This window comes from Marmota monax, unplaced genomic scaffold (assembly GCF_021218885.2).
Source record: "Marmota monax isolate L192 unplaced genomic scaffold, Marmota_monax_Labrador192_F-V1.1 WCK01_AAM20220418_F8-fsc00608, whole genome shotgun sequence".
NCBI lineage: Eukaryota > Metazoa > Chordata > Mammalia > Rodentia > Sciuridae > Marmota > Marmota monax.
Genome location: NW_026693783.1, coordinates 84,456 through 156,544, shown reverse-complemented (window position 1 = coordinate 156,544; position 72,089 = coordinate 84,456). Strand labels below are relative to the sequence as shown.

The 72,089-nt window shown below is 40.2% G+C and overlaps 3 pseudogenes; 1 reads left to right on the top strand and 2 right to left on the bottom strand.

The window, feature by feature from the left end:
• Positions 1–16,642: 16,642 nt before the first annotated feature.
• LOC124105026 (C2 domain-containing protein 2-like) lies at positions 16,643–47,338 on the bottom strand (annotated as a pseudogene).
• A 4,198-nt stretch (positions 47,339–51,536) lies between these two features.
• LOC124105025 (gamma-glutamylcyclotransferase-like) lies at positions 51,537–52,221 on the bottom strand (annotated as a pseudogene).
• Positions 52,222–67,269: 15,048 nt separating this feature from the next.
• LOC124105024 (large ribosomal subunit protein uL18-like) lies at positions 67,270–71,232 on the top strand (annotated as a pseudogene).
• Positions 71,233–72,089: the final 857 nt, after the last annotated feature.

The following is a 72,089-nucleotide window of genomic DNA, read 5'->3' as shown; positions in this document are numbered from 1 at the left end:
CACACATTTGGGACCTGGGGATGGGCAATCATTGAAAGTTTGGGAAACCTGAGGGAATCTTTCCCAGGAGCTATCCTTCCTGGATGCTGGCACTCAGCAGGTGCTGGAAGCACACAATAAAAGTCTCCCTGTGAGGCACAGGTGGGGCCTACCCCTCAAAGTCCTCAAGCACATAAATTTCTCCAAGTTGAGAAAGTCTCAAACCTCAGCCCTTCCATAGTCTGCCCTTCTCTCATTAGCCTCTTATGATTCCAGAGCTGACTCCTTTGTGCACAATGCCAGGGTACTAGGAAAACACACTCAGAAAGGTCCCACCCTGCAGAATCCTCTCCCTTGCCCCCTCACTTGATTCCCTGAGCAGGACTCCATTTGGTGACAACTGTGGGCCCTCAGAGGCCCTCTAACTGAGGGGTAGCCTGCCCTCTCAGTGCTCCTACTTAGATTCTTGTGGTCCGAGCCTGGTACAGAAATACTGTCCTGGGATCTGGGAAGAGAGCCTGGAACCAAGCCCAAGCCCAGAATAGGGCAGGCATGAGCCACAGGACAGTAAGGTGTGGACTCAAAAGACCCATGCCACAGCATATCAATACTAGATCAATGGCGAGTCCTAAACTTCAAAGGTCAAATGCATCAGGTAGATAGAGAAGGCTGAGGATAGGCCCTCTGAAGAGGTAGTCACCATGAGAACCAGAAAGATGTCCAACTCCCAAATTGTTCGTTTGTATCTGAGGAGTTCTGGGATCAGTAAAGTTACCCACTCCTCTTGAAGTTCTATTTCCTAAGAGCCAGAAGATTCCTGCAAGAGAACAGAGCTGAGCCAGCCTCAAGGTCTGACCACTGGCATCATCCTTGAAGACTGTGCCACTGATGTGTTCCTTTGGGACCATACCCCTGACATCTGACTTCCTGGAAAACTCTGTTCACCTTCCTGAAGATATCCAGCAGCAGTGTGTCAACATCCCAGGGGATGTGTGATCTCTTAACCATCAAGAAAAGCAGCCAGGACTTGTAGAAGCTCAAGATCCCAAACTTGCAGGATCCATGGAAGAACAAGAGGAACATGGTTGGTCCCACTGATGAGAGAGAGGGCTGTGTGTGGCCCAGGTCAGGCATACAGGAAGAAAGGACTTGAAGGGAAGCCCTCCCATGCTGGTGTATGTGCTCCTTGCTCAGGTCAGGGAAATAGAGGGCACTCAGTGTGGACAAGTCCTCTGAGTCTCCCTCCAGAGAAGGAACAAGCCCCTTCAGAGAGACACTTCAAGAACAGGATACAAAAATTTCTGAAGCACATATTCTCCAATAAATGTGAAGGGAAGGCACATTTCTTGAAAAAAGGTAAATCTCCATCAGCCATTTTGCAATCCTCATGTCAGTAGCAAGCACAAACTTTATAGACAGGGGGGCACCTGATGCCCAGATACTGATAACCATTGTTGCATAGATCCTAGAGGAGAAAATGGGGTTTTAGCATAAGCTTTCTACCTCAAAGAATAGCCTGCACAAAGAGGTACTCCAGACCCTGCTTGGTAGATACTCCTGTTACCACAAGGGACTGTCCCCCAAGAGCAAAGTGAAGTGATGTGTAATTTGGCTGGTGTTCACCAAGCTGGCACCAAGGGGGCCACAGCCTTCCTCTCAAGAAGAGATGGATAAGAGACAATGAAAACAATCAGGGTGTCTGCACCACTCACCAGCCCTTGCCAGCAAAGGCCTAGAGCACCAGGAGTCTTGGGCCACCATGTCCACTGTCACAGGCACCATTGTCTACAGAGAAGTTTGATGATGTTCTGATGAATATCATGCTTCACTCTTCTTTCCTGTTGGAAAATCTTTCCCCCAAGGAACAGCTCATTTCATGTGGAGGAAAAACTGTTTTGTCATGAAGACATCCTCTGTGTGTGAAGGGTGTCTTCCCACTGAGATGTCTATTGCTTTTAACACTTGTTCTTTCTCATCTGAGGTAGTGTCTTCTGTCTGTGATGTGGTGGGGTGTAGGGAAAGGGTCAAAATGTGCTCTTCCACTCCTAGGGAGAGGACATGTAGGGAGATCAAAGTGACATTGAGGACCACCCTTACTCCAGATTCTCTCATTGTATTATGTATTTATCATTTGGTCATTACAGAAACAATAGAAAACTCTTGAAACTTTCCAGTATGAGACAACCCCACAAAAACCATACCCCACAATCTGGCTCAACCTGTCTCTCCCTTCTCCCCCTGCCCTTGAACTTTGGCAGCTTTGGGGACAGGTGTACACAGGCACCATGGAACTTGATGGCTTCATATACCACAATGGGTACAGGCAAGTTGGGGAGGGGCTTAGTGTGCTGGCCCTGAGTTTAGAGGTGGGAGAGTCTAACACCCCCCCCATATCTTTGTGTGTGTGTGTGTGTGTGTGTGTGTGGTCCTGGGGATTGAACCCATGGCTTTCTACCTCAGAGCTATACCCTCAGCCCTGTTAGTTTTTTTTTTATTTTGAGGCAGGATCTCATTAAGCTGCTGAGAGTGGCCTCAAACTTGGAATCATCCTGTCTCAGCCTCCTGAGAAGCTGAGATCACAGATATGCCTAGATCTCTTGAGGGGGACTAGAAGACCCCCTACCTTATGGATCCTGCTTTGCCTGGTAAAGGTGGGAATGGAGATGGGCCCCACAATCCCCTCTCAGTTCAGCCCTTGTAACATGGCCATGTCACCTTTCTCTGCCCCTGCCTTCTCATACTCAAGAGCAGTGGCCCACATGGAATGTGGAGGATTATATGTGTGGGTGTGGGAACTGTGAGTTGACTGCTAAGGGTCATGTGGGTGTATCCCTCCTGTACATGGCCCATTATATGCCCCTTTGGGCACAACTATGTATGCAGTAATCATCTACAGACTCACACGGTGGTACATGCCTGTAATCCCAGGTGAGGCAGGAGGTCTGCAAGTTCAAAGCCATCCTCAGAAACTTAGTGAGGCCCTAAGAGGCTTAGAGAGAGCCCATCTCTAAATAAATAATATATAAAAAAGAGGGGCTAGGGCTGTGTGTGGCTCAGTGGTTAAGCACCCCTGTGTTCAATACCTGGCAATAAATGAATAAATAACTATTTAAAGTGGGGCACAGTGGACAGAGAGTAGGATGTAGAGAATTAGAAAGGATGGACACAGGAAAGGAGGCAGAGTAACATAAGCTTTGCATACAGGGTGTGGTGAATGGGAAGCACATCAGCATGGGAAAGGGACAAAAGTGACATGAGGGGATGTGCCACTCATGCTGGCACCACTCCAGGGCCCTTTGCCCTGTTTGTTCCCTGATGGAGAGTCCTATGCAGGAGGTGCCACCAAGGTAGAATGAAATGGGCATGGCCCTTCTCTCATGCCTGACAGTACTGCATATATGGTTTCAGACAGTACCTTCTGGTGCAGGCACAGGAGCTATAGGTCACTCTGGGTGGGACCAACCTCTAGACTCAGAATCCAGGTGGACTAGAGGAGAGTTGGGTCCTTGAATCTCGACCTGCTGGGTCCTCTCAGAGCCCAGATAGGCAGAATCCCACTGCAGAGGAGCTGGATATGGACCCCAGGGATCCTGAGGGGATAATGCCACAGACACTGACACTGATGTACGGCCAGAAGCATGAGTGAGAAAGTCACTGTGTCCTCGGCTCTGTCACCTCTGTCATCTATGAGGGGCAATAATTCGAACAGCCAGGAGACTCCAAAGAGAGACACAATGAGAGCCCAACAGAGACTTTTCACAGAATCTTGTCAGATACAAGTGAGACCCTTCCTCATAGCCCTCCACAGACCCAACTAAATGACTGCCTCAGAGATCACCACAGAACCTCCAACACAGCAATCACAGAAACACAGGGAACTCCCTCAGAAATAACACAACTTCAGGGTCCTTGCACAGAGATCTCACAGAACCCCTGACACAGACTTCCCAGAGAGACCTCTGACAGAGACTTGTGCCAAGAGAGACCTAACAGACATACCACAACCTTTCACTGCCACATGGTCCTCATGCAGTGATCTCTCAGAGAGACCTCTCATAGTCCCAGACCTTGGGCAAACATTTCCACAGACATATCCTACAGATTCTTCACAGAAAACTCATCTTATATATCATCAAAACAGTACAGAGACATCTCACAGAAACAGAGAGCTCAAACACTGTCCTCAGAGATCTAACACAGACTTCACACAGATTTTGAGAGACCCACACTGAGATGACACACATGCACCTCACAGTTCCCATGCAGACTTGACCCACAGACACTTCCCACAGAGACCTCACATCCATTCTTCCTTCCCAATGGATCTGAAACCACTTAGCCAACTGGATGCACAAGAGGGACACCAGCAATCTTGTTCTCCCTCTAGAACCCTGAGACACTGAGACACTGTCAACGTGGCCTCCCAAATGATGTTCTCTGCTTGGGAAAATCCCCAGGAACTTCTGTTCCTTTGTAATGCCATTGCCTCTGAACAGAAGAAATGCAGATTCCAGGTGTAGACCTGCAAAATTCCTTCCTCTACAGGTTTACACTAGCCTCAGCTCTGACCCATAGTTTAGAGAATCACAAATTTTAAACATGAATCAAATGCTCCCAACCTCCAGTGAGAGAAATCATCTTATTTGTCCAGTTTTAGTTATTATCTAGTCATGTGTATAACTGTCACTTTTTTACTTCATTGGAGAAAAGAACTGAATTCAGGATTGTTAACTACTTTGGAAACACAATAAGACCTATAGCAAATGGACTGTAGGAATAAAATAAACCAGCAAAGAGGCATCTGGACTCACTCCACCTACTAGGTGCTGGGCACCCACATGATATCCTAGCCATCCACACAAACACAAAATGTGCAGAAAAGATGGAGAGGAATTCGTGGAGTTGCAAATGTAAAGTGAGAATGTGGGAAAGAAAAATAAAAATTTCTACTGAGAGAGTGTGCAGAGTCCCCGCCTCCATACAAATAAAAATTAGAATTTGAGGAATTGCTACAAACCCAGCACAGTAGTTAAAGCAGAATAAGTACTGATTTAAAAGAAAAATAATTTTCTGTCATGAATTGTAGAGCACAGGACAGAAAACACAAAATTACCAAAAACCCTTCAGCCATACACTTGCAACCACAACTAGAACCAGTATGCACTGGCTTCAGCAAGGGAACTGTCGGACCCTCTTTGCACTGAGACTTCACCCTCTGCCCTCATCCCTCAGAACAGGGCTCCATAGGTGCAGCCCTGGAGCACATCAAAGTCTTCTGGGGAGACAGAAGGTATGGCTCAGTGTTGCACATCTGGAAACAGATTGAAATTTCAGGAACCCACTAGGAGACAGAGACCACTGGGACCCCTTGTAATACCCTCTTTATCAATAGCTCAGCATCCTTCCCTCCTCTCCCCCTTTACTTTCCTGTTTATAGAGCCCCCAGAATCCCTACAGAGAAATCCAAGTGAGTCATGCCTTCCTCAAAATCCTCCTATGCACCCATCTTATTAGAATAACCTCAGGTTCTCACCCACTGCCTCAAAGTCCTGCAGGGTGTGGCCTCTGGGGGCCTCTGGGGCCTCACTCTCACCATGCCCCTCCCCCAACAGAACTCCACCCATGCTAGGGTTTTCTCTGAACCATTCTGGATGTTATTCCTTCCCTGAAACCCTGTTTGATTTCCCTGTGCTTGGAACGCCCCCCCCCCCAATACTACAAGTTTCTAACTATCCATGGATCAGTTAGAAACATGCCTGTCAGGTCCCTTCCCCTTCTCAATGGGCTTATTCCTGAGTGCCCATCCCACAGATCTCCCCTGGTCTCCAGGAGGACCAGGTCTGTTCTTCCAAGTCCATACCCCTGCCTGGCCCACTGTTATCTACAGTATTTATGTATTTATTCATTGTCACACCCCTCAGTCCCCAAGTACAAGGTCATGGGAATCTGTGTACCAGAATCAGGCACTTGGATTCTATGGATTCTATGGGAAGTGGGACCTTGGGGCTAGAGATGAACCTGAATTTGTCCTTTGAAAACAGGTAGAGCCACTCTAAGAGGTCATCAGGTCATTTTCCTGAGTTTAGAAACTTTCTGTTACCCTGGATGGTGCTAGACTCTGAAGGGAGGATGGTGATGTCTTCATCAGTAGATTTGGAAGGGCCACTGTGCAGACGTGGCTGAACTTGTGGGATCCCGCTTTACTCTAGTGAGTAACCACAGAGAGTGGATACAGAGTCCTGGGGAGCTGAAGGGATTGGGCACCTGGTTTGTCATCAAGATCACCTAATGCTAGAGTCCTGGCAGAGCCCAGCTTTGCTGACGGACCCACCACCCACCAGCACTTCTCAGTGTCATTTTCACTATCAAGGAATCCATTGAATTATGAAAAATGGTTATGATATTGGGAAAATGAGTCAAGAAATAACTCGAATAGAAAATACAAGGCTGAACTAATCAAACACTTGATTAGGAACCTTAACATTTTTTATAAAATACAAGGTTTTCTGTCTGGCACCTACTAATAAGATAAGGAACCTAAGTGAAGCTGTACAGTCAATATCAAAATAATATTAAATTTCCATAACTTGCTGAGTTGCAGTGATGAGCATGATTTGTGAGCCAAGTGAACAATTCTGAAGTCTTTATCTTTTAAACTTTACTAAAATTCGTGAATAAAATGATCATGGTAAAATCTAAATATACTGTATCCCTCTGTATTAATGTTTACTTAATAATACCACTGGGATTCAACTCTTAATTCTAATTTACTAAGTATTTTTCCAAAATATTCCCTGCAAAAATATTAGTTTAATTACTAAACTTTTATGTGTAATGAACAAGAATTTCTTAAAATTTTCTTCAAATAATGCATTCTATGCTCAAGTTGTATGACCAAAAATTCTCATAATCAGAATTATGCAGACATAAGGCATATTTTCTAGTTGAAAAGAGTATTTGCCCTGGATCCTTCCTTTTTTTTAAATGGTACCTTGAGCATATCTGTAGGATGAGGAGTCCTGGCCACACCCCCAAATGGTCCATAAACCCATAGTGAGTCTGCAGTAGAGGCCATGAGGGCAGATTCCAGCATCCCCCCCCCCCACTGTGTGATTCAGGGCAAGCCATTATTTCCACACCTAAATCCTAAGGACATGGCAATTTACTTAATTCATGCAAAATTGTGGGGACTGAGTCTGGTTGGTGATACTTGTGGGCCGTTATTATCACCTTGGCCCCAGACTCACTATCGATGGATCAGTTAGAAACATGCCTGTCAGGTCCCTTCCCCCAAGTATATTCCAGTGCACCCTGAGCACCCCACCTGAGAGAGGTAACACCTCCAAGCAGGTCAGAATTTAGTCTTAATCACTGCCTCAAGAGACCCTAAATAAGGATGTTCCACAGCCCAAGTGCCACAGTCACAGTGCACTGAAGGAGTATTTCCAGTGTATGGAACTTCAGATGCTCTGGGAGGCCTCATTACTGCCCCTTCAGGTTTCTCATGAGCTGCAGGCACAGGAAAGAATTTTTATATAGTGTGTTTAGGAAATAATAGATAGTAAGGGAAAAAGTCTGTTTAATACAGACAAATTATTCTTTCTCAATATTTTTGATTTGAGATTAATTGAATCCATGGATGAGGACTGCAGATAAAGAAGGTTAACAGTATGTAATATAAAAACCACAGCACATTATACAAAATGGACTGCTCAGTATTTAATACAAATAAAAGTCTCTGTTCCTAATGGCTCTGTTATGACCCTCAGAGCAAGTTCCTTGCTACTGGCAGGATAATAAATGCATTTCCAAGGTCCTCTTGGCAATGTCTCATTTCTTGCAGTTGTGATTAGTTTACCATTGCTTTTACTAGTCATTTGGCAGATGAAGTCTGCCTGCAAGCAGCACAACTCTATCAGGGTACTGCTTATTCCCATCAAAATCTGCAGGTTCTTGGAAGGAATGTTCTTAACTGCAAGACCATTCTGGGTTGTTCAATTATAACTTGACAATGTCATCACCAAGTCCTAGAGAAGGGCACCCACAGCTGGGGCCATTACCCTCTGCTTAGAGGGAATAATTGCAGATATCCCTCTTTCAGACCTTCTGCATGGAGGATGCTCCTCTTCACTGTGGACCTCAGGATCCACAGAAACTTGAACTACCAAGGGCCAGGGAGGTACCCTACAACCTGCTCACTAACAATGAGGAAGACATATGCACAGGATCCAACAGATTTTCCCCCACCCAAGCTGTCTGTACTGCATGGCTCCTGGAGCTGCCCCAGAGCCCAGGAGATGCTGCTTCACAAGAACAATGATAAACTTCATATATTTATGGAGACTCTAAATAAAATTTTTAAAAAAACCTCTTGATATTCCCAAATCAAGATGTGATATATTTTCTTTGTTTTTCCTGGGCCAAAGGAAGAAGTAAAAATATTGAAAATAGGATTGGGGTTATAGCTCAGTGGCAGAGCACTTGCCTGTAATATATGAGGCACTGTGTTCAGTCCTCAGCACTATATAAAATATAAATAAATAAATAAATGTATTGTGTTCATGTACAACTATAAAATATTTTTAAAATATTTAAAATAAAACAATAAGTTAAAAACTTCAAACTGATTTTATGATTTTGATTTCTTAAAAGTAAGTAAATTTTAATGCAGAAATTTTAAAAGGGCATAACCTCAGAATTGAGAACAGATACATTTTACTTAAGACAAACCTATCACATCATTTTTGCTGATTTCATTCCCCACAGACGTGGACCCATATTGATTTGGGATTCCATCTTGGCCAACTGCTAGGAAAATGCAAATGATCCCATTTTTATTCAACAGTGTTGACAAGATACAGCAAGTCTTCATCATACCCTTTTGTGATGACTGATGCTGGTGGTGGTGGCCTAATGTAACAAAATAGGAATCAATGTGTGTTTAGGCTTCTAGCCATGTTTCCAAGCTGATCACATATTTAAAACATCAATTACTCTCACAACATCACTATAAACATCAGATTGACCTCATGGATGAATTAAATTAGTATTTTACCTTCAAGGTAAACTAGTCTTGTTTTCTAGGTTATGTTACCTGGAGTCATAATTCATATTCTGCACAACCACTTTGGACTTTAGATTTATAGTCTATGTATGACTACTAATAACATACACAACACCATTCATTTATATCAAGCTATCAAGTCATTGTTCTTGGGCTGTTTACTGACTCATGCATGAAGTAACTTATTGTCACTTGCTGGGGAAACAAAGGCAGGGTTTCTCCAGACATGCTACCCCACCCTCATCCATAGGCCCTATAAGTATCCCTGCTACAAACACTGTGGTGGCCCTGAGGTTCAAGATGCTCACCAGAGACAACCAAACTCCCCACACCTGCCTATTATGTTTCAGTTATGTGCCCCCAAATTCATATGTGGTCTCAACCACCAATACTTCAGAATGTGACTTTATTTGGCAATTGGGCCTTTAAAAAAGTAGTTAAGGTAAAATAAGGTCCCTATGACTGGCTATAATCCATTATGATTGGTGATCGTTAAAAAGAAGAAAGTAGTCTGGGTAAGGAATGGAGTGCCAAACAAGACTGATATACCCAGCACCATTAGTTTTCAAGAAAACAAGAGAGATAAAGACCTTGGATAATAATAAATTAAGAGAATATATGGCCACTAGACCAGGATCACTGAAGATATTTGTTATAATTTGGATCCAGAATGTCCCCAAAAGGCTCAGAGAGCTTGATCCCCAATACAGTAGTATTCAGAGGTGGGGCTTTTAGTAAATGATTGAATCATTAGGACTCTGACTTCCTAAATTGATTAATCCATTGATGTCTTCTTAATATGCATGGATTACTGGGAGGTAATGGAAACTATAGGAAGTAGAATCTAGTTGAAGAGAGTGGGACTTTCTTTGGGGGCAGGCCCTTGTGGACTATATCTTGTGACCAGCCCCTTCCTGTCCCTCTCTCTGCTTCCCAGTGAATAATACAGAAGAGGTGAGCAACTTTCCTCTGCCAAGCCCATCTGCCATGATGTTCAGCTTCACCTTAGGCACAAAGGAATGGAGTTGGCCAACCAAGAATGAAACCTCTGTAACCATGAGGCAAAATAAATCTTTCTTTATTTAAGAGTTTATCTCAGGCATTGTGTCACAGTGATGAAAGTCTAAAATAATACAAAAGGGAATACTGTTGAGAGCCATAGCCGAAGGGGCCCCAGCAAACTTCCAGCTGCCAGCAAACTTCCAGCTGCCAGATGATGATTGGCTCACAGCGGCCCCAGCAAACTTCTAGCTGCCAACTGATTGGCTCTTCTGCGGTGATGCTCATTGGGTTGTTTCCCCACGCTTTCAGACCATGGAGCTGCTCATTGGAGGACTTTTTTTGGCTCTGCCCACACAACCCAGCCAATCAGCCTCAAGAGCAGGAGGAGTGGGGGAGGTTGAGAGGCTTGTGGGAAGCTGGTGGTGGCAGTTGGGCTCTGAAGGTTTTTTCTGAGGAGCTGTGTGGTTTGGTGTGGGTGTTCTAAAAATAAAGTTCATTTCTTTTGACAAGTGGCTCCTGAATTGTGCCCAGCCAGACTGCGGCAGAATACTACCCAAAAGAGGAAGGAAGATAAAATCATCAGCAAATGTGAAAAAGTAAATCCCACTAGAGGAGAAGACATGCAAATAAGTAGTTAAGAATTATACATTATCAATATATTAGATGAATATATTAGATGAAATTTTAAGATGAATAACACAGAAAGAAAAAAACATGGAATATTCAAAACCACTAAAAGGAAAAAAAAGCAAAATGACAGGAACAAGTATATACCTATTGATAATCAACTGAATGAAAATGTTTTTAATTTTCCATATAAAAGATGCAGATTGGTTGAATGAATTAAAAAACAAGACCTAACATTATGCTGCTTACAAGAAATTTACTTCATGTGCAAAGACATACACATACTGATAGTGAAAGGATGGAAATATGATCTTCCAAGTAAAGGGAATCCAAAAACAAAACCAAGTAGCCACATTTATAATTGACAAAACACACTTTAAAACAAAATCTGAAGAGAAAAGAAGGTCACTATATATTGATCAAGGGAACAATTCATCACAAAGATATAAATGCATAAGCAAAAAGTCATGGAGCACCCAATTTTTAAAAACAAACATGATTAGGTATGAATGGAAAGATAAGCCACAATAAATACATCATCCAGAACAAAAAAAATCAACAAAGAAACATCAGATTTACATTATGTTATAGATTGAATAGATTTAACAAATATCTACAAAATATTCCATCCAACAGTTGCAAAATATACATTATTTTCTTCATCACAGAAATGTTTTTCCAAAATAGACCATATATTATGTCCATGGAACAACTCCTATCAATTTTTTTAAATAAAATAATTTCTTATATTTTATCTGATTACAATGAAAAGGAACTAGAAATAATTGCATAAACTACACAAACGCATTCAGATTGAGCAACACTATTAAATAAACAGTAGATTATAAAAGAAATCAGAGGGGAAATTTTAAAACTCCTTGAATCAAATGAAATGGAATCATAACATACCAGAACAGGGAAATCAGTGCTAAAAGGCAAGTTTAAACAATAATGTCTACAGCAAAATAATACAAATAGAACTCAAATCAATACTATCATGATTCATCATATGTCTTACAAAAACAAAACAAACACAATCAAAATTCCATGGAAGGAAAAAAAAATAAAGATCACAGAAGAAATAAATGAATTAAAGACTAAAAGAATGTAAAGCCTCAATAAAACAAAGAGTTGGTTGTTTGAAACAATAATATTGACAAACCCTCAGTTCAACTGAAAAAAGAAAGAGAAGAAATAAATAAATAAAAATAAAATTAGACTTACAGAGTCTTAACAATACTGAAATTCAAAGGATCATTAGGGAAAAATCTGAAGAACTCTATGCCTAAAAAATTAGAAAATCCAGAAGAAATAGAAAAAATTCTGTACACATGACTTATCAAATTCAACAAAGAGGATATAAAATACCTAAATAGATTGATGACAAATAATGAGACTGAAGCAGTAATAAAATTTTCCTCATTAAAAGTAAAAAAATAACACTACTATAACCAAATGAAATCATTGCTAAATTTTATCAATTTTTTAAAGAACTAACACCAATATTGCTCAAACTAATTCATAAAACAGGGAAAGAAAGCTTTCAAACTCATTCTATGAAGCCAGTATTACCCTGCTAACAAAACCCATAAAGGGCACAACAGAAAAAAAGACCAATATCATTGATAAACACAGATATAAAATACTTTCAGATTTAATGTAATAGTACATTAAAAAGATAACATGCCATTATCAAGTTTATTTCATTCCAAGGATGCAAGAATGATTCACAAACAGAAATCAATAAATATAATAAGACATGTAAATAAAATCACACAATTATATCAATAGATGCAAAAAATCCTTTGATAAAATCCAGCATTCTCATTATAATGAAAACCCTAAATAAACTACATATAGTAGGATCATGTCTCAACATAATGAAGGTTATGTATCATACTAAACTAAGAAAAGCTGAAAGTACTTCCTATAAGATCAGGAACAAGACAAAAATGCCTACTCTCAACACCCTTATTAAACAGAGTATTGGAAACTTTAGCCAGAGAAATTGGACAAGAGAAAGTGAATGGTTCACAAACATTAAAATAGGAAATTAAATTATCCTGGTTACTATTAATATGTTTTTGTAACTAGAAAATTGAAGGGGAAATCCATCAAAAGACTTTTTGAACAGACAAACAAATTTAGTAAATTAGAATTCAATATCAGCATGCAAAAATCAATCACTTTTGTTTATACCAATAATGAATTCACTGAGAAAATAATCAGGAAAGTAATCTTATTACAGCAATGAAGAAGGAGGAGGGGAATGAGGAGAGGAAAAGGAAGTAGGAGAGGAAGAAGGAAAAAAAGAAGAAGAAATACCTAGGAATAAACCTAAGAATGTGAAAGGCTTCTACAATGCAAATTACAAAATACTGAAAAAAAAGATACTGAAGAACACATTAGAAGTTGGAAACATCTACTATGTTCATGAATCAGGAGAATCAGTATTGTTACAGTGGCCATACTACCCAATGAAATCTACAATTTACTGCAACCCCCAAGAAAATACAAATGTATGTATACACATGGATTTATAACCAATGTGATCCTGCAATCTGTACACGTGGAAAAATGAGAATTCATACCCTATTTGAATCAAATGTATGATATGTCAAGATCATTGTATTGTCTTGAGCAACTAATAAAAAAGAAAATACAAATGAGAAACTTCATAGAACTAAAAAAAATCTAAAATTCATAAGTAATAAAAAATATCCAGAATATCCAAAGCAATTTTGAGCAAAAAGAGCAATGCTAGAAATACCACAATACCTTATTTCAAATTTTACCTGAGAGCCATATTATAGTAGTGGCATAAAAAGAGGCAGGTAGACCAATGGAACAGAACAGAGAACTCAGAAGTAAATACACACTAAAACTGATTGTCAACAAAGGTACCAAAATATTGAAGAAAGAACAGTCTTCTTCAACAAATTATTCTGGGAAAACTGGACATTTCCATGTAGAAAATTGAAACTAGATCCCTGTCTCTCACCCTGTACAAAAATCTACTCAGGATTAAAGACCTTAACGTAAGACAGGATCCTTTGAAACTGCTAGAGAGAACATAGGGGGAAACAATTCAAGATCATGGCAAAAGCAATGATTTCCATTTTAGGACTCCAACAGCTCAGGAAATAGGAATAATAATGAACAAGCAGGATTATATTGAATTAAAAAACTTCTGCACAGCTAAGAATATAATCAGCAGAGTGGAAGATAACAAAGAGAATGGGAAACAATCTTTGCCATCTTTTCATCTTACAGAGGATGAACATAGGGAAAACTTAAAAACCAAAAGGCAAGTAATATAATAAAAATAGACCAATGGCATGCATAGACACTTCTCAAAAGAAGACAAGTCTCAAACTATTCTATTCAAGACTATTCTCAATTGCAAATTGCCAATAAATATATCTGAAAATGCTTAACATGTTTAGCCATTACATAAAAGCAAATCAAACCTATGAGGAGATTATGTCTTACCAAATTGGGTAAGATGGTTATTACAGTTGGAATAGGTATTATTAAAAAATACTGGTGAGGATGTGGAATAAAGAGACTCTATACAATGTTGGTAAGAATATAAATTAGTACATCTATAGAAAACAGTATAAATGTTTCTCAGAAAATTAAAATAAAACTACCATATGACCAAGCTATACCTCCTCTTGGTATTTATACAAAGGAAATGAAACCAGCAAATAAAAAACACACCTGAATGACCATGTTTATTGTGACACTATTCACAATAGGTAAGATATGGACTCAGCCAAGGTGCCTGTCAACATATGCATGAATAAAAAAAATACAGTTTTATAAATGATGGAGTATTATTCAGTCAAAGAAAAATGAATCCTGTCATTTGCAGGGAAAAAGAACTGGATCCTGTTAAATGAAGTAATTCAAATGCAGTAAGACAAGTATTTCATGTTTTCTCTCATATGTGGAAACTAAAAACCAAAAAAGATATCCAGAAAGAGAGATCATAAGGGACCAGAAAGTAGGTAGCAGGGCGAGGGGAGATTGAGCAAGGGTAGAGAGAAGGTCAGCACATGATACAGGCATGTATGGAAGTGATACAATGAAACCCATTAATTTATAAAATATGTGAATATATATATATATATATATATATATATATATATATATATATATTTAAAGGGGGAGATTAGGACAAAGACACACAAGAGAGAGAAACATGTGAGGACATAGGCAGAAGATAGCATAAAAAAATCCAGAGAGAGAACTTTCAGAAGAAAACATCCTAATGACATCTAGATCTCAGCCTTACAAACTTCAGAACTGAGACAATAAATTTCTATTATTCAAGTGACTCTGTCACTACACTTTGTTATGGTAGCCCAAGCTGACTACTTTACACCACTTTCTGCAGTGGAGAGAAGGTGGACTCTGCCTTCCCCAAAGGCAAGCTCAGCCCTGTGTCCCTGGAAAGTGGGGCCCTCACATGAGCTTGTCAAGATGTCCAGCAGCACCTGGCACCATTCTCATTATTTTAATGCTTTTGATGACATAATATCACTAACAATCTGAAAACTGAATGCCTGAATGGGTACCGGTGTGGGTCAGTTACAGAGTAAAGAAAATGAAGTTGGTATGGAAAACTTAAGGGATGCCAAAAAGTAGTCAAGAAAAATGAATGTACAGTTTTCCAAAGTCCAAATTAATACAAAAACTCTATGATGAACTCCAAAAATGTCAAAAATTTAAATAAGAGCAGGATCCACTTGATGATATTCAAAAGCTTAACCACCAAAATAGCACGGACTGCAGCCAATAAGAATAGAACACCTGTCCATAGGGCTGGAGTTGACCCAGAGGGCTCAGCTGACAGAACAGGGAGGTATAGTTAGTGTCAGAGGAGATGCAGGGACAGGCTGGCAGCAGGGGGCCATTCAGGACTCTTCACCAACCAGTATGGAAGTATTTTGATATTGTAATAATCAACACAGCCACACTGGTTTGAGCCATGGAATACCAGCCTATGAGTACAGGTGGAATCAGTCACTCCAGAGCACTCTGACATAAGTGATGTTTATATATGAATAAATGTCAGGATGCAGTATAGATAAGGCATCCTGGAGGCCAAACCCACATAATATTTGCCTTTACATTCTTACATTAGGGCCCAATGCCTCACCTTCCAGGGTGCTCAATAAATGCTGATTCTCTAACTAAACTAAAGAAAACATCTTTATCTCCATGTAACTTGAATGTGGTTCACGAAACAGTTGAGGAGGGTGTGGCAACAGAGTCAAAAAGAGATCTCCAGAGACCAGTTTCAGAGAACTCGATCCACTTTATTATTGCATAGGCAAGCCTTTTATGCATAGCCTGTTATTGGGCAAATTATCTGAGGTCCATAAAAGTCCAGTGAACTAGCAACACCCCTACAAGCAGTAACCAATGGGCTAATAGGTCAGCAGCAAAAAGCAGAAGATTTCATCTCACTCCAGTGAGAATGGCAGCTATCAAGAATATAAAAAACAATAAGTGTTGGCGAGGACGTGGGGGAAAAGGCACACTCATACATTGCTGGTGGGACTGCAAATTGGTGCAGCCAATCTGGAAAGCAGTTTGGAGATTCCTTGGAAACTTGGAATGGAACCACCATTTGACCCAGCTATTCCACTCCTTGTTTGTACCCAAAGGACTTAAAAATAGCATACTACAGGGACACAGCCATATCAATGTTTATAGCAGCACAATTCAAAATTGCTAAATTGTGGAACCAAACCAGATGTCCTTCAGTAGATAAATGGATAGGGAAACTTTGATATTTATATACAATGGAACATTACTCAGCATTAAAAGAGAATAAATTCATGGCATTTGCTGGTAAATGGATGAAGTTGGTGAATATAGTGCTAAGTGAAGCAAGCCAATGCCCCCAAACCAAAGACTGAATGCTTTCTTTGAGGATGTTGACTCAGATTGGTGATGTTAGTTCTCTTCTTCATGAGACTTGAGTTTTAGCTTTGAAGATTTAGTGGGCTGCCAGATGGCAACTTCAGCGAACTGATGGAAGCCATTCAACACCAGAAGTTCTGTATCTGAAGAACGGCATTCTTACTGTCAGAAGCACCACCTGGCTTGGGTGGAGATATCCTTCTCCTTGACCTTCACCTGGATGGGCATCTTCAGAGGAGACTCAGATCAGCCAAGACATCTCATGTCACAGTAAGGCTTGGTCTTCATGGCAGTGACAGTAGTGACTATGGTCCCATATGGCATCTCTGTCAGTCCATTTCTTTTAGAAGCAGTGTCAGGGAAAGGAGTTTGTGAGGATTTCACTTCACTGATTTCTATGTAAGGAAACTCTGCAGTGACAGATCCCAGTGCCAAGCTGCTGAGGGTGGGCCCACTGATCAGAAAGAAGCTCTGCAGCCTGGAAGGCTGCTGCTTTGACAAGTCCAGAGAGACAGTGGTCATGGCCAGCAGACCTTCTGAGGACTGCCTTCCCTCTGTAATCTGCAGGTGTAACTCCTTGGACTTGGTGTTCAGCTTGAAGGTGAACTCTTCCTCCCAAGTGAGGTGAGTAGAGTTCTTGGCTAGGGTGCTGGTAAACCTCTGGATAGGATCATTCAGCTAGGCAATGCACATAGGGTTATACTACCTAAAGCACCAGGATCATTTGGCAGCAAGGCATGGATGTTCTTCACCAGTGGTTTTAGTTCATGGGCCCTAGGAGGTTTAGGAGGACAGGATTCCTGAGCAGTAGATAAAGTATGCTATAGATTCTGAGCTTCTTTCATGTCTGTGGGCTTGGTGCTCAGAATCACTGACAGAGAGGCAGAACTCACCAGGTGCTTCAAAATATCTTTGAGGGCTTCGGATATTGCATTTGTCTCACCAACCTGGCCTTCCCCTAGTGCTCTGGGCTGGACCTTGATGGTTACTTCTGGCATGTGGATGTAGGACCACCTAATCTGGATGTCTTCTTTCTCTTCTTTCATGTGTAGCTCCAGTTGTAGGTGAACCAGGGAGAGCTGCATGTCATACAGCTGATATCCCAAGCCCAGCACTAAGGGCACTGTGCTGACCAGGAAATGAATGGTCTTGCTCACCATGTGACAGGCCACCATGTGACAGGCCACCACCTTCTGGGCTGACTGAACCACAATGGTGACTTTTCCAACTGCCAGCTCCTATAGCTGAGGCCACTGATCCTTCTGGAAGGAGAGCTGCAGGGGGCCCCTTCTCCTTTTGGCCTCATGGTTCAGCGTGATCACCCAGCCTGCCTGCCGCTGGTCCCTCTAGCTCTTCAGCCTCAGGATCCAAGAAGGCAATGCATAGGACCCTGGGCACTGCTCCTCTTCCAGGTCTGCCCACCGCTGTGGCAGGGGTCAGGCCCTGGTCAGTGTGCCCTGCGTCAGGTACATGCCTATCATGATCAGAGACTCCATGAAGAGCCAAATCAACGTAAACCACTGAACCTCATCATACCACCAGCCCAGCCAGCTATGTTGGCAAATACCCAGCCCCCCTTTCCCCAACCTCCTGGAATAGCCCCCATGCCAGAACACAGAGTCCTCTGGCTACAAGCTCAGGACATCCACTGGTTTGCCTGCCAGGAGCTGCATGGGGTGAATCAGTCCCAAGCCTGGTGAGGTGTGGAGTCTGGAAGCCCTAGGCCAGGCAGTGTGAATAGGAAGCAAATACCTGGCTGGAGCCAGGTGGCCATGGCCTGGCACATCTGGGAAAAGGGAACACAGGAACAGACCCAGCAGCCAGAGGGCCTCATTAGCGTGTCTCTCTTCATTGTTTTATAAATTGAACTTTCTGAACTATCGTTGTTACTAATCATTCATTACAGAGATTCAATGAAAGCATCAGCAAACTAAAAACATTCTTTACAGAGTTGCAAAAAAAAAATCCTCAAAGGGACGAACAAAAGACCCTGAATAGCAAACATAATCCTGACCAAAAAGAGAAATGCTGGAGACTTCACAATACTGAATTTCAAAATATACTCCCAAGTCATAGCAACAAAAATGGCATGGTCCGAGCATCAAAGCAGACTTGTAGACCAGTTAAGTGGAATAGATGGCACAAAAATGAACCACACAACTAGAGCCATCTGATTCTTGACAAAGGTAACAAAACCATGTGCTGGAGAAATGACAGCCCCTTTAACAAACAATGCTGGGAAAACTAAATATCCATATGTAGAAGATTGAAACTAGATCCCTATCTCTCACCTCTGTCAACTCAAAATGGATCAAAAACCTTAACAAAATACCTGAAATTTTGAAAGGACTAGAAGAAAATACAGGGGAAACACTTTAGGACACTGGAACAGGCAAGGACTTCCTGAACAGAACTCAGGTTTTATCTCAGGAGATAATAACAAGAATCAACAAATGAGACTGCATCAGTTTAGAAAGCTTCTGCACAGCCCAGGAAACAATTTCTACAGATAGACTATAGAAAGGGAAAAAAAATCTTTGCCAGTCACACTTGAACAGAGAATGATTATCAAGAATATATACAGAAGTAAAAAAATTTAACACTAGAAAAATCATACAACCCAATCAATAAATGGGCAAATGAACTGAACAGACAATTCTCAAAGAAGTACAATGGACAATAATTATATGAAAAAAATGTTCAACATGTGTAGCCATCAGAGAAATGCAAATCAAAACTACATTGAGATTCCATCTCACCCAGTCAGAATGGCAATCATCAAGAATATAAAAAAATAAAAAATAAACAAATGCTGATGAGGATATGAGGGAAATGAAATATTCACACACTGCTGTGAAATTAGCACAGCCCTATGGAAATCAGGAAGGCGTTTCCTCAGGGTGCAAAATCTAATACTACTTATGATCAGGTGTATAATTCCTTGAAAGAATTAAAGTCAGCATACTATCCTATAGTTTGCTCCTTCTTGTAAATTGCAGCATAATTCCCTATGGAATCAGATCATGTCTGTCCGTAGATAAATGGATAAAGAAAATGTCACACACACACACACACACACACACACACACAAATAGAGTATTATCCAGCCATAAAGAACAATAAAGTCATGTCACTCAAGAAAATACATAAAATGGAGATCATAATATTAAGCAAAATAAGCCAAACACAGAGAGACAAGTGTTATAAAATTTCCCTCATATGAGAAATCTGGGGATGAAAAAAATATGAAAGTAGAAGGGAGACTTAATAGTGAAGACAAAGGAGAGTGGAGGAGCAGGTTAGAGGGTCATGGGCATGGGTATCACTCTTGACCTACTTAAGAATTGGAAGTGCAGTCCCAGCTCCCACACTCTGAGAGCCCCTCCTGCTGAATTCTGCACTCGGGTGTTGCATCCAGACTACAAAGCTTTTTAGCTCCTTAGCACACTGATGGATCTCCTAAGAACACTGGTGCCCTATGGTGTTAGTCAAATTTCCACCATTATAATAAATACCTGACAGAGCCAACCAACAAAGAGAAAAAGTGTACTCTGGTTCACAGTCTTGGAGTCCATGTTTATCACACCTATTTTTAGGCCTCTGTGATGGGATACAGAGTGGGGTGGCAGGCAACTCTTCAGGAATGAGGGTTGGCCAAGCAAAACAACTAGCCTCAAGGCCAAGAAGAAAAATAGAGGAAAAGAATGGGGTCTTAAAATCCCCTCTAAGAGGACACCCCTAATAACCTAAAGACTTCCTACTAGGCCTCAATCTCTTATAGATCACATCAGCTCCCAAGAGCACCACCCTTGGAACCAAGCCTTTACCTCAGGGCCTTTATAGGACATTCCAGATCCCAACTCTAATATATCCACGCTATAATTCTATCTCTATAATATACAATTATAGTACACTACTTTGGGATAATGTTGTTGATGTGTTTATAAAAACCCTTGGCTTAGTGATGTCTGGGAGCCTGAAAAGATGTGAAATTAGTAGATTTATTCTAGATATATGAATATTGTGCAAAACTAGTTTCCTCATTTGTTTTTGGTCTCTTTTATGCTGTCCCATTTTTATATAAGCTTTGGTTCCTATATCTTTATCTGGAAACATCTACTCTAAGATTTAATGAGCACTTCCATTTGTTTTTATTGGAATTATTGTTAGCATTGTAGTTGAAAAAAAAAAAGCCTGCCATTGAAAATTCAGGGAAAGAATGTCTTTCTTTTAAAAGTATTTCAAGAATTAAAATTGTTGTAGTCTCCAACTTCTTTCCTAAGCTAGGTATGGTACATAACATTACATAGTGGATGCTTAAATCAATTTAAAAATATATCTAGAAATTCACATTTAAAAACTCACAGCTCACCCGATAATCCAAAATGTCTGACACATTTTTTTTCTGAATTATTCAGCTTTCTGTTGCTGTGATAAAATACCTGAGAAAAACTTAGAAGAGGAAAGATTTGGGCTAATGACTTGAGAGGTTTTCATCTATAGTCACATGGCTCCATTGGTTCTGGGCCTCTGGGGAGGCAGAACAAGGCCAGAGGGTATGGCAGAATAAAGCTGTTCACTTCATGGCCAGGAGAGAGAGGGGTGAGGGGTGAGAGAGAAGCACCAGGGACAAAATAAACCTTCAAAGGCACACCCCAAGTGACCCAACTCTAAGAAGGCCCAACCTCCTAAATTCTCCACCACCCCCAAACAGTGCCACCAACTGGGGAACAAGCAACCACACATGAGTCTTTGAGGGACATTCCAGATGCAAACTATAACATTCTCCTAAAATAAAATGCTAAAAGTAAGAGGTAGCTCTCATACGAGTCCTTCAAAATTGCATGCCAAGTTCACATCTTAAAATCTGGACCTGATTTAGCAAACTGTATGTCCCAAGGTCCCAAAGTAAATTCCACGCTTTGTAAATATCAAGCAATGCATTAAAATTAAATTGGCGGACTGAGTTTGTAGCTCAGTGTTAGAGCACCTGCCTCACATGTGTAAGGTACTATGTTCGATCCTCAGCATCACATAAAAAATAAAATAAAATAAAGATATTTTAAAAAAGAAAGCATAAACTTAAAAACTTAAATTGACATAATTGTGAAAATTGGTTTAAAATCTTAAACTCTTGGCACTTTTTCTTCTGACTATACTTAGATTATTTTTAAAGAAAGTTATTTGTCTGTTCCTGCTGGCTCCAGGCTTCTCTCTGGGCCTAGGATCCTGGGTTGCACTGCTGTGCTGGTGCTGATGCTCCCCATGGAGCAGGTCTGGCTGCTGAGCACAGAAATGGAAGTTTTGGAAACCTGAATATTGAAAACTAGAATACAGAGATTCCAAGATGGTTGGCCAGACAGAGGCCGCATCCTGTGTCGCTCTGTGACCCAGATCTCACCTAGTTGGAATACTGAATCTCAGAGAGCTTAAGAGGACCCCTATACAGCTGATTTCTGCAGAAATCACCAGCACTGTGACCCCCACACAGGGCTCAGAGCCTCAGCATTCAAGTAGGACTCCAGACCTCTGGTTCCCTAAACCCAAAGCCTGCAGTTCTAGCCCACGCACGGCTCTCAAGTGCCTTAGCAGAATCACCTATTAACACCTCTGCAGAACTCCAGACTGCACTCTGCTTCCACGCAGGTCACTCAGCTACTACCTACCAACACAACTTCATTGCCCAACTCCCCCAACCTCACCAGACACCCCAGCGCTGGAAGCAGACCAATTCCATCTTGGATGAACTTTCTCACCTTATTTGATGGGGGCAGCTCTTAGATCGAATCTCCACCTGGCCAGGTACCAGGTATCGAACTCCTGTCCCCCTCCTCTCAGCGGCAATAACTTGGCACAGTAACCACCCAACACAAAAAAGTTCCCAGTTGGGCAGGTGTGCACTGCAATCAGGGCGCCACCCAACTGGTGTGAGCCTGGGTGTGAGAGGTCCCCCAGGAGGGAACTGCTAAGTGAGGGGATGGGACTAAAGTTTGGAGCCTAATAGAGAGACTCAGAGCTGGGAAATCCAGGCAAGAGAGGGAGACAATACCGGGCACAAAAGTCAGATGAGCGGTCCCAAAAAGAGACCCATGAAGTGTGGTCTCCCAGCTTTGACTGATAGGTGGCACTCCCATCTTGCAGACACCCTACTCCAGGACCAGTCTTCCCACCATGGTTACCTACAACATCCTGAGGGCAGAGACACCAACTTAAAGCAGACAATGCCACCTATTGTATGAGAAGAGAAACAGAAAAGATATGGATCTCTAAAACTAGCAACAACCCTGGTTTCTTCTTTTGAGAATTTTTTTCTTTTCTTTCTTTCTTTTTTTTTCTCTTTCTCTTCTACCCCTCTATCCTCTGGCCCTCACATCCCCAACCAAGAACTTTGCATGAAATAGGATTTTGAAGACTAAGTCAAATGAATAATATAATATAGAAGTGTTGTATATGCTCTTTTTTTTAAAGAGAGAGAGAAAATTTTAAAATATTTATTATTTTAGTTTTTGGTGGACACAACATCTTTGTTTGTATGCGGTGCTGAGGATCAAACCTGGGCCGCATGCATGCCAGGCGGGCGCACTACCGCTTGAGCCACATCCCCAGCCCGTGTATATGCTCTTTTTTCCCTCTTCTTTCTTCTTTCATTTTTCTTTCCCCCTCCAAATTTTGCTATTTTAACATCCTGTATTTTCTTAATACAAATATGTGTTTGTTTTATATTCCCTACTGTCTTCCCATGTATTTGTCTACCCTAAATTATTTTCTATCTATTCTCTTGCCACCAACCCTCTTCATTAGGTTTCTCTTTCACATTTCCTAAGATATATTAACTCTATATCCTCACATGCTTCCTCCTCATCATATCATCCTGCACCCCACCCCCAGGTTCATTGTTCACCGTCAGAAACTGTAAACCTTTTTACAAAACTACTGATTATATTTTAGATAATAATTGAATCCAACATTTCTGGATGTTGAGACTAAACTGTAAACATCTTAATAACAACAAATGGTTCATAGGTGGAATATTGTTGATATTGGGATCTGTTAACATTGTCTTTCCTCACAAAGGAGGGATCTTGGAACACTACAAGAGCACTACAAATCTATAGGGTAAAAACAATAACACCCCAGACCCACAGAGTTGGAAAGGAAGACACAAAAGAACAACATGAAAAGACAAGGGAAAAAAGTACCACAAACAAATCAAGACATCACATCATTGAAATCATTGGCAGCCACAGCAGAAAAAAATGACAGAGAAAGAGTTCAGGATATACATAAATAAAATGTTCTGTGAACTCAAGGAAGATATAAGAGAGCAAATACAAGCAGTGAAAGATCACTTCAAAAATGAGCTTCATAAACAAACCCAGAAAGCAAAATATGACCTCAACAGGGATATAGAGGTTCTACAATACAACCAAACAGAAATCTTTGAAATGAAAGAAACAATAAATCAAATTAAAAGCTCAAATGAAACCATCACCAATGAAGTACACCACTTGGAGGACATGAGACAATGAAGATAAAATGTATAATCTTGAAAAGAACATAGACCACCCAGCAATAAGGGTAAGAAACCATGAGCAGAACATTCAAGAAATATGAGATAGCATAAAAAGACCAAATTTAAGAGTTGTTGGCATAGAGGTAGCATAGAGGTCCAAACCTAAGGAATGAACAATCTATTCAATGAAAAAATATCAGAAAATTTTCCAGACATGAAGAATGAATTGAAAATCCAAATTCAAGAAGCCTAGAGGATGCCAAATGTACAAAATCACAAAAGATCCATACCATGTCAAATCATAATAAAAATGCCCAACATACAGAATAAGGAGAGAATTTTAAAACCCATGAGAGAAAGGAATCGGGTTGCATATAGAGGAAAAACAATTAGGATAAGAGCAGATTTTTCAACACAGAGCCTGAAAGCTAGAAGATCCTGGAACAACATATACCAAGCTCTGAAAGATAATGGGTGCCAACTAAGGATCTTGTATCCAACAAATTTAAGCTTCAGATTTGAAGATGAAATAAATACTTTTCATGATAAACAAAAGTTTAAAGAATTTATAGCTGGGCTGGGGATGTGGCTCAAGCGGTAGCGCGCTTGCCTGGCACGCATGCGGCCCGGGTTTGATCCTCAGCACCACATACAAACAAAGATGTTGTGTCCACCGAAAACTAAGAAATAAATATTCTCTCTATCTCTCTCTCTCTCTCTCCTCTCTCTCTCTCTTTTTTAAAAAAGAAGTTATAGCTAGAAACCTGGCACAATAAAACATCCTTTGCAAAATATTCCATGAAGAAGAAATGAAAAACAACAATGAAAATCAGCAGAAGAGGTAGTACCCTAAAGCAAAAACTAATCAAAGAAAAAATTCAAGTCAAGTAAAACAACAAAAATAAACAAATATAAATGAAGATATAAACCATGTCTCAATAATATCCCTGAATGTTAACAGCTAAAACTCATCAAGCAAAAGACATATGCTAGCAGACTGGATTTATAAAAAAAAAAAAAAAAAACCAACAATATGCTGCCTCCAAGAGACTCATCTGATAGGAAAAGACATACACAGACTGAAGGTGAAAGTTTGGGAAAAATCATACCACTCATGTGGACTGTGCAAGCAAGCAGGGATTTCTATCTTCATATTAAATAAAGTAGATTCCAAGCCAAGGTTAATCAAAAGGGATAAAGATGGACATTACATACTGCTCAAGGGAACCATACACCAACAAGACATAACAATCATAAATATATATGTCCCAAACAATGGTGTGACTATGTTCATCAAACAAATTCTTCTCAAGTTCAAGAGTCAAATTGACCACAACACAGTAATCTTGGGTGAATTTAACACACCTCTCTCATCACTGGATATATCTTCCAAACAAAAGCTGAATAAAGAAACTATAGAGGCTGACGTCACCATCCCTGTTTGCGACTGATCGCAGCTCATTCAGCTATAGAACAGGTAATTTCAGGCTGCCATTCGCCTGCGTCTCACAGATAAATTACTCAGGCTCAGTGCTAAAGAACCCACGGAAACTGCTTCTTGGAGCCTGCTCCTATCAGAACATACACCGAGCCGGAGCGGCCGAATTCCGGCTCCCGGAACTGCTCTGGCCCAGGGCTAAAGAACCTGCGGAAACTGCTTCTCCGTCCGGGTCCTGCTGAATACCGTGGAGGTAAATACCAACCGAGCCTTCATAGGCAGTGGCAACAGGATTGAGACGGGGCTTGTGAGGGCCGGTCAGGACTCACCCATTGCTTTGGTCACCTGGCAAAGGGAACGAAATGCTGCCATTTGCATGGGATACCAACATGGCAGAGATCTGATGTCATCAGAAAGTGGCGGAGGAGATAACTTCATCGATACCAGCGGCGACAGAAACAGTTGGTCTCCTGGTAAAGAAAGTGAGTCACATACACCCGAGTCTCTCTCACTTTGTCATCAAGCCAGAGGGCCAGAGCAGAGCCGCCGCCCGTGCCCGGAACAGGCCCAGCGAACCGCCGGCGAGGTAGTCACGTCACCCCAATTGGAGTAGGGGCAGAGCAGAGCCGCCACCCGCACCCTCAAGGTAGGCAGACCTGTGACCAACCTTCTTTTATCAACGATAAAAGAAGGAAGGAAAAATCATGCATCACTTGGAGAATGAACAATAGGTTACTGAATGATCAATGGGTTATAGAAGACATCAAGGAGGAAATTAAAAAATTCTTAGAGATAAATGAAAACACAGACGCAACATATCAGAATCTATGGGACACATTGAAAGCAGTTCTAAGAGGAAAATTCATTGCTTGGAGTTCATTCCTCAAAAAAAGAAAAAACCAACAAATAAATGATCTCATACTTCATCTCAAAATCCTAGAAAAAGAAGAGCAAAACAACAGCAAAAGAAGTAGAAGGCAAGAAATAATTAAAATCAGAGCTGAAATTAATGAAATCGAAACAAAGGAAACAATTGAAAAAATTGACAAAACTAAAAGTTGGTTCTTTGAAAAAATAAATAAAATCGACAGACCCTTAGCCATCCTAATGAAGAGAAGAAGAGAGAGAACTCAAATTACTAGCATACAGGATGAAAACGGCAATATCACAACAGACACTTCAGAAATACAGAAGATAATCAGAAATTATTTTGAAACCTTATACTCCAATAAAATAGAAGATAGTGAAGGCATTGATAAATTTCTTAAGTCATATGATCTGCCCAGATTGAGTCAGGAGGATATAGACAACCTAAACAGACCAATATCAATTGAGGAAATACAAGAAACCATCAAAAGACTACCAACTAAGAAAAGCCCAGGACCGGATGGGTATACAGCAGAGTTTTACAAAACCTTTAAAGAGGAACTAATACCAATACTTTTCAAGCTATTTCAGGAAATAGAAAAAGAGGGAGAACTTCCAAATTCATTCTACGAGGCCAACATCATCCTGATTCCTAAACCAGACAAAGACACTTCAAAGAAAGAAAACTACAGACCAATATCTCTAATGAACCTAGATGCAAAAATCCTCAATAAAATTCTGGCGAATCGGATACAAAAACATATCAAAAAAATTGTGCACCATGATCAAGTAGGATTCATCCCTGGGATGCAAGGCTGGTTCAATATACGGAAATCAATAAATGTTATTCACCACATCAATAGACTTAAAGATAAGAACCATATGATCATCTCGATAGATGCGGAAAAAGCATTCGACAAAGTACAGCATCCCTTTATGTTCAAAACTCTAGAAAAACTAGGGATAACAGGAACATACCTCAATATTGTAAAAGCAATCTATGCTAAGCCTCAGGCTAGCATCATTCTGAATGGAGAAAAATTGAAGGCATTCCCTCTAAAATCTGGAACAAGACAGGGATGCCCTCTCTCACCACTTCTGTTCAACATAGTTCTCGAAACACTGGCCAGAGCAATTAGACAGACGAAAGAAATTAAAGGCATCAAAATAGGAAAAGAAGAACTTAAATTATCACTATTTGCAGATGACATGATTCTATACCTAGCAGACCCAAAAGGGTCTACAAAGAAACTATTAGAGCTAATAAATGAATTCAGCAAAGTGGCAGGATATAAAATCAACACGCATAAATCAAAGGCATTCCTGTATATCAGCGACAAATCCTCTGAAAAGGAAATGAGGACAACCACTCCATTCACAATATCCTCAAAAAAAAATAAAATACTTGGGAATCAACCTAACAAAAGAGGTGAAAGACTTATACAATGAAAACTACAGAACCCTAAAGAGAGAAATAGAAGAAGATCTTAGAAGATGGAAAAATATACCCTGTTATGGATAGGCAGAACTAACATCATCAAAATGGCGATATTACCAAAAGTTCTCTATAGGTTTAATGCAATGCCAATCAAAATCCCAACGGCATTTCTTGTAGAAATAGATAAAGCAATTACGAAATTCATATGGAAAAATAAAAGACCCAGAATAGCAAAAACAACTCTAAGCAGGAAGTGTGAATCAGGCGGTATAGCGATACCAGACCTCAAACTATACTACAGAGCAATAGTAACAAAAACAGCATGGTACTGGTACCAAAATAGGCGGGTGGACCAATGTACAGAATAGAGGACACAGAAACCAATCCACAAAACTACAACTATCTTATATTTGATAAAGGGGCTAAAAGCATGAAATGGAGCAAGGATAGCATCTTCAACAAATGGTGCTGGGAAAACTGGAAATCCATATGCAACAAAATGAAACTGAATCCCTTTCTCTCGCCATGCACAAAAGTTAACTCAAAATGGATCAAGGAGCTTGATATCAAATCAGAGACACGCCGTCTGATAGAAGAAAAAGTTGGCTACGATCTACATACTGTGGGGTCGGGCTCCAAATTCCTCAATAGGACACCCATAGCACAAGAGTTAATAACTAGAATCAACAAATGGGACTTACTCAAACTAAAAAGTTTGTTCTCAGCAAAAGAAACAATAAGAGAGGTAAATAGGGAGCCTACATCCTGGGAACAAATCTTTACTCCTCACACTTCAGATAGAGCCCTAATATCCAGAGTATACAAAGAACTCAAAAAATTAACCCTCTTTTTTTTCCAGTTGGCAAATCGGCCGGGTTTGAATGTAGAAAATTATGAAACATTATTAGTGGAGCTGAGGAAGAGTGGTACCATTAGGAGAGTGAGGGGGGGCTGTTGAAGTTGTCAGGTGAGGTCCATGAAAGTGAATATGAGGAGAAAAGAAAGAGGGAGAAGGAGAGGTGGGAGTAGGCTATGTGATGTTGAGGTCAGAAGAAAGGAAGACTCCCTATGTAGTGAAGGTGCATCTGAGCAAGGTGATGAAAGTGTGGCTGGGTGGTGGCACAGCAATATAGGGTGGAGGTCAAGAAAGTGAAACCTTATGGGTTAAAAAGGGGAAACCTGGTGGGATTGGGAGGGGTAAAGGGTTTACGGAGAGTAAGCAAGGAGTACCTGTGTAGGGTAGGATTGACACGGAGAGTAAGAACAAAGGGAATGTTTCAAAGGAGAAAAGAGAAAGATTGCATGTAAGGGATTTCCTTCCATTTATCCAAGCACTCCCAAAAGTTGTAAAGATCCCACAAAATGTTGGGATTGAAGGTGCCATTAGGTAGCCATTTGAATCCATTGTCCAGGTCATAGAAAGGCCATGACTTTGTGGAAAACTGAATCAGTTGTTGAGCCTTTAGATCTGGAGACAAATGGAGCAGAGGTGAGGAGGCAGCTGATAGGTGAGTCAGATGGGGTTTTGGATTGAGAGTTCGCCAATGCAAGTTGGAGTGCTAAAGTGGCTAGAGGCAGGCATACCTGGCTCTAGGAAAAACCAGAGTAGAATGAGAAGGGACAACAGTGAAGGGGGGAGGTTATCCCTGGGGGGGGCAGGGATAAAGCCATTCTGGGGCTGAGAGAAGGGGGGTCATCAACCACTACTTCACTAGTCCAAGGCTTGTGAAGCCTGTCAAGAGTCTTGGTGCCTGTTACCAGAGCTCTTGTAGCTCTCCCAGAGAGCCACATAGACCCCAATAGCACAGAGCCAAGACTATAGTAGAAAATCACCAAAGGGGATGGGCCGAGAAAGTAGTGTCACTTGTAGTGAGTCTTGGTGCTGAGCCAAGACTTAAGGTTAGTGAGTCTCCAGAGTGGAAATTTGTGAGGAGGAGGGCAGGTGAAGGGCAAGCTCACCTACCCATATAAGACCAGTGTGGAGAGGTAGGAAGAGCCCTCAGTGAATGGGAGGAGGTGTCCTGTGACCATCCTGGGCCTTCAGGCCAGGATCTTGAAGGAGCTCAAATCCCTAGAGGAGAAAGAAAGGTTGAGGGGAGAGCCTGTATCAGAGCTTGTATCCAAGTCACTGGCATCAATGAAAGAAAAGTGGTGCAGGACTGACCACAGGAACACCAACTACAGAGGTATAAGCAGACTTATTGTCAGGCACCTGACAAGGCTGTCTCACACAGAGATATCAACAAGAGAGGGAGAGCAGCAGAAGCAGGAGAGAGCAAAGGAGAGGGAAAGCAGCAGCAACTCCCCTTGAACATTATCTTTTACAGGACAGAATTATAGCTGCCTGTTAGGGGCAGATTTAGCCTTTGTGACAGGCATAGCAAGCATCACCTGATTTTGCAAAATGCAAGTTATTGTTTCTTTTCTTTTCTCTTAATAGCATTTATTTATTTATTAAATTTTTATTTATTTATTTATTTATTTATTGTGCCAGGGATTGAACTCAGGGGCACTTGACCACTGACCCAAATCCCCAGCCCTTTTCTGTATTTTATTTTAGAGACAGGGTCTGAATTGCTTATCACCTCAATTTTGCTGAGGCTGGCTTTGAACTCCCAATCTTCCTGCCTCAGCCTCTCAAGCTGCTGGGATTACAGGCATGTGTCACCACCCCTAGCTAAGTTACTGTTTCTTAAGCACCGAAGAGAGCAATTTTTGATCTCTCAAGGAGAGAACAGAGACCCTCAGGTATTTCTTTCTTGAGAATAAGAACAGTATTCATAAAGAGGGCAAGGGGTAAGGAAGATGGCTGTAGTTATGCCAACAGGGATCCTCTCCCAAGGCTGCCCCACCTGGCAGATTGCCTAGTTTCAGAGGCCATAGCAGGGGATGGGGGGAGCAGCTGCTCAGTGGGATATGGCCAGTCCCAGGTAGGTCAGGTGTGGGCAGCATAAGGTCCTTAGAGGCTGCCTGGGTACCACTGCTTCCCCTGTCCTGCTTCCTAAGTAGGCTGGTTCTGCCAGGAGCAAGACCAAGGGCCTGGAGCAGCCACAATGGAAGCCATCCCAGCTACTGGTTACATCTTACTCGGATGCTTAATGCCCCAAGCCCTCACCACTGCTGCCAGCCTGGAGCTCCTCACCACAGCCACTGGACTCCCCACATGGCTGCCAGATGCTGCCTTCACCGCCACTGCAGTTGGATTCCTGTCACTGCTGCAGGATGAAGATGCTCAGGGCTGGATGCTCTATTACTGCTGCACCAGCTTCCAGACTCTCTGGTGCCACCACTTCTGCACAGCAACAAAACTCCCAGGCCCTAGCTGGACACCAACACTGCCCCCTATGCCCCAATGTCAAAGCATTGCACCCCATGCCCACACCCGCCAAGGTCCTAAACCTGACACCGGACTCTGATGCAGCTGCATGTTGCTGCTGCCACATCAGACTCTGGAGCTTCACACTTCTGCCACCAGACTCCAACATAGACACCAGAGACAATCAGCACTGGATGCCAACTTTATTGCAACTGAAGCTGGACTCCTGTCAGCACTGCAGGACAAAATGCTCATGGTTGGAAGACTTTGTTGCCCCTAACACCGCAACCAAACTCCCAAACCATCCAGCTGATGCCTCCACAGATGCCCCAATGCCAATGCTCAACTCCCTACTCAGGAAGCAGCTGCTTGTTGCTGTCACCAGAGGCTACCATTCCATGCTGTTGCTGCTGCTGTAGCAACTCAACCCCAAGGCTGCTGCTATGCTGCCCAAGACCACAGAAGCTGGGGAAGCAGGGCATTCTACATGACAGTGGCCTCACTAGCATCCACCGCATGCCATCTGGTTTTCCTCCCCTAGGGTGAGCCCCCAGTCCTTCTGGACCCTTGAGGAATTGTGGCACTGAAGGAATTCGTCCTAGGGAAACAAGTGAGTACATTAAATAAAGGCTGCAATCCTCATAATAGGCAGTAGGCTGGGCTAGGTGGGTCCAGCCAGCTGGTGAGGGATCAGGGTGAAGCCTGGGGACTGCTGGCCAGGTCTGGACCTTGACCCTGTGGGGCAAGCTGGAGAGAGATCTCTGGCTGCTCTGGGAGCACCTTCTGGTCTTTTCTCCTGAGTTTACTGCCCTGGCCCCTTCCCCCACCCCCCACTCCTCCCTGAACAGGACTCTGGGTCCTGGAGACAGGGCTGATGGGCATTGAGCCTCTGGACAGTGGGGTGGAGCTGGGTACATTGCAGCTCTGTAGACAGCCAGACTGGCCAGACTCCATAAACCTGAAGTTGGGAAAAGCAGTCTCTTGGGAAAATACCCTCCTAGACCTACACAATTTAGCCTAGCATAGGTTTATTCCAAGAGATTATCAAGAAAGGAAAAATATAAGTTAGTGAGTTTCGTCTTGCTAAAGGATAGTGTGAGGAGAGTCCAAGTCTTCAGAGGTGGTAGAGCTGGATTCAAATCCCTCTTAACCGGGTGACTTTGACCAGGGTACAGAACTAGGTACAACCTTGGTTTTACATTTTGTAAAATAAAGATGGTGAGGATGCTACGCCAGGGGTAAATTAAGCTGCTGAGCACTACATTAATTTGGGAGCCAGGGAGGCATTCAGCATTATTTCCCCACAGAAATATATTCTGAGATTAAATGTGACATACTTACAAATGCACCTTTTGAAGAAAGCTGACGTCTGAGGTAGGAAATTAAAATTTACTTCATGTTTTACATTAAATAAATAATAATATATGAAAGATCATAAGCCAAAGCATGAAAAGTTGGATCAGACTTATAAAAGTGTAGGCCTATTTACAAATTTGTTTAAAGTTACATTGAATTTTTAATGGCATTTCTTTGATGATTAATGGCATTGAGTCATTTTTTTAACCTATTCTACTGCAGGTACCAAATCTAGCCTGCACCTGCAACTGGTAATGCCACCTTATTAATGTGATATTAGAACACCATAATCTGCCATTATCTGTTTTCTTCAGGGGTTAAAATAATGAATTATATGAGAAGATTACTGAGAAAACGTTTCCTAAATCACTTAATATCATTAGTATCACTAATATCTATCCTTCCTTTATACCCCCAGTTTGTATCTGATTTACAATTTTCTGTAGAATGAAGAATGTAATTTCAGGGTTTTCACTTGGCAACCTGAACTTTCAACCATTAAGGCTTTTACTAAATACAGGCTAACAAAGTAAGGTGATTATTAGACCAGCAGATAAACTATCTGTACATATCACATATTCAGAAACTGGGGAAATATCTGAGTATGTAACATATGTGAGAAGACAATATTCTGCAGACTCATTGGATCCACTGGTCTGAAACTTGCTGTTTTAAATGTTTGTATCCCTAAAGGGTACTTCATGATTAAAAACATGGTTCCCATGGTGGCACTGTTAGGAAGTGGCTGAATAGTTGGGAAGTGGGCCCCAGTTGGGAGGTCCTAAGATCATTTGGGGCATGAAACAATATGCAATCCATCTTTAGTGGTTTTCATAAGAACCCTAAATTCTCTCTGAGTATTGTTATAAAAGGAGCAATCCTGGCCCTACCCATTTCTCTCCATTCATGGCTGAAGATGTGACCACTTACTCCAACATGAACTTTTATCATTGCAATCTGTCACTTGTCATGAAGTCATACAGTCAACAACCAGCCTTTGCTGAGATTGTGATAAACAGGACTTAGAGACTCCAAAACTATGAGTCAAATAAACATTTTTCTCTTTATAAAAAAAGTTACATTGAGATAAATCTATGTAGTTTAAGCCTCCTGGGATATCCCCCACCTCTACCACACATACATGGAGCACTGACCACAATTCCATATTCTTCTTTACAGTGTCACCAAATATATCAACATATGTATATACATATACACAGATATACATTTTGTAATATTTTGTTTCTTTTGGCATGTTTTGGGACCTTCTGAAAATATAATCTTATATTGTTATATATATTCTTTTGTAGCTTTCCCCCTTAATTTGCATCCCTTCAGCCGACCATCAGGAAGAAGGAAACAACCGACAATTGAGGATCAGAAGGACACCATCCCTGCTCTAGTCACTCTGGAAGCTGAAAAGCCTGCACACACCCAAAGCTTGAGGAAACATCAGCCCTGCTTCAGCCACTTGGGGGATGGCTGATCACTGCAAGGTGGAAGATAAACCAACCAACAGGACAAATGGACTGCTTCATCTGCTGAGATGGCTCTTATACTATGAGTTATTACTTCTGGCATGCACATGGTCCTTTCCTTGGTGCTTACTACAGGACTGATAACAATCAAACACACAACTGACAATATCAGAAAACTAGTACATGTACCAGTTCAAACCTCAGAGGGCATTAAGGATTAGGATCCAAGCTCATGATTTGGAGAATGGTTTTCTATTCTTGGTGGATTCAAAAGCATAATTGACATAGTAGAGATTATGTTATTAACTTGTTCATTGCTTCCATGTTTGTCTTCCCTTTATGTTAAAACTATTAGGTCTACTCTAGAAGCAGATGTTGAGAGAGAGAGAGAGAGAGAGAGAGAGAGAGAGAGAGAGAGAGAGAGAGAGAGACACTAAGATATAACATCACATGAAGCTTTAAACCAAGAAGAGAATGATGGCCTTTGATTTAAAAGGTTAAATAATGAAACATCAAAGAGAGAGTAATGGTGTAGTCCCCAAAAGACTCCAAATGATGTGGTCCCCAAAAGACCCTCACCAGTTGTAACATATAAGCCTCCTTTCTAGCCAAGAAGATATTTTTTTAAAAGTCAGCAGGATTTCTAGAGTGTTCATGTGGTATGAGCTCCACTTTGTTTTACATGTCAGGTTTCTCTTTCTTGTAAAAATTAGGTCAGCAGGGTTGGGGTTGTACCTCAGTAGTAAAGCACTTGCCTACCATATGTGAGACACTGGTTTTGATTCTCAGTACCACATAAAAATAAATAATAAAATAAAGGTATTGTGCCCATCTACAACCAAAAAAAGAAAAAAAAAGTCTGCAATCAAGCTTTTTGATGTGCAAAATTTACTGTTTCTGTTTTCTTAGTAAAAACTTGTGAAATCTCTGTCTAACCTAAGATAAGAACATGGAAGAAACAGTAACTGTTAGGTTAACCACCCTGTTGTGTAACCACCGACTATAAATCTCAGAGAACTTCCTCACCTAGGGTCCAGAGATTTCTTGGAATTAGTCCCTCTGGATTGCTGCAACTTAAATAAAACTGCATCCCCAAAATTCCACAGGTGATCAGCCACATCTGCCCTGCATCAATGCCTGTTTGAAATGCTCTAATGTTTCCATTCTTGAAGGGTACAAAGAGACAGTTTCTCTGACTCTGCCACAGTATGAATTCTACGCAAAGTCATTAGTTACAAAAAAAACTAAAGAGAGATTACACTCTAGTGACCTCCTGGGAGTAAAGTTAATGTTGCATGATAAAACTTGTATACATATATTGAGTTGCTGTGTTATACCCCATAAAGATATACAAATGATACATCTGAATAAAATGTTTTTAATCTGGAGGAAAATGTGTTTTATGAGAAATCTGAATGCCATATTTGCATTTTTGTTGTTTCTAATATTATGCTGTAACAATATTTAATGATGTTATTACATTTTTTAAATCTGAAAAATTATTCAAATTTTATATTGTAATGTTGTTAGTAAAGGGAATATTACAGTGATTAGAATTTATGGTTTCCTGTTTTTAAAGCTAATATGTTGAATTAGAGGTTTGCAGCAGACACCAACTCCATCAGAACCTTAGTCTGGTGAAGCCATAACTTGGTGCCTGCCCAGGCCCAAGTGTGCCAGGTTCTTGCCACCCAGTAGAGAGGTGCCCTGACCCAGGATGGTGGGACCTGCATTCTGGTCCCCTCACTTGCCTGGGGCAACCTTGACTTCTGTGCTCTGCTTTAATTCCTCATCTGTGAGGATTTTGCCCAATTTGCCCATGGAGCTGTTGAAGATCAGTGAGAAAATTCATCAGGTTTAACAAAGTCTGGTTGGTTCAGTGTGAGGAGGGGCATCCTGCCAAAGCTGGCTCTGTAACCAACCCCCACCCTCTACCTGCTTTCCTGTGTGGTCCCTGAGGGTGGCAGGTGCAATCCTATTCATCTGCCATTTAGCCTGCCAGCCCCAATGCAAAAGGACCCTCCTCTGACCTGTTCAAACTAAAGATTGTCATTGTCAGTCCTCTCAGGGGGTGGGAGACATTAAATAGTAATGAGTAGCGAAATGCAATGCAATGAAATGCAGACCAATAACAGGGAAAGATCATAGATTTTCCCTAAGTTACTTTAAGGTTTTCTTTATTTTTTAAGGCAAATGGGTAATCAGAAAATGCAGAAAAACAACAATTATACAAATAAACAGAACAAAGGGAGCCAATTAGAAATACATCAAATAAGATTAGTGGGGCAATTACTAACTCTTGACAGGGTCAGCTGGTGTCATTGTAAAGCTAGACAATGGGATCTCCTAAAAATAGGATCTTATATTCACATATACATTCTTATGGCCATAGGTGTCTCAAAATATTCCTGAAGATAAATTTTCTTAGAAATCCAGGAGCACAAAGGTAAATTCTGTCTAGTCACTGATCCCAAAACTCACATTAACATAGGATTGACTTGTAAATAAATCCCCCCTTTAATAGGATGGCCACCATGACAGTTCTGGGGAGGACCAACGAGGATCAAAAACTCTACCACCTGATGTGAAGGAGTTGAACACCCGATTGGCAGAGTGATGAAAGTGAACCCCAGTTCTCAAGGCAACCATAAAACAGCAGTACATTTACAAACAGCACTATTTCATTTCTCATTCTCTGATGGGAGATGACCCACTCTCACGAGAGGGCTCTTTGAGCCTTACTTTACTTTCTACTTATAATAAAGTTCTCTTGCATGGCTTTCAGTGTCTGGCTTTCTTTCTTTGGAACATAAGAACTGAAGTTTGGAGCTTCAACTTTCCACTCTCCTGTGACTTCTAACCTGATGCCTCCATTCAGATCAACAGCCATCTACAGGACAGGTATATGAACTTCACCTTGTTCCTCTCACAGCTTTGGTTGAGATGATATGTAACTTAACCCCTGATATCTTGCCTATTGCTTTGAGCTTCTCTGTGTACACTTTCCTCTGCCAAAATCTGTTCCATATGTCACACCAGTGCCATCTTTTCTTACAGTAAATAACTGCAGCGGCACCTTTTTTTTTTATCCTCCTGACATGCAAATGTACACTCTCTCTTGCTTTTTGTGGCATCTTTTTGAGCAAGGCCACCAGAGAGGCAATGAGACTCCACTGTTTGGCTGTTGCTTTATAGTAACCTCTGATTCTCTTCAGTAATGAGCATCATACCACCTTCTATTAGAGGCTATGTTCAGAAATTGGAGGACAATGAGTTCACCATCTTTACCTACTTGCAAATAACCTCATGGGGCACTAGTTAGTTTAAGGTATCTAATAGCTAAGAAACCTTTTCTCAGCTGGTATCTTCACCAAAATGGTACTTTTTTGTCCTTACTGTAGAATGACTCTGCATGGACATTATGTCCCCTCGCAGTTTATATTCCAAGGGAAAAAAAAACAGCCATACAATGATCCTTCCTCTTTTCTATGACACTTATTGTTACTTTTGGCCTTGCTATGTTTCCAACAGGGTGACAGTAAAACCTCTGGCTCCCTCCACTTTTCAACATCAAGTTCATCGTACTCTTCAAATTATCTGCAAAAGGGTTAAGGGTCACTCCCCAAGTCATATCAATTGTCTGGCATAAGGTTATTAAACATGTTTAATAAATAAGATTAAAGGCTTGAGAAACAGAGTTGAGCAGACAAGGCATGAGTTGCTGAACTTGGACACACATGCTACACTACATTCTAGGGAACTACACAGGGATGGCTCCTGATTCTGGGTTTAAATTGCAATGTATGGGGCTGGGGATGTGGCTCAAGCGGTAACGTGCTCACCTGGCATGCGCGCGGCCTGGGTTCGATCCTCAGCACCACATACAAACAAAGATGTTGTGTCTGCCGAGAACTAAAAAAATAATAATAAATATTTAAAAATAAATAAATAAAAAAATAAATTGCAATGTATGTGAGGGATATCTTCATACAGTCATCTGTCTTGCAGGTCAGTACTACTGAGGAACTCCTGGGGCATCAACAGGCTGTTAATTCTTTAATTACTTATTTAGTGTTTGTGTGTGTGTGTGAGTGTTGTAACAGGGATTGAACCCAGGGGCACTTAACCACTGAGCCACACCCGAAGCCCTTTTTATTGTTTTATTTTGAGGCAGTCTTCCTAAGTTGCTTAGGGCCTTGCTGTGTTGCTGAGCTGGCCTTGAACTTGCACTCCTCCTGCCTTACCCTCCCTTGTCCCTGAGATTATAGGAGTATGCCATCACACCTGGCTGGCTTTATTTCACAGACAGGAAATCAACCATTGATACAAGCTACCACCTCCTTGGGGTACACCCTATGAAACTAGGATCATTTTTTTTTTTTTTGCCTGGAGACCCTCAAGAAGAGATTAATTTTATTTTATAATATTGATTGGCCTCAGTATGAATTAGGGGATAAAAAGAAATGGCCCATTAATGGAAGTCTAAACTATAATACTCTTATGAGATTCATGTTGCAGAAAGGAAGTAGAATTGCAGAAGTTCCCTATCTACAGGCTTTCTTTTCACTAAGGTACCAAAAAAATTGATGTGGTAACTGCAGCATTGATGAGGCCCTTCTAATAATGATGAGTCAAAACATTACTGGCCTACGGGACCTCCCAAACTACCTCTTCCTCTCTCTCAACAATGTACTTAACACAAGTCAAAATCTAATTCTTCCACTTTCCTCTGTACCCACCATTACCTACTGCTCCCACTCCTCCCATTGTGGTTTCCTTCACCATGAGCCTATCCATGCCAAGCCCATTGCCAGTTTACACCCATTACAAGAGACAAATGGAGGATCTGGACCAGTCAGAATGCAGGTGTCTTTTTCTATGCAAGATCTAAAGGAAATCAAGAGGATTTCAGAAGGTTTCCTGATGACCAACATTTAACCCAGGCTTTGAGAGGTGTACCTGTAATTTTGAATCAATCACTAACAGATACAGAGAGACATCAGGGCACAGAAGCTTCTGGGTTTGGGGGAATGATTTACATATTACTAACACTTTATACCCTGTGGTCCTTCTACTGTTGCAACTTAACATCATCAATGGAATTATGATGAATCACCCAGAAGGTGGAACAGCAATCACACGGTTATTTGTCTCAAGGCAGAACTTAAAAACAGTAGGATGAAACTTATTAATTGTATGAAACTGGCAACAATTGATCAGGAGTTGGAGTGAAATCCCAGGGCTTTTGTAGAAAGATTGAAGAAGGCTTAGTAAAATATACACCCTTAGATCCTACATCTCTTGAAGGACAACTTATTTTAAAAGATAATTTCATTCTTCAATTTGCTCCAAAATTTAGATAGAAATTAGAAAATTGGTATTTTGTATGCCCTGGAATTTCCCTTGAAGGTGGCCACACAGGTCTTTTCTGATTAGACCAGGAGGAACATTTAAGGGATAGATAAAAGGAGAAATGAGGGACAAGAGATCAGTGCAATTATTGACTGCATTTCTTAATGTCCACCCCTTTCTTCCTCCATAGGACCCTTGAGCCTCTGAAAATGTCTGTCATTGCTACAGAAAGTAAGGACATTAGAAGAAAGATCACTCAATTAAGGGCAGGCTTCAAAGACTCCTTGCTCTATATGTGGCAGAAGAGGCCACTGGAAAGTTCACTCCCCTAAGGCTGAAGAAATCTCAGGTCAGACACTCTCAAAATGATGGCCCAAGAATGAGGAAGCCTTTGGAATCAGCCAGCACCCCAGACAGTCACCGTCACTGGGGCTGTACTGAGGGTAACCTGAGGTAGGAAATAGGGTCATTCATTTCCTTGAGGATACTGGCACCACATATAGTGTCCCAACCTTGTTCCCTGGACACTTTTCTGCTGATTCCTGCAGAATATGCAATATAAGACATTTTATTTCTTTTCCATGTTGCAATTGGGAAGATACAATATTTACTTATTCTCTTTTGGTAATGGTTAAATATCCATCTCCATTTTTGGGTCATGGTATCTTAAACTTAGGTGCTTGTCTGTTTTTCACTCAAGGCACATAGTTCTTTTGATGTCAGTAGTTGAACAATCAGAACATGGATTGACCCTAGCTTGTTGGTATGACTAGGTAAAATTATGGTCTCTAATGCTAGATCAAAGGGGAAAGATGGACTCATTATGAACCACGTCTTGTGCAGATGTTAAATTATGTCCTATAAATGAGACTTTGTCACATCCAGGTCATGGAAAAAACTTCACTGTAGAGCGAACCAATTTCCAAACTTTTGCAGTCAATAAGCCACATTTGAGTCCATCTCCGCCTTATCTTCCATTATAAATGCCAGAATAGCAAAGATATAAGGAAGGTTACTATCAAATTTGGGGTGAATGGGGTTGGGGTTATGATAAAGAGCTTGCCTCACATGTATGAGGCCCTGGGTTTAATCCTCAGTACCACATTAAAAGAACTAACTAAATAAAGGTAATGTGTCCATCTATAACTAAAAATATTTTTTAAAAATTTGGGATAAATATATATGGCTTATGCCCACTACAGGACATCTCAATCAGAAGACCACAATGTGTTGTGAATAACATAACAACACTTAGGATATGTGGCCTAGTTCCATTTGGGAGTCCGGATAGACCTCAAAATCTCAATGTCAACATATTGTGATTTCACAGGCTTATGATCGGTTTGGGACTAGATGGTACTACAGACCTGGAATTAGATGATAAGCACCCAATGGGACCTAGTGGGTATGTGGGACTAACTTATGGCCCTGGCTTCCTCTAGGCTGCATGGAAAGATGTACTGTTGTATACCCATGGATGCAAGGGAAGTAGACACAAAAAATAAGTCAACCTGCAAACAACCCCAGTCTCAAGCATAGATGGGGACAATCTGTTTTTCACTGGCATAATCATTTAGCTTTACTGTTTATCTCAAAAATTGGTCTAGAGGATGTAAATGTGGTACATAGAAGCTGTAGACAATTATATTCAAAAAGCTCTCAATGACACTGAGAAAGGTAGTTCTTTTTGTAAGGCAGAGATGGTACTCATCAAAAAAGCTGTTTTACAACACTAAATGACCTTGGATGTTCTTACAGTAGCTTAGGGTGGCACTTGTGCCATCATTCAAACTGAGTGTTGCATCAACATTCTTGACAACTCAAAGATCTGCATTCCTGGTTGGGTGCAATGGGGCATGTCTGTAATCCCATCAGTTGGGGAGGCTGAGGGAGGAGGATTGCAAGTTCAAAGACAGCCTCAGCAAATTTGTTTCTGTTATTTTATGCCATCCAGATTGTGGTGTTTTATTACATCAGGTTTACGATACTAATACACCCAGAGGGTCTGGGTGCATTTTGTCTTTCTCTAGTGCAAAATTATTATCATCTTCTAAAAAATCTACCAGGGAACTTTTAGAAAAGTTTAAATAAGACCAGGGTCATGCTAAGTTAAGTGTAGCCTGAGAATCTAGAATCATCCATACAGGAGCCTATCTGGGAAGTAATGATGCCAACATCAGACCTGAAAGTCCCCCTCACATGGCCCCCAAAGCCTGAAGTGAACATCTGGGGTAAAAATAGGGAATCAGAAAGACAGGCACTTCTACAAGCTCTACACCCACAATGGAAGCCATAGGGAAATATGCTGGTTTCAGGTCAGTGTAGTGAGTGTGGCAGGGCTATCCACCATGGAGACTAAGAATGACTATAGGTGATGAAGCAGAACACCACCACTGAGAATGCTTAGGTGTTTAACAGCATGAATTCCTGCAGAGCTGACAACAAGATAGCATGGGCCAATCCATGGATGAGGGCTTCCTGCAGGTCCACCAAGGCAGAGGTTGCCCAAGAAAAAGCAGAAGAGTCACCTTTAGATTTCCTTCCCTGCAAACTCAAGAGCCTGGCTCTCCTCAGGCCCTGAAATACTCATTTCCTTCTCTTTTGCAGCAGTTGGGCATTGGGCTGGCTCCCTGAAGCTGGATGCCAAAGGAAATTTCCCAACAGCCCAGGACTGGATGCTCAAGACCCACTGAAGGGAAAAGAAGATACTGACCCAGTAAGTAAAGGGTTCTGTGGGGGAATACTCACACTGCAAGCAAAAAGGGAAAAGGGGACAGCACTGGGCAGGGCCATCACCAGTATACCTGGATTTGAGGGACTGCTACCCATTAGCATTTACTAAGTGCTCCACTGAAGCCAGCACAAGCCACAGGCCTCACAGGAAGCATGGAGTAATCTCCAGGAAAGTGTTGCCTCAGAAAACAACATTGATGTGCAAGATCAGCTCCTATCTAATGTGCTGTGATCTGGACACACCACTTATTATATGTTGCAAAAAATCTCTGGAGTAAGTGTAGTTATGATCACATTTTACATGAGAAAATATAGGTGAGACAGAGATCAGAAAACAAGGCTGGGGAGAATCCAGCAAGGTCTGGCCCCAAACCCTGTATTTTCCCCCACAGGATATATGGTCTTAAATTTGAGATGAAGAAAAAATAAATTAATAAGATATCCTAGGGATGAGTAAGGGCATGCCTGGAGTTACCTGAGACACTTAAGAACAAATTTATAAAATGACTTAATTAGAAAAGAAGCAACACACAGGTGCATACACCTAGGTCTTAGATTTCCCCCTGACCCTGAGTGCTGGGAATACATGGGTCTTTTCATTCTAAAGTGTTTGATGGGCAGTGTTAAACCACAGTGATAGTCTCTATCTAGACTCTTCTAGGGGCTGGTTTTGTTTCCAGAATCTCAACTCCTTCAGGGGGCATTTGGAGTCCAGCACTTCAAAATGGCTTTCCAGGAAGAACTACGACCTGCAGAAAAATGAAAACTTAACTCCCATGACAAGGCACACGCTGAGCAGAAACAGGGAGTACTGTGAGAGGCTGGGCAGCAGGAAAAGAAGGTCCACATCTCCTGACTCACAGGACTCCAGGTGGCTTCAGTGGTCCCTAGGAAGTAAGGGGCTGCCATCATGAAGTACCTTGAACTGAGTGGCACACAGCAGAAAGCTCCACTAACATTGGAGGACAGAGACTGAAATCAAGTCTTCAGCTGGGATGTGGTCCCCCTGGGACTCTGGGTAGAAGGGTTCCTTGCCACTCCCTGGCTTTTGGTGGCAGCTGCTGACCCACAGTGCCCCCTAGTTGTGGCTGCCTCACTCCAACCTCTGTCCCTTTTGTCACATGGTGTTCTTCCCTTGGACCTTCACACTGTCTTTTTATGAGAACACCTTTCAGATTAGATTAAGGGTTCACCCTGCTCCAGTGTGACCTCATGTTGACTAATTACATCTGAAGCAACCCTAATTCCAAATAAGGCCACCTTCTGAGATACTCAGAGTCAGGACTTTGACATGTGCAGGGAGACAGAATTTACCCCACTGCAGTGAGATTCTGACTTCCAAATTGTTAAAGAAGAATAAGAAGCGGGAAGCAGCTTCTGAGTGGCAGAGCCAGAATCGTGAACCAGGTGGCCTGATCCAGATCCCCTGCTTTGCCTGCTGCTCTGGGCTGTTCTATTCGTGAAGAGTTTAGCTCAGCAAAAGCCATGTAGAAAGTGCTCGGTCAACATCAGCAAGTATCATTAAATGTCTTAATAAGTCTTACCAGGTAGTAAAATAGTAAGTTTATTCATTTGATCACTACTTTATTGTGGGATTTTTATTTTTTATCCCTAAGACCTTCTTTGATGCGTTCTAAGTTTAAGCCCCACCAATCAGGAAATTTAAAGTGAATATAGGTACAGTATCCTCTGTCTAAAATGCCTGGGACCAGCAGCACTTTAGATTTTGGATTTTTTTTTCAGATTCTGGAATATCTGCATAGACATAATAAGATATCCTAGGGATAAGACTGAAGTCTAATCATAAAATTTCTTCATTTTTATATGTGCCTTAAACATATAGACTGAAGGCAATTTTATATCATATATTTAATAATTTTATGCATGAAACAGAATTTTATGGTATGAAATTTTCCATTTGGGGCATTGTGTTGGCACCCCAAACATGTTGGATTTAGGAGCTTTTCCAATTTTAGATTTTCATATTAGGAAAGCTCAACCTGTCCTAACAGCTAACACACACAAAGGCAATGCCTGTCTTAGACAATCCAGTGAAAACTACATAGGCTACCTTGATTAACACCCTACCAGCCATAATAGATTGTATCACCCATTTTACAGATGAAGAAATTGAGGCAGTGAAGAAGCTGGACTTTGATCCTTTCCCAAAGCCACAGAGCTAGAAAGTGGCAGAGCTGGGATTTGAACCCACACATACAGGTCTTACCTCCCACTCTCTAATCCATGGTTGGTGTAGACCTGGCCCTCAGATGGTGGGGGGCAGAGGGATTTTTTAATTTAACCACACAAAAACTCTCTCTGAATCTGGTGTTTCCTAGGTATATTTAGTGATTTCCACTGCAACACTGCCCTGAGCAGCTTCTTGTCTCTCCCAAGTTCCCAGCTGGGGCCTTCCTTCCTGTTTTAAGGAGTGAAAGTATAGGGACAGCAGCCATACTCCATACAATTTCAGATCTAAAATTAACAACAATGACCTAGCTCCAGCCTGACCCTGAAGAGAAGAAAGGGAAGAAGGGAAAGGGGGGGAGCAACAACCAGTTCTTTACAATTTAGGATAATAATAAAGGTTCTTTCAAGTGTCGGGGCATATTCTTAGCAAGGCTTTAACACCTAAATCAAGTCCAGGCTATAAAAATGGCACAATAGCCAGAAGCCAGGATATAGGCCTGAATTCTGTTAGGGAGACAGGGGATTTGCTGGGTGGCAGGAGACTGGGTGGCAGGGATGGAGTCAGGCAGTGCCTAACTCCCTGGTAGGCACATACTTCTGTCTGGCCCCCACTGAGTTCCATCTGGGGCTGCTCATGCACCCCTGGGTGGGGCTCTAGAGCGGGAACCTTTTGTGGTCATCAATGTGCCTCTTGCTCACCTTCCCAGATAATCTTGAAATAGCCCAAGTGCATGTCTACAATGCCAGCTAGGTGGGCAATATGAGAACGCCTTTTGCAGACCAGCAACCTGGGTGCCCAATGGACTGACGGCTATGGCTGTCTGGATCTGAAAGCCCCCGCATTTACAAGAGGCCATGTGTCCCAGGGGCCACCCCTAGCCAGTGTCTGAAAGAGGCAGGACACTAAGGCAGGCCCATTTCTGCAGGACACAGAATCATCTGGACAGTTCACAGATGCTCCAAGGCTTTGCAGAATCTTCCTCAGACTGCATGGCCACCTGGGACCACCCAATTTTCCCGCTCTCTCTCCTTCACTAGGAATTAAATCTCATCTTGTCCAGCTCCATTTTATCTCAATAAAGCACTTCCCCTAATAAAAACCTTTACATATTTAATCCCCTCTTGGTGTCTGCTTCTTGAAAACCCAGACTAGCCCCATGTCTCTTCTTAGTGTTACCCTCTTCTAGGAGCTTCTTATCTCAGCAAAAGCAAATGCAAATTCCTTGCACTGGCCTCCAAGGCCAAGGACCTCTCTACCTTCAACTACTATGTTAGTTGGCTTTTTTGTCACTGTGACCCAAATACCTCATGAGAACAAGGTAGAGGAAGAAAAGCTGATTTTGGCTCCTAGCTTCAGAGGTTCTGTGGTTGGCTGAACGTTGCTCTGGGCCTGAGATGAGGCAGAAGTTGATAGGAGAAGAATGTAGCAAAGAAAAGCCTTTCACGTCATGGTGATGCAGAAACAGCACAAGGAGCCAGGGACATAATATACAGCCTCCAAGCACACCCCTGGTGACCCACCTCCTCCAACCATACAGGATGTGCCTGCAGTTGCCACCCAATAATCCCGATTAGGCTACAGCTCTCAAACTGTAATTGCGCACCTCCTGTGTCAGCACCTGACCTTTTGGAGGACACCTCATATTCAAACATAACAACTACTAACCTTGTCCTCAGCTTCATGCTGTTCTGGAGGTTCTTGGAACACTCCAAGTTGATTCTGCCTTAGGGCCTTTGCATCTGCTCTTCCCCAGAGTCACTTAACTGGGTCAAAGTTGCACCTGCCCCCTCCTTTCCTGCCCCCTTCTCCTCTCTGGGACAGGAATTTTCACAGTGCTCCTGGCCTCTGAAGGCCATCCCTGCTGGGAGGCCTTGAGAGGGACAGTGTGAAGAACAACCACCCTTGTTCAGAGGCAGCTGGTGTCTCCAGGCCCCAGGCCTGGGGGGTGAGGTCTGGCTGGAAGACACAAAGACGAAAGTCATTAGGACCAGGGACAAACAGTGATGGAATCCCATCTATTTACCTGAACCTGAGGGGGCTGCCAAGTGTGGAACACTCAGGTCCACTGCTGGGCCTAGCGGGTGGGGAGGCGCAGCCGCCCAGTCCTTCTCCTTCGCGGCTCAACTCTACAAGAGCCAGTTGCCCAGAGGTGCAGGCGGCGCCGGCCAATGGGGGCCTAGCGGCGCCGAGGAGGCGGGGCCGGGCCGGTTGGGGGAATCCCGCTCTGAGCCGAATTGCTCGGCGGCGCTGGGGTCTCCGCACAGTGCGTCGCTGCTTCTTCGAGGCCGGACATTCGCTCTCGTCAGCCCCGCCAAGGCCCTCAGAAGAAGCCCCCGGACGAGGCGAGCCGTCCCCAATGGCCCCAAGACTTGGGCATCTTCTGCCTTCTCTCAGCTTCCCGCATCGGCCCAGCAGTCCCAGCCTCGTGGGGAACCTTGGGCGCCGCCGGTGGATCGCTCTTGCTGCTGAAGTGAGCCCGTCTTCGCGGCTGGGGGATCTGGGGCGGTGAACCCAAGGCGCGCCGGGCACCAGGAAGTGGGGGTCAGGAGCAACTAATTAAAAAACAAAAAAACTCCAGCCCCGAGAGTCGCGGGCGCGCGGGGGTGGGGGAGGGGGCGCGGGACTGAGGGGGGGCGCGGGGGGCTGGGGGACGCGCGCGGTGCTTGGTGGGGGGGGGCACGCGGGAGCGGCTGCGAGCGCCTGCGCCTTGTCTACCATTTTAAATCCCTGAAATTGAGGTTGAGTTTATTGTCCTTTAAGATTTTAAACTACTGGGGCTGCTGCAGGGATCGCTGTGACTAAGTACTTTTGTTACACCCACTTTGCCAGGTGTCTATCTGCTACTTTGGTCGCCCAGTAAGCTTAGAAATATCTGTCAACATACATTTTAGATTTGCCTTATCAGATATATAAGTGATTAGCACATGGTTAATTGTTCTAGATAGTGTTAGAGGTCACATTAGGAAATAACTCAAAGCATTAGGACAAAAGAGTTTTAAAACCATTATTTTGTGTCTCAGTTACCAATAAAATTTTCACTACTCCATTTTGCCTGAGGAGAATCTTCCAAGAAATATAATTTTGGTGGTTTAAAGCTGTGGCTGTCAAAGTATGGACACCAGCTCAAGCACAGGGACACCAGGAGGGAATTTGTCTGAAATGCAGATTCTCAGCTTCTACCTCATACCTGCTCAGTGGGAAATTCAGGGCCCCATCTCAGCAATCTGTGTGCAGCAAATGCTCCAGAAGATTTTGATGCTTTAATCATTTAACTATTGCAGAACCATAGTGGCAACAGGGAGGATGAGGGTAAAATCCTTTTGACCAAAATAATCTTGGCAAAATCATGTACAGAACAAACATGTCCTTGTTGGCTAACTGCAAGGTAAGCCTTAGTTATTCTTAATGCCATCAGTGACATACTTAGGAATATATACTACTAAAATGGGAAATCGTTTAATTCTTCATTATCAGGGTTTCATTACTATATTGCCATTCAATAAGCTAGAGAACTTCATTTGAATTTGACTAGTTATATTCTTACTTTTGTTCACCACTTTGTTATATTCACCACTTTGTCCAGTAGTGGCCAGCTGGACTGTTGTCACATATCCTTTCCATGGTGCCCTCAGCCTTAGACTGCAGAAGCAGTGACATCATCAGTGTTAGCTAATTAGTTAGCTTGTCTGACCAGCATCCTAAGGAGCAGTTGCCCTGATGTACATGTAAGAAAGTAGCTTTCTACAGGTAGCACCAACTAGCTCTGGTTTCCATTGTGCGTAAGAGGAAGCCCAGGTCCTTTAAGATAATGCATATGTGGACTTTCCGGTCCAGGCTTGCTCTCAGTGTTTCCTTAACTTGGCAAGGTTTTTGGGAACAGAAAGGGGGCAATCAGGGCTGGGGCTGTGGCTCAGTGGCAGTGCACTTCCCTAGCATGTGTGAGGCACTGGGTTTGATCCTTAGCTCCACATACAAAAATAAATAAAATAAAAGCATGCTGTGCATCTACAGCTACAAAAAAAAAAAATTAAAAAAAGAAAGGGGGCATTCAGGGACATGGAGTTTTACTGTTCTCCTTTTCTTTAGCAATGATACACTGGATAAGCTATTATACAGATCACCATGGAAATAATGATACAATATTCTCATCTAAATATTAGGAGAAGACTCATATGTCTAGAAATTGTAATAAGGGGATTGAGTCTCTCTATAATGAATAAAATTATAAATCTGCATCTTAAAACTTCATTTGGCATTAATATGACAATATAATATGTAAAGCAAATTTGAAGACACTTATAATAGTATCTATAAATCATTAATATTTGGGGCAGATAATCAGAAAATAATTAAACAATATTATTTATATCTTTTTTTTCTTTTTAATATCAGCTTTGGAGGGATTCTTGGACATGGAGTATCAATGGTGTTGCCACATAAGAGCATCCACTGGGTGTTTTGAAAATCTCTATTATAATGGAGTGGATATCATTGATTTGTCCAAGAAACACAAACCAGAGATAACTCTTTATGGTAAGAAAGTCCTAATGTGTGGTTAATAGAGAAGAGAGATTCAATTTGTTTCATTGATTCAGTTTTAAAATATACTTCTTCTAAAGGTACAAATCATACAAATTTTGTTTGTTTGGTATAATTTTTTGTTTATGTTTGATATAATTTTTATGTGTGAATTTAATATTTATGTGTGAAATGGATGCATGTTGCAAAATCACGAAGTATCATATAACAGCTTTTAATAGACTTTTTGTGGTGATAAGAACACTCAACATGAGTATACTTTCTTAAAAAATTGTGAGTGTGCAATAACATTAACTAGGCCCAATGTTGTAAAGCAGATCTCTAGAACTTATTTATCTTTAGTAACTGAAATTTTACATGAGTTACATGGCAACCCTCCATTTTTCTTTACTCTCAGGCCCTAGTAACTACCATTCTATTCCCTACTTCTATGAGTTTGACTGTTTAGATACCCGATCTAAGTGAAATCATGCAATATTTGTCATTCTGCAAATGGCTTAATTTACTTAGCATATGGTTCCCCTGGTTCATCTATGTTTCTGCAGATAGCAGGATTTCCTTTTTAAAGGTTGAATGATATTCCATTGTGTGTGTCTATGTGTGCGTTTTATATCCACTAATCCATCAATGGATGTTTATATTGTTTATGCATTTTGGCTATTGTGAGTAACGGTACAATAAACGTGGGAGTGAAGTCTTGAGATCCTTATTTCCCAACAGAGTCCAACTATGTTCTTTCAGTTGTGAATATATAGTTTTCCCCACACCATTTGTTGAAGGGACAATCCTTTCCCTATTGTACATTCTGGGCACTCCCATGGAACATCTGTTGTCTGCATATTTGTGGATTTATTTCTGGTATTTATTCTGTTTCTTTGGTCGATATTTCTATTTTTATCCCAATACCATTCTTTTTGAATTTCTGAAACTTTATAATATATTTTGGAAAAAAGACATATGATGCTTCTTGCTTTCCTTGTCAAGATTGCTTTGGCTATATAGGATTCTCTGTTCTGTATGAAATTTAAGGTTGGTTTCTATTTGAATAAAAAAAATGCCATTAAGAATGGATTAAGTCTGTATATTACTTTGGATTGAATTGCCATTTTAACAGTATTGTTATAATATCCATGAATATGACATGTATTTCTGTCTTATTTCTTTTATCTGTGTTTTGGAGTATTCTGTATACTTCAAGTTTTTTTTTTTAACCTCCTTAGTTAATTTATCCTCAGTATTTTATTCTTTTTAATGCTACTGTAAATGAGAGTGCTTTCTTAATTTCTCTGCCAGCTTTCTGTTACTGTGACAATACACCTGTGATAATCCATTTATAAGGAGGAAAGGTTTATTTTGGCTCATAGTTTCACAGGTTTCAGTCTCTGGTCACTGGACCCTGCAGAATACATTGTGCAGCATGGTATGGCACAGGAAACCTGTTTGCCTCCTGGTAGCTAAGAGTCAGAAAAGAGGGGGCCAGGGTCCCAGTATCTCTTTCAAGGACATACCCCCAGTAAATCAGCTTTCTTCTATTAGACCCAATTTTCCAAAGGTTCTACCTCTAGTCAATAGTACCACAGGCTGAGAACCAGGCTTCTAACACATGAGCCTTTGAGGGCTAGGGCTGGAATGCTATAGGTTGGATTTGGAATGTTCCCCAAGGCCAATATGTTAAAGGCTTGATCCCCAGCCTGTGGCACTATTGGGAGGCAGTGGAATCTTAAGGGGGTATGGTTTATTGAAAGTAAGATAGGTCATTGGGGGTACATTAAGGGGGCATTGGGACTCCAGCGTCCTCTCTGTCTTTGCTTCCCAGCTGCCATCAGGTGAACAGATCTCCTTCATCATGTGCTTCAATCATGACGTACTTTCTCACTATAGGTCCAAAACAACAGAGCCAAGCAACCACATACTGAAACCTCCGCAACTGTGAGCCAAAATAAATCATTCTTTCTTATGAGTTGATTATCTCTGGTATTTTGTCACAGTGTCAGAAAGCTGACTAATGCAATTTCCTTAGAAACACAACAGAATTTTGTGTTGATTTTTTTTATCCTGCAACTTTACTAATTTTTTTCATTAATTCCAATTTTTAAAATATTAGTGTTTTTTGTTTCTAAAATGTCATCTGCAAAAGAAATAATTTTACCTCTTCCTTTCCAACTTGGATGCATTTTATTTCTTTATCTTGCCTAATTGCTGACTATGGTTTTTATTAAGATGTTGACTACAAATAGTAAGAGTGGGCAGCTTGCTTTATTCTTTTTTTTCCAGTTTCCAAAATTTTATTATTTTTATTATCAATTATGTCAGTAGTTTGATTACTCTTATTACACTAATTTAAAAAAAAAAAAAGCCCAGGCAGCAGAGCAATTTACCAGCACCATCATCGAGAAAACTGCAAATCTATCCTTGTCACAGAACAAGAGGACACTTAAGATCAACCCAAGAAAACAGCTTTAAGTGTCCACAGGAATACCCACATCTACTTGTTACTACAGGACTTCACAGTCCCCTTTTAATTGTCCAACTCTTCACCAGCTGTTATTTTATAGTCTGAAAATATGAAATCACTAAAGTGAGGTTCCCCTTCAGAATATTGTTGAAAACAGATTAAACATGGAGATATCACAGATCCCTGTTCTTAAATGTTAAAAATATTTTATATTAGTACATAGAATATTCTTTATTCTTAGATATATTTTGTTATGTTCTAAGGAGCTCTTGTTCCCCCTTTTTGATAATAAGGTCTTCTGAGACCTTTCCTTTATAGTCATTTGGTTCTATTGCCTTTTTTGCGGAGGGAGTGGATACTGGGGATTTAACTCAGGAGCACTTAACTTGAGCCACATCCCCAGCCCTATTTTGTATTTTTTAATTTACAGAGAGGGTCTCACTGAGTTGCTTAGTGCCTTGCTTTTGCTGAGGCTGGCTTTGAACTTGCCATCAGTCTCCAGAGCCACTGGGATTACCAGCATGTGCCACTACACCTGGTTGTTTCTATTGCTTTTAGCCTCTCTTAATACTCCAGTGACAAACTGTTTTCTTTTGTACCCATGCAAATAACCTTTTTTATATAGTTGGGATGGGGAAGTGTGGTCATAATTTGTCATCAGATAGTTTTGGTAGGTTCTTTCCTTTCTTGAGTTGAAACTCTCACTTCTATTAAAACATACATTCCACTTTTAATGCCTTCTTGCCTCCATGCCACCTCTGACTGGTTTTGCCTTGGAAATTGCCAAAGTCAACCTTAAAATCCTGCAGGCAGGCCAAGAACGTGGCCAAGGAGTTTTAGAGGTAGATCATCTCCATCATTAAGTTGCTGCCATAGGCAGAGTACAAAAACCCTCTCCTCCTTGCCTGTGCCTTCCTCACAACAGGAGCTAGCCATATCTCACCAGATGCCTGCACCATCCTGGGGGTTGGGAAGCAGAAGTGCAAGAAACCCACAGTAACCTGGTGCTGCTGCCAACAGACCAGGACTGGTATCTGCAGCACTGCCCCCTAGGGGCTGGGGAAAACTCCCTTTATTTGTTCTTGATCTTCAAGGAAAAACTTTATTTTTTTTCACCATTGAACATATTAGCTTTCCATAGATGGCTTTTATTATGTGGAGGTAATATCCTTTTATTCTTAGTTGTTGGAATTTTTATCATGAAATGGTGTTGAATTTTCTCAGATTCCTTCTCTGCATCTATTAGGATAATCAAGTGATTTTTAGTTCTTTGTCCTGTTTATTTAGTTAATCACATTGATTTTCATATATTGACCCACTCTTATATCCCAAGAATAAATCCCACTTAGTTATGATGTATTATCCCTTTAATTGTGTTGTTGAATTCAGTTCTCTGGTATTTTGATATAGATTTTTGCTTCTACGTTCATCACAAATATTGTTTTGTGGTTTTGCTTTTTAAATCTTCTTTACTTTTGATAGTCTCAGCATGAGTTTGGAAATGTTCTCTTCTATTTTTTTAGAAGAGTTTGATAAGGATTGGCTTCAATTCTTTAAATATTTTTAAATTCTTTAAATATTCTTGTTTTAATATTTATTTTTTAGTTGTACATGGACACAATAGCTTTATTTTATTTATTTATTTTTACGTGGGGCTGAGGATTGAACCCCAGGCCTTGCACATGCTAAGCGAGAGCTCTACTGCTGAGCCACAATCCCAGCCCCAAATTTTTAAATATTCTTTAGTAGGAGATTTTTTGGTCACCAATTCAGCATTTTTACTATTCTAGCTACAAGTCTAATAAGATCGTCTTTTTCTTCATTACTTGATATTAATAGGTTATATCTTTGTGAGAATTTATACATTTCTTTTATGCTCTCCAATTGGTTGGCATTGAATTGGTCTTATCAGTCTCTTAGGATCCTTTTTATTTGTATGTCATTAGTTGTAATATCTTTTCTTTCATATCTGATTTTATTTATTTCTTTTTTTTTTTCTTTTTTTTATTGGTTGTTCAAAACATTACAAAGCTCTTGACATATCATATTTCATACATTTGATTCAAGTGGGTTTTGAACTCCCAGTTTTACCCCAAATACAGATTGCAGAATCACATCGGTTACACATCCACATTTTTACATAATGCCCTATTAGTAACTGTTGTATTCTGCTACCTTTCCTATCCTCTACTATCCCCCCTCCCTCCCCTCCCATCTTCTCTCTCTACCCCATCCACTGTAATTCATTTCTCTCCTTGTTTATTTTCCCATTCCCCTCACAACCTCTTATATGTAATTTTGTATAACAATGAGGGACTCCCTCCATTACCATGCAATTTCCCTTTTCTCTCCCTTTCCATCCCACCTCATATATCTGTTTAATGTTAATCTTTTCTTCCTGCTCTTCCTCCCTGCTCTGTTCTTAGTTGCTCTCATTATATCAAAGAAGACATTTGGTATTTGTTTTTTAGGGATTGGCTAGCTTCACTAAGCATAATCTGCTCTAGTGCCATCCATTTCCCTGCAAATTCTATGATTTTGTCATTTTTTAGTGCTGCGTAATACTCCATGGTGTATAAATGCCACATTTTTTTTATCCATTCATCTATTGAAGGGCATCTGGGTTGGTTCCACAGTCTAGCAATTGTGAATTGTGCTGCTATGAACATCGATGTAGCAGTATCCCTGTAGTACGCTCTTTTAAGGTCTTCAGGGAATAGTCCAAGAAGGGCAATAGCTGGGTCAAATGGTGGTTCCATTCCCAGCTTTCCCAGGAATCTCCATACTGCTTTCCAGATTGGCCGCACCAGTTTGCAGTCCCACCAGCAATGTACAAGAGTACCCTTTTCCCCACATCCTCGCCAGCACTTGTTGTTGTTTGACTTCATAATGGCTGCCAATCTTACTGGAGTGAGATGGTATCTTAGGGTGGTTTTGATTTGCATTTCTCTGACTGCTAGAGATGGTGAGCATTTTTTCATGTACTTGTTGATTGATTGTATGTCCTCCTCTGAGAAGTGTCTGTTCAGGTCTTTGGCCCATTTGTTGATTGGGTTATTTGTTTTCTTATTGTTTAATTTTTTGAGATCTTTGTATACTCTGGATATTAGGGCTCTATCTGAAGTGTGAGGAGTAAAAATTTGTTCCCATGATGTAGGCTCCCTATTTACCTCTTTTATTGTTTCTCTTGCTGAGAGAAAACTTTTCAGTTTAAGTAAGTCCCATTTGTTGATTCTTGTTATCAACTTTTGTGCTATGGGTGTCCTATTGAGGAATTTGGAGCCCGACCCCACAGTATGTAGATCGGCGCCAACATTTTCTTCTATCAGACGCAGAGTCTCTGATTTGATATCTAGCTCCTTGATCCACTTTGAGTTAACTTTTGTGCATGGCGAGAGGAGGGGATTCAGTTTCATTTTGTTGCATATGGATTTCCAGTTTTCCCAGCACCATTTGTTGAAGATGCTATCCTTCCTCCATTGCATGCTTTTAGCTCCTTTATCAAATATAAGATAGTTGTAGCTTTGTGGATTAGTCTCTGTGTCCTCTGTTCTGTACCATTGGTCCACCCTCCTGTTTTGGTACCAGTACCATGCTGTTTTTGTTACTATTGCTCTGTAATATAGTTTTAAGTCTGGTATCGCTATACCGCCTGATTCGCACTTCCTGCTTAGAATTGCTTTTGCTATTCTGGGTCTTTTATTTTTCCATATGAATTTCATGATTGCTTTATCCATTTCTACAAGAAATGCCGTTGGGATTTTGATTGGCATTGCATTAAACCTATAGAGAACTTTTGGTAATATCGCCATTTTGATGATGTTAGTTCTGCCTATCCATGAACAGGGTATATTTTTCCATCTTCTAAGATCTTCTTCTACTTCTCTTTTTAGGGTTTTGTAGTTTTCATTGTATAAATCTTTCACCTCTTTTGTTAGGTTGATTCCCAAGTATTTTATTTTTTTTGAGGATATTGTGAATGGAGTGTTTTTCCTCATTTCCGTTTCAGAAGTTTTGTCGCTGATATACAGAAATGCCTTTGATTTATGCGTGTTGATTTTATATCCTGCCACTTTGCTGAATTCATTTATTAGTTCTAGTAGTTTTTTTGTAGACCCTTTTGGGTCTTCTAGGTATAGAATCATGTCATCTGCAAATAGTGATAATTTAAGTTCTTCCTTTCCTATTTTTATGCCTTTAATTTCTTTCGTCTGTCTAATTGCTCTTGCCAGTGTTTCGAGAACTATATTGAATAGAAGTGGTGATAGAGGGCATCCCTGTCTTGTTCCAGATTTTAGGGGGAATGCCTTCAATTTTTCTCCATTGAGAATGATGCTAGCCTGAGGCTTAGCATAGATAGCTTTTACAATGTCGAGGTAAGTTCCTGTTATCCCTAGTTTTTGTAGCGTTTTGAACATAAAGGGATGCTGTACTTTGTCGAATGCTTTTTCTGCGTCTATTGAGATGATCATATGGTTCTTATCTTTAAGTCTATTGATGTGGTGAATAACATTTATTGATTTCCGTATATTGAACCAGCCTTGCATCCCAGGGATGAATCCTACTTGATCGTGGTGCACAATTTTTTTGATGTGTCTTTGTATCCGATTCGCCAGAATTTTATTGAGGATTTTTGCATCTAGGTTCATCAGAGATATTGGTCTGTAGTTTTCTTTCTTTGAGGTGTCTTTGTCTGGTTTCGGAATCAGGGTGATGTTGGCCTCATAGAATGAATTTGGCAAAGCTCCCTCTTTTTCTATTTCCTGAAATAGCTTGAAAAGTATTGGTATTAATTCTTCCTTAAAGGTTTTGTAAAACTCCGCTGTATACCCATCCGGTCCTGGGCTTTTCTTGTTTGGAAGTCTTTTGATTGCTTCTTCTATTTCATCTATTGATATTGGTCTGTTTAAGTTGTGAGTATCCTCCTGACTCAGTCTGGGCAAATCATATGACTTAAGGAATTTATCGATGTCTTCACTATCTTCTATTTTATTGGAATATAGGTTTTCAAAATAATTTCTAATTGTCTTCTGTATTTCTGTAGCGTCTGTTGTGATATTGCCTTTTTCATCCCGTATGTTAGTAATTTGAGTTCTCTCTCTTCTTCTCTTCGTTAGCATGGCTAAGGGTCTGTCGATCTTATTTATTTTTTCAAAGAACCAACTTTTAGTTTTGTTAATTTTTTCAATAGTTTCTTTTGTTTCAATTTTGTTGATTTCTGCTCTGATTTTAATTATTTCTTGCCTTCTGCTACATTTGCTGTTGTTTTGCTCTTCCTTTTCTAGGGCTTTGAGATGAAGTGTGAGCTCATTTATTTGTTGGTTTTTCCTTTTTTTGAGGAATGACCTCCAGGCGATGAATTTCCCTGTTAAAACTGCTTTCATTGTGTCCCATAGATTCCGATATGTTGTGTCTGTATTTTCATTTATCTCTAAGAATTTTTTGATTTCCTCCTTTATGTATTCTGTAACCCATTGATCATTCAGTAACATATTGTTCATTTTCCATGTGATGTAGGATTTTTCCTTCCTTCTTTTATCATTGATTTCCAGTTTCATTCCATTATGATCAGATAAAATGCATGGTATTATCTCCACCCCTGTATATTTACTGAGGGTTGCCCTATGGCATAATATATGGTCTATTTTTGAGAAGGATCCATGTGCTGCTGAGAAAAAAGTATATCCACTTGATGATGGTTGATATATTCTATATATGTCAGTTAAGTCTAGGTTGTTGATTGTGATATTGAGTTCTATAGTTTCTTTATTCAACTTTTGTTTGGAGGATCTGTCAAATGGTGAGAGAGGTGTGTTGAAGTCACCCATAATTATTGTGTTGTGGTCTATTTGATTCTTGAACTTGAGGAGAATTTGTTTTATGAACGTCGCAGCACCATTATTTGGTGCATAAATATTGATAATTGTTATGTCTTGTTGGTGAATGGTTCCTTTTAACAGTATATAATGTCCTTCCTTATCCCTTTTGATTAACTTAGTCTTGAAGTCGATTTTATTCGATATGAGGATGGCCACCCCTGCTTGCTTACGAGGACCGTGTGCGTGGTATATTTTTTCCCAACCTTTCACCTTCAGCCTGTGTATGTCTTTTGTAATCAGATATGTCTCCTGGAGGCAGCATATTGTTGGATTTGTTTTTTTAATCCATGTTACCAGCCTATGTCGCTTTATTGGAGAGTTTAAGCCATTAACGTTTAGAGTTACTATTGATATATGGTTTGTACTTCCAGCCATGTTTGATTATTTATCTTCTTTTTTTTTAATTTAATTTAGTTTGTTTCTCCATGGTTAGCTTTCCCCCAGCCCTCTGTTTTTATAGAGGCACTTCCCACTGTTGGTTTTGGTTATTGTTTTTCATTTCTTCCTCGTGTAGTATTTTGCTCAAGATGCTTTGCAATGCTGGTTTTCTGGCTGCAAATTCTTTTAGCTTTTGTTTATCATGAAAGATTTTTATTTCGTTGTCGTACCTGAAGCTTAATTTTGCTGGATACAGAATTCTTGGTTGGCATCCATTGTCTTTCAGTGTTTGAAATATGTTGTTCCAGGATCTTCTCGCTTTCAGCGTCTGTGATGAAAAATCCGTTGTTAACCTTATTGGTTTATCCCTGAATGTAATCTGCCTCCTTTCTCTTGTAGCTTTTAATATTTTCTCTTTGTTCTGTATATTGGATATCTTCATAACAATGTGTCTTGGCGTTGGTCTACTGTGATTTTGTGTGCTCGGTGTCCTGTATGCATCTACAATTTGTATATCTGTTTCCTTTTTTATTTCTGGAAAGTTTTCTGTAATTATTTCATTCAGCAGGCCCTCAGAACACACACACCGAGCCGGGATCGGCTGCATTCAAGCTCCTGTTCGCCTGCTTCTCATGACTCAGCACTAACGATCCCGCTGAAATAACTGGTTGGCCCTTATGAACTTTCAGAGGTAAAAACCAACCGAGCCTTCATAGGCAGTGGCCACAGGATTGAAACGGGGATTGGGAGAGACAGTCAGGACCCACCCGTTGCATTGATTTTATTTATTTCAATGTCCTTTTGCTCGTGTGTGGCTAAAACTTTGTGAATTCCTCAATTTTTCTAAAAATCCAACTCAATTTTATTAATTTTTTTCTTCTCTATTTCATTAAATTGTCTTCTAATCTTTATGATTTTCTTTCTTTGATGAGGTGGGTGGGCTTTGTTCCTTGGTCTCATCTTTGAGGTATAAAGTTAGGTTTTTGTTTCTGATCTTCCTTTATCTTCAGAGTGGGCACATATTATTATGCTCTATTCCATAAGTTTTGGCACAGAGTGTTCTCCTTTTCATTTGTCCCATGATATTTTCTAATTCCCCTAAATGTCTTCTTTGACACACCAGATTGTTCCAGAGAGTGTTGTTTACAGCCAGGAGTGGCAGCATGGTCTTTTAATTCTAGTTCCTCAGGAGGCTGAAGCAGGAGGATCAGAAGATCAAGGCCAGCTTGGGAAACTTAGCAAGGCCCTGTCTCAAAATTAAAATTAAAAAAAAAAATTCTGGGGATGTAGCTTAGTAGTGAAGTGTTTGCCTTACATAGATGGTGCCTTGAATTCTAACAGTAGCACCCAAAAATAAATAAATAAATAAATAAACAAACAAAAAATAGAAAAAAAGCATATTGTTTAATTTTTACATATTTGTGAATTTTTCAGTCTTCCTTCACCTATTGAATTCCAGGTTCCATGGTGATCAGAAAAGAACTTTTGTGAGTTCAGTCTTCTTAAATTGGTTATGACTTGTTTTGTGACCTAGCATGTGATCTACCTTGGAGAAAGTTTCATGTGTGCTTGAGAAGAATGTATTCTTCTGCTCTTGAGTAGAATGTTCTGTTTATATCTATTTGGTCTACCTTGTTGTTCAACTATGCTGTTTCTTTATTGATTTTCTATGTGGATGTTCTATTCTTTATTGGAAGTTGGGCACTGAAGTATCCTAATATCATTGAATTGCTTCAGTTCTGCAATGTTTGCTTTATATATTTAGGTTCTCTGATGTTAGTTCATTTGTTTTTACAATTATGGTATTTTTCTGGTGAATTGATCCTTTTATTATCCTTTGATGTTATTAAAATTTTGTCTCTTGTAATAGTTTTTGACTCAAAATTCATTTTTTTCTGACATGTTTAGCCATCCTTGCTGTATTTTGGTTATAATTTGCATGGACTATTTGTTGAATTACTTAACTCAGTCTGTATCTGTCCTTATATGTAAACCTGAATCTCTTGTAGACAACACATAGGTGGATCTTGATTTTTCATCTGTTCAACCACTCCTGTGTCTTTTGGTTGAGGAATTTAATTTATTCATAGTAAAGTAATCATTAATGAGGAAGGTGAATATTTTTGCTACAACATTTCTGACTCCAATCATGTGTGGTATTTTTCTTTCTGATGCCAAATTTATGTTGCCTTTTCTAACATCATTTCTCCAACTCTTGGACACCAGTTGTGTGTCCTACAATTCAGAGCAATTCTGGTACTCAGTACCCTGAATTAGTGTCATACTCCACACTCTTAAGGAATAGTCTTACAAGATTGTCCTTTCTTAAGATGACATTTGCAAGTATCAGGTCTCTGGGTTACCCACACTTTTGTCAAGAGTTGCCTAAAGAGTTATCACAATACTCCCAGGTCAGGTTCACTAATTTGCTACAATAGCTTACAAAACTCTGGAAAACCCTTTACTTGCTATAACCAGCTTATTTTAAAAGCTTCTAATAAGTAGCCAAATGAGGTACAAAGGACAAATTAGGGAAGAGTCCTAAACATCATGGTTTGGGACATACCACACCCCTAACACATAGATGCTTGTTTAGTGATTTTTATGAATATTTTGTGACACAGGTAGATAGAGTAAGCCATTAGCCCTTGGTGATTAAGTTCAATCTTCATCCTTTCTTGCCTTCTGGGACTTGTAATGCAGTGGAAACTTCCATGCCTCTAATGATTCTTTGGTCTTTCTGGCAATAGCTCCCATTTAAAAAGTACATAGAGGTAGCATTCAGTCATCAGTCTTCTCTTGAGCATACAGAAGGCACTTAGACCTTTGGAGATTTAGAGTTATGGGAGTTATGTGTCAGGAATCAGGTACAAATACCAAATATTTATTTTTTATTGTGCCACAGAAATACATTACTAGCATTTTGTTAAAGGTTTGCTGCCAATTTTATAAATCTTTTGTTCCTGTTTTTTTATACTGTTTTCTTTTATATTTTGTTGATTTTTATAGTGATATGCTTTGATTTATTTTTTTATTTTACATATCTTCGTTGTGATTACAATCAAACTTACCTAAAACATTATATAGTTATAACTGTCTGTTTCAAGATAATAATAACCTCAGTTGCATATAAAAACTATATTATTGCTGGGCATGGTGGTGCATGCGTGTAATCCTAGCAGTTCAGGAGGCTGAGGCAGGAGGATCATGAGTTCAAAGCCAATCTCAGCAAAAAGCAAGGTGCTAAGCAACTCAGTGAGATCTTCTCTCTAAATAAAATACAGAAAAGGGCTGGAGATGTGCCTCAGTGGTTGAGTGCCCCTGAGTTCAATCCCCCCAAAAAACAAACAAAACAAAAAAACTACATTATTACCCCTCTCCATGGAACTTTATATTATTAACATCACAATTTACATCATTTTGTATTGGGTAACCATATACATATTTTATAAAATTGTTTTAAAAATTTTGTCTTTAACTTTTATACTAGCATTGAAAAGCAATTTCCACAGTACTGTCACAGTGTTACATTATTCTGTATTGTTCTATACATTTACCTCTAACAGCAAGTTTTATACTTATGTATGCATAGATAGTGTTAGATAGCTTTGGTTTGTTTCAACTTGAAGAATTCTCTTTAATGTTTCTTGTAAGACTGGTCTCTTTATGTCCTCTTCAATTTTAAAGGACAATTTTGTCAGGTATTATATTCTTGGTTGGCAGGTTTACCTTTCTGCATTTGGAAAATATTCCACTGCCTTTTTGTATGCAAAGTTTCTGCTGAAAAATTCATTGACTGTCTCAGGGAAGTTCCCTTGTAATGTGATCTGTCACTTTTCCCTGGCTGCTCTCACAGTTCTCTTTATGTCTGATATTTCACAATTCAATTCAATTATAGTGTCTCTCACTGTGGAATTCTTTGGTTTCTTCTTATTTGGATTCCTAAATATAGATATTTCTTCCTTTTTTTTTTTCAAATTTCAGAATTTTTTCCCCATTATTTCTTTGAGTAAGCTTTTGGCTCTGTCTTTTCTTTCTTGGACATTCAAAATTATTTATACTGGTCTACTCAATAAGTTACCAAGTATCTTCATTTTTTTCACTTTTTGTTTTCTTTTTATGCCATTGAGTGGCTAATTTCAAATGATTTATCTTTAAATTCAGTGATTCTTCTGCTTGATCTAGTATGATATTTTGATATAGACTGATTTCTCTATTAAATTTTTCATTTTAGTTACTGTTTTCTTTATGGTCAAGACTTCTTTTGGCTCTTTTTATGTGTCTGCTAAATTTTTCATTTTGTTCCTGTTTTTTTCTCCCAAGTTTATTTTGAGTACTTTGCCAGGTAATTCATATATTACATGTTAGTAAAATTGGGGTCTAAAAGTCTCATCTTATTCCTTTTGGAGAGGCATGTTTTTCTATTTGTTCATTTTCCTTGTCTCTTAGTGTTAGTACCTGCACATTAGAAAAAAAAAAAAAACACGTTTTCCAGTCTTTAGGAACAGGATTTGTATAGAATAAGACCCTCAATGGGAAGCGCTGCCACGTACCTTTCAAACTCTCTGTATATGTATCTTGGCTTTATTTAGTTGTGTAAATTCCCAGTTAGGGGATTTGCCTGTTTCTTTTTATCTTTGCTTTCTCTCTCTCTCTCTCTCTCTCTCTCTCTCTCTCTCTCTCTCTCTCGCCTTCCTTCCTTCCTTCCTTCCTTCTTTTTTCCTTCTTTCTGTCTTTCATGAATTCACAGACTCCTGTTGCTTTTGGTTCCTGTCTGCGGTACCACTGGTTTTCTGATGCAGCAGCACACCAGGATTCCTTTGAGGTCTCAGAGGCACACAGACATCTAGATTATACCAGGTCTCATTCATCCTCTGAAAATGGTGAGATTGAAGCCAGTTATGACTGTTTGGCATATGTTTCTTTCTTTTCTCTTCATCACAGAGATGAGCCAGGTTCTGGGATTCTCATTGATTAATTTGTGCTGACCAGGAGAGGGGCTCTGGCAGATGACTACAAAATAGTCCATCCTTTGGCTATACTCTGAGTGGCCCTCATGCATCTAGAATATGCTGGGTCCCATCAGTGCTCTAAGAGAGGTGAGATAAAAGCCAGTTCCTCAGACAGCCTCTGAAAATGTTGGAACACTGCACACTTGATCCAGCTCTCCCCTTCCAGAGAAAAGTTGAGATTTGGTGATTACTTTATTCACTTTATTGAACCACAAAGATAGGCTATATAAGTAATGACATGATAGTTCAAACTGCCACCATTTTCCCCAGAGGCTCACAGGTATCTAAAATGTTCCAGGTCCCATCAGTGCACCAAGACAAACGTGACAGAAGCCAGTCTCTCTGGCAGCCCCTGAAAAAGTTGGAAACTTGTACATACAGTCTAATCCTTTTCTTCCTCAGGAACTGAAATTTGGTGGTTTCCACCTTCTTGCTTTTCTGCTCTAGTTGAGGGGCTTAGCAGGTGCTTGCTTCCTAGTCTAAACTGCCGTCTTTGTTCTCATATCTCCTAGATGTCCACAGCATGCCAGCTTCTTACTTGCTTCAAGATAGGAGAGAAGGAACCAGTCCCGTGGGTAGAAGCCAGTCACTGGAAAATTTGGAATGTTGGATACACAGTCCATCTCTTCCCCTCCTCATGAGGAACCTAGGATTTGGGGGTTTCAGCAGTGCACTCTGTGTTGAGCCTTGGGGAGGGGCTACAGGGCGTACTTGCTTGATAGATATCCTCCACACTGCTCTTTTTGTTCTCAGGGACTCCCACACAGGGTCCCTTCCTGTTAAGACTCAGATTCAGGTAAGAAGTAAATCAGACCAGACCGATGGGCAGCCCTCAGAACATTGGACTTGGATGTACAGTTCAGACCTTTCCTTTCCTCCCCTGGAAGAAGCTGGTACTGCAGTTTCATAGTTCTCTGACACTGTGCTGGGAAAGGGGTTAGGGTTTCATGGGTTTTGCTACCAGCTTCAGTGTGGCTAGTTTCATGCTTCTTATGAAATAGGGTCTTCATTTTTCATAAAAAGACTTGATCTGTGTTTCTTTGAATCTGTGTGTCCATGAGGGAAGGAAAGGCCAGAACTTACCATAGAATTTCTCTGAGGTCACCTCCCAGTTTTTCTTTCTGCTTGGCTTTCTTTGATTTCCTTCTGCTTTTTCCCTGCAGAACTGCATTTCCTCCCAACACTGTCATGTTCCTGGACTAGTTTGCCTACCTTATTGTATCCAGCATAATCAAATCTCACTTAGATCTATCACTGGCTCATATTCATGTACATGTTTATAAATACTTACCTATCTGAATTTTGCAGTTTTTACAAATATGCTTTTCTGACTCAGTAACACATTGTGGGATTCGTTTTTTAACCAGGTATAGTTCTATTTTAATGGCTATTAACATTTCATTATGAAAGTGCACCAGTATTTTCTTCTTTTTCCTACTGAAGGTGGGTATCCTATCTCTAGTTTTTTCCCCACTACAAATATTGGCTTGGCACATGTGGTTTCAGATATTGAGGCTTTTATTTTGATGATAATTTTCAGGAGTGGAATTTCTTAGCCAAAAGGTTTTTCACCACCACACTTTCCTAATACCTTCCTTTACTGCTTATTGGTTGAAAAGCTGGGAGTGAAAATAAATTTTTTCTTTCTTTTATAAACCAAAAATTCTTGACAACCAGCATGCTGAGTTTCCTTGTGAGCTGAACTGTGGTCACTAATTTGGCCAGTGTTTTGCCTGAATTTTGGTTTGTTTAGCATTACAATCTATATGCAATTATAGCTAGAAGTATTTACAGTTGTTTTCATGTGGATACAGGTTTATATATATATATATATATATATATATATATATATATATATACACACACACACACACACACACACATACACACATATATATATATATATATGTGTGTGTATATATATACACACACATATGTATATAATCATACACACTTATACACATGAATATATATGTATATACAAATATGTGTATATATCCTTATTGAGTTTTTTTGTTAGTCAACACTATTATAGAACGCTGTTTTTTCTTTTTTTTTCGGTGGGGAGGGGGTGGTGGTGCTAGAGACTGGGAACCCAGGACCTTGCATGTGCCAAGCAAGTGCTCTCTACTGAGCTATACTTCCATCCAGGTTGAGTGGCTTTTTAAACTTTTAAAGTGCAATATGTACTGTTTTTCCCTTGAAAACAAAGTAAAGGTAAATTTCTCCTGATATTTGATGCTTAAATTTTAAATAGATGAAAAATAATATAGATTACAAATATTTTTGTCACAATGTTTAAGTTAGAAGGGTTACATGGAAAGACCACAAGAGATATTTTTTTCTTTTCATTTCACGTTGTTCTGGCTCTAAGATTACAGAATTTCTTCCTGAATTCTATTTCAGAGTTAACTTCATCAAATATGTTTTAAGCATCTAACCTAAATCCTCTTGTTTTTGTTTTCAGCTGTTTTTACTCTGTAGAGCAGGATCTATGACTTTTGGGGTCACATTAGAAACGTGACCCACAAAGACCCTTTATGAGTCCCCAAAACCAAGTCACTAGTGAGAGATCAAGCAGAAAGGAGAAAGCTGGTTTGAAGATCATTTGCAGGACTTGGATTTATGTGCTCATTTGCATAAGAAATACTAAAATATGATATTTAATTAGATGTAAACTGAACTTCAACAGGAAGTAAGACCACATTTTATTTGGAGATTACATCTCCACTGGGCTATAAAATGACTTCTGGCTGGGCACGGTGGTGCTTGCCTATGATCCTAGCAGTTTAGGAGTTTGAGGCAGGAGAACGTGAGTTCAAAGCCAGCCTCAGCAAAAGCGAGGTGCTAAGCAACTCAGTGAGACCATGTGTTTAACTAAAAATAATACAAAATAGGGCTGGGATGTGACTCAGTGGTTGAGTACCCCTGAGTTCAATCTCCAGCCCTCCCACCCAAAAATAAAAAATAAAAGATAAATGACATCTGTTTCTATCCTTACAAAGCTGTAATCGAGGAGTGGGATAGCTGGGTTAAACAGTGGTTTCATTCCAAATTTTCTAAGGCATCTTTATACTGCTCTCCAGAGTGGTTGCACCCATTTGCAGTCTCACCAGCAATGTATGAGTGTACCTTTTTCCCCACATCCTCACCAACACTTATTGTTGCTTGTACTCTTGATAACTGCCATTCTGACTGGAGTGAGATGAAATCTTAGAGTAGTTTTGATTTGCATTTATCTAGTAATTGAGGTATTAAACATTTTTTCATATATTTGTTGATCAACTGTCTTATCTTCTTCTGAAAAGTGTCTGTTCAGTTCCTTAGCCCATTATTGATTGGGTTATTTATTTTTTTGGTGTTAAGTTTTTTGAGTTCTTTATATATCCTGGATATTAGTGCTCTGATATATATGTAAAGATTTTGTCCCGCTCTGTAGGCTCTTTCTTCACATAATTGTTTACTTTGCCAAGAAGAAGCTTATTAGTTTGACTCCATACCATTTATTGATTCTTGATTTATATTGTTGTGCTTTTAGGCAAAAAAAACCCAAACAAACAAACAAACAAAAAAACACTTCATTCTTCATATGTACCAGAAACATATTTGAGGTTTACAAAAGAGAACTGTCCTTTTTGTGCCTGATTACTAATTACTGTGTGTTGTTAAAAATGTCCTTTGGTCAAAGTTGGTCACATGCCCAACTCAGATTCAAGGTGGAAATGCAGGCTCTGCCTATGTATGGAAAGATCTGCAGTGTCACATCACAAGGGTGTGGAAGGATGGAGGGGAAATGTATATCTGCCTATGGTCATTGCAAGCAGTTTATATCCTGGTCAGGTATGAAATCAATATTATGTTTTTATGAGAAGGAAAAACATTTTTATGATAAATAGAAAATTTGCCTGTCATAAATGCATGAGAATCAGTAGCATGTACTGCACTTACTGACTTGAGGTTGAACATTAGTTGACCTTGAGACAACTCAAGGGAAAAAACAACTATTCAATGTGAATTGATCTTATTCCCACATAAACGGTGAGAACAGACTCCACAGTCTTTGGTCCTGTTGAAATGTTTCTGTTGATTGTTGTCCTCCTTCTTTTCCTATACCATACTAGTGTGAGATGCACATTTTATTATGACTGAATGTAAAAACAGCAATGTGTCTGTCCTTCTTTAGGTGTTTGCCCAGCTATTGTGAACATGGGGGTGAATGTTCCCAGTCCTGGGACACCTTCTCCTTTGACTGCACTCATGTGGGCTATGCAGGAGCCACCTGCCATTCCTGTAAGTTACACAACCCTCTGCCTCTCCTTTCTGTTCTGATTTCCTGTTCATTTTGTGCATAAGTGTTTGTGTCTGTGAACCCCTGTACCAGAAGACAAGAAGCAAAAGTTTTTTTACAGACTCATTTTTGGCTGGTTTATTTTTAATCAATTTTATTTCCCAATGATGTTAAAGTAACTTTAAAAATTCATAACATCAAATACAACAGCATAAAGAGAAAAAAAGGCAAAAGAAAATAACCAGCAAAGGTAATATAAGTGTAGTAAAATAAAATATAGTAGGAATTTAAAACTAAATAAACTGCATCCAGAACACACAATGGGATATCTTGTTCTCTTCCTCAATCTGAGTACACATATAGTTCTCAGTTCTTGTCTTCCAAAGATAATGTGTGGCCAGAATATCAACATGTAATTGAATGAGGAATGCCTCAGAAGTATGAGAAGAGGTGCAAATGTGGCCGTACTTTTAGATAATGAGAAAACAGGTAAACTTTCAGGTCCTGGCCAGTCTTGCTCTTGTTTGATGGTGAAGGAGATGGAAAGAATTAACACATCTGCAGAATTTACCATATGCCTGCCCAATTTTAGTCCTCTGCATTTTTTTTTTACTGTTCTTGCAACTGTTTTTTTTTAATTGCTTTTATTTTTAAAATACATGACAGTGGAATGCATCATTCTCTGCATGTTTTAACTCCTTGAATCCTCAAAACAAGCATAGGAGGTAAGAGTTATTATTACCTACATTTGCACTTGAGGGAGGAAGGAGGCTGAGGAGATTTACATGGACTCACAGCTCTGAGCCTGGAGCCAGGGCTGTCAACCATCACCTATCTTCTTTCTCAAGAATTAGTCTCTGTCAGATTTCAAGCTAACAAAACTTTACTGACTACGAATTATTAGCTTTTAGAAGCATATGATTGAGCCCCTGAAATTCTCATGGTTTTCTGATTATTTACTTTTGTTTCTATTCACTTAGGACTTTTTATTTGTTTGTTTTAATTCGTATGTCACTCTTGATGTTTGGAGTCCCATCTCCACAGCACTTCCCCTCTCCCTTGGTTTTTAGAGGAGGAGCATGACATTTCACTCTTGCCTCCTTCAGTCCCTTCCTGCTGGGGTAATACCACCATTGTACCATTAAAAACCCTTTTATGAGCCTGGCACATTATGCATACCTGTGGGAGAATGAGACAAGAGGACTGCAAGTTCAAGGCCAGCTTTGGCAATTCAACAAGACCCTGAGTGATTTAGTGAAACCCTGTCTCAAAATAAAAATTATAAAGGACTGGGGATATAGCTTAGTGGTGGAACACTTTCTTAGCATGTGCAAGGCCCTGGTTTTAATACCTAGGACTGGGGAAAAAAACAACTATTCCATGTTAATTATTAATTTTATTCTCACATAAATGGTGAGACATAATGTAGAGAATGGATTGTCACAAATCTAACTTTGTAGGAACTGAATCCCAGGGAGCTAGTATATCAGTTTGGATTGAGACCCCTGGGTTTCCAGATGTTAGAGTTCCACAGAGAAGCAAAAGAAGGTGACTCTTCCCCTGCATATCCAGTGATCAGTTCCATTTGTATGTTCATTTATTTTTACTCTGCTAGGTAAGAATTTGCTAAGGAACTTCTCATTTAAAAGGGGATGGACATCTGATCTCGGAAACCTTGGGTTAAGGATGTGGCCACAGGTGCAGAGTTAGGACTGAGATGGTTTCTTTTACTTACAGCCTCTCCTATCACACTAGAAAAGTTTCTTAGACAAAGCAGATACCCACTAAATGTGTTTGGTATCAGTAGCTGTTATCTAAACATAAATCCAAGTAACCCTGAGAAGAAAAACTTAACTGATAAATGTAAAGGGTTTTCCTCCTGTGGCCCATGATTTGTTTTATTAACTGATTTTATTTTATTGTGATTCTTCTATGGGTATATCAAAGGAAAGTTGAATATTGCCAAATCAAAACCAAGTGATCATGGGGCCATTATTTTTTGGTGAAGTACACAACAGGGATTGAAGTTCCAAGTATAAAATTAATGCATATATATATTCCCATTTAGATTAAATTTTTCCTAATCATTCTTCCTCTTCCTTTGTTCTTATAGGCAATTTGAGCCCCAGCCCAAGTGTGTGTATGCGTCACTCTGGGCTATTTTCCTAGGTGGTTATTAGCATGTTTGTTTACAGAAATGTGAATGTAAGGGCTGGGGATGTGGCTCAAGTGGTAGCGCGCTCATGCGTGCGGCCCGGGTTCAATCCTCAGCACCACATACAAACAAAGATGTTGTGTCCGCCGAGAACTAAAAAATAAATATTAAAAAAATTCTCTCTCTCACACTCTCTCTCTCACTCTTTCTTAAAAAAAAAAAAAAAAAAAAAAGAAATGTGAATGTAAGTGGCCAAAATCCAAGCTTGATGGGAAAACAATCCATGTTGTCTGTACTTTTATCAGTTGGAGATGGTACTAGTTGGACTCTTGATTTGGAGGCCTCTGATTTTACACACTGGACCCTTGATCATATTTAACAAAAAATTTTTCTTTTGTAATATCCTTGAACTAAACAGACATTTCTGTGTCCTTTTATTCTGTGAGATGAGAGAAAAATAGTTTTTATACAGATCCCTGGGTCATTCTTAACTATTTGAAATGAGGGGAATACACACACATATATAATATACACCCATACATATAGAAACACATATATAGACACACAGTGGTATATAAATGCATACTATGTATGTGTGTGTGTATATGTGTATATATACACACTCACATATACATAGAGAGAGGGAGAGCAGTCACTGTGGAATGACCTAAGTTTGTATCCTCAGTTCTACTAGGATCTCTTGTCTTGGTGTCACTAGCATAACCACTGCCCAAGTCTGTCTGTTTGGACACCTCATCTGATGCTTTTGCATTTCTTTTCTGGTAGCTGTGGCCTGTATTTGAGGCTTTCTGAAGGGTTTTCCCATCAAGACAATGTGTGATTCACACAGGAGATGTCATAGATTGACTATTCATTTAAAATTGTGCTAAATATCAATTAGGTTCAACATGTGGAGATTTTAATCACTTGCCTTTTATATAGCAAAGCATTTGTTGTACAAATTAAAAAATTGTGATTAGGATAAATTAAAATTAAAAAGAGACATAAAATATTTTTGTTTAATTTTGATAATCATTTGCAAAGCATTTAAGAAAGTGTCTTTTAAAAATGAACTTAAAAATGGCATGAAGAACTTTTCTCCCCTGTAGGGCTGTTGGGCCTGCAGGTCTGTGTGGATCCGCAGACTCGGGCTGTGTTCCGCAGGATGGGGTTTCTTTTCTTTTCTTTTTTTTTTAGAGAGAGAGAGAGAGAGAGAGAGAATTTTAATATTTATTTTTTAGTTTTCGGCGGACACAACATCTTTGTCTGTATGTGGTGCTGAGGATCGAACCCGGGCCGCACGCATGCCAGGCAAGCGCGCTACCGCTTGAGCCACATCCCCAGCCCCAGGATGGGGTTTCTTAAAGTTGTCAAGAAGAGGGCAAAACTGATTACTATGCTTGGAAACGCTTGGTGATCCAGGACAAAAATAAGTACAACACACCCAAATACAGGATGATAGTTTGTGTAACTAACAGAGATATCATTTGCCAGATTGCTTATGCCCGTATGGAAGGGGATATGATAGCCTGCACAGCATATGCACGTGAACTACCAAAATATGGTGTGAAAGTTGGCCTAACAAATTATGCTGCAGCATATTGTACTGGCCTGCTGCTGGCCTGTAGGCTTCTCAATAGATTTGGTATGGAAAAGATTTATGAAGGCTAAGTGGAGGTGACTGGAGATGAATAGAGTGTGGAAAGCATTGATGGTCAACCTGGTGCCTTCACCTGCTATTTGGATGCAGGCCTTGCTAAAACTACAACTGGCAATAAAGTTTTTGGGGCCCTGAAGGGAGCTGTGGATGGAGGCTTTTCTATACCCCATAGTACCAAACGATTCCCTGGTTATGATTCTGAAAGCAAGGAGTTCAATGCAGAAGTACATAGGAAGCACATTATGGGTCAGAATGTTGCAGATTATGTGCGTTATCTAATGGAAGAAGATGAAGATGCTTACAAGAAACAATTTTCTCAGTATATAAAGAACAACGTTACCCCTGACATGATGGAGGAGATGTATTAGAAAGCTCATTCTGCTATACGAGAGAATCCAGTCTATGAGAAAAAGCCCAAGAGAGAAGTTAAAAAGAAGAGGTGGAACAGTCCTAAAATGTTCCTTGCCCAGAAGAAAGATCGGGTAGCTCAAAAGAAGGCAAGCTTCTTCAGAGCTCAGGATAGGGCTACAGAGAGCTAAACCAAACAACAGTTTTTTTTGTGTGTTTTTTTTTAAAGAGAGAGTGTGATTTTTTTTAAGACAGAGAGAGAGAGAGAGAGAGAGAATTTTTTAATATTTATTTTTTAGTTCTCGGCGGACACAACATCTTTGTATGTGGTGCTGAGGATCGAACCCGGGACGCATGCATGCCAGGCGAGCACGCTACCGCTTGAGCCACATCCCCAGCCCCAAACAACAGTTTTTCTATGAAGTTTTTTCAGATACAGATAATAAACTTATTGAACCAGAAAATAAATGTCATGAAGAGTTGCTGATGTGAATAATTCAACTATTGGAAAAATGTGTTTTAACATATAAATTGTTTTAAGTAAACAAAAGGTATAATTACTAAGTAAAGTTTTAAAAAATTAATCATCATTAGATAATAACAGCATTTAGGCAGATTAAGCCAATGCACTTGAGATCCTTGGACTAGACTAGAATAAATCTAATTTGTTTGATTTTGAAAATAAGGATGTGTAGGATTCTGATTCAGAGTAGATATCCCCAAATTTTTCACTCTGTGCCTCTGAATCTACCTGCTGCAGAGTTGAGATGGAAGGACACTCTCTGAGAGAAGATATGACCAAAAACGATGCAAGATGAGCCTCATGGGAGAAAAGTCTCACACCATGGGCAATATGGAGAGTTCCATTCCCTCAAAGCCTCTCTGTAACACTGTGACTTCTTTGCAGTTCTATATGAGTGGTCATCTGAAGCCTACATGTAAGCACAGTGGAAACTCTTCAGGCCTCTACTACATTGACTTGGATGGAAGTACCCCTCTCGGATCAGCTCTTGTGTACTGTAACGTGACAGGTATGTTAAGCTCTTCTGTAAAAGTTAAATTCCTATGGGTGTTTGCTCTGTGC